The sequence below is a fragment of the Pelophylax lessonae genome (assembly GCF_965119305.1).
Source record: "Pelophylax lessonae genome assembly, chromosome: 13".
NCBI classification, from domain to species: Eukaryota; Metazoa; Chordata; class Amphibia; order Anura; family Ranidae; genus Pelophylax; species Pelophylax lessonae.
The window spans coordinates 198,679,001-198,750,882 of NC_138780.1; the positions used below are offsets into that span (position 1 = coordinate 198,679,001).

General features: G+C 48.1%; 2 protein-coding genes across 2 annotated transcripts in view; one reads left to right on the forward strand and one right to left on the reverse strand.

Moving 5' to 3' along the window:
- The first annotated feature begins 6,273 nt into the window (after positions 1–6,273).
- FBXO33 (F-box protein 33) lies at positions 6,274–41,759 on the forward strand. The gene is made up of 4 exons (XM_082275237.1): positions 6,274–6,755; positions 22,338–22,448; positions 29,119–29,804; positions 41,064–41,759. Exons 1-4 carry the CDS (start codon positions 6,331–6,333, stop codon positions 41,333–41,335), a joined length of 1,494 nt encoding a protein of 497 aa, XP_082131363.1. The 5' UTR covers positions 6,274–6,330; the 3' UTR covers positions 41,336–41,759.
- A 28,195-nt stretch (positions 41,760–69,954) lies between these two features.
- The window catches only part of MIA2 (MIA SH3 domain ER export factor 2), a 127,965-nt gene continuing 126,037 nt past the window's right edge, over positions 69,955–71,882 (reverse strand). Inside the window, 1 exon segment of the mRNA XM_082275861.1 lies at positions 69,955–70,321. Coding sequence (XP_082131987.1) covers positions 70,140–70,321 — 182 coding nt within the window. The 3' untranslated portion in view covers positions 69,955–70,139.

Consider the following 71,882-nt stretch of genomic DNA (forward strand, 5'->3'; position numbering starts at 1 on the left):
TACAACAGAGTGTAAAGATAAATTTTTTCACGCTAATTTATTTGTAAATTCGTTTTCCCTTTTCCAGGTTTGTGGGATACTCCTGATTTTTTTTTTTGGCAGAGTTTTGATAGGAAGCGGCTGCCTCAGAGTCAGAGGGACCTGACTCATTTTGGTGTGGGGTGGGTGTAGCACCCTACAAGTAGGTGCTACGTAGGTAAATGTATAGTGGGCCTTGTCTGCCTAACAGCAGGGCCAGGATTTCTTTAGGTAGGGTGTCATGGGTTCCAGATGTGTTTGCTGAAGGGGAAGTCTCCCCACTGGCTCCTTTGAGAGGCTTCTCATAGGGTAGTGGAGGAAGCCCAATCAGGGGAAACATTCAAGCTTGTAACTACCCCAGAAGGCAGATTGCGCCGCAAAGGATTCTGGGAGTGGGTATAAGTATGGGGAAAGTTCATGACATGGTGTCTTTGGCGGGAGCAGAGTCCGAGGAGGGAGAGAACGGCTGTCTCTCCTTCTGTCTGAGGAAGCGGATGTCTCGGGGTGTCGCCTGGGAATCCAGAGAGTGCTGAGTTGAGCTGAGGGGATCCGGTGTGCTGACAACCTGCGGAGAGAGAGAGGGGGTCCAGTCCCAGGAAAGCCTACACAGGTCGTGAGTACTGAGGATTGCCCCTGGGGGTCTGCCTAGAGTCAGAGGGGACCGCTCCGGAAGAGGTTCTGGGATCCAGTGTCAGCTAGCTGAGGAAAGGGGGTACCTAGGTTGAGGACCCTGAAGTTACAAAGGGGGTACATAGTCAGTGGACCCTGAAGAGTTCAAGAGGAAGGGGGCGCCTGCAGTTGGGCACTGGATTGTACAGAGTGTCAGTTGAGAGTTGAAGCCATACAGGAGTCTACGTCAAACTACCTCAAGCCAGTGGGGGGAGTAGTCAGTGACTTTGTGGTACCGTAGTGGCAGTAGTTCTATGATCCAAAGTCCTGAATCTTCTGGACTTAAAGTCGAGGATTCAGAACTTCTATCAAGTTATGGTGTGTTCTGAGAGTCAGTGAGCATTGGCTAGCGTCGGCTGGCGTCAAGGCAGCGCTAACAGACATTTTTTCCTGGATAAAGTCCCAAGTATATTTAGTTGAGCCTAAAGGAGTATCCCACTCATTCCCTTCTCCCATCCCCTTTATCTACAATAAAACCACAAAAGAAAGATGCTGGAGTTGTCAATGTCTCACTCTTCACACCCAGGGCTGCAGCTCACATAAGCTGGAGAGGTAACCGGTAACAATGGCAGACCCACATCAGGCCCCAGGCCTGGAAATACTGCTACAATAATTTTTTTTTTTTTAAATAAAAAAACGAAATAAAGCCAAAAAAAAAAAATAAAACCACTGCTGATGCAGAAGGAATAGCACCTACGACGCAAAAGGGGGGACAGCAGTTATGCCCTAAATAAAATTAGTGCTGCTGCGCCATAAACAAAAAGCCCTGCCAAAGCAGAAGGAATAGCACCTGCGATGCAGAAGGGGTGACAGCAATTATGCCCTAAATAAAATATGTGCTGCTGAGCCATAAACAAAAAGCCCTGCCAAAGCAGAAGGAATAGCACCTGCGATGCAGAAGGGGTGAAAGCAATTATGCCCTAAATAAAATTAGTGCTGCAGCGCCATAAACAAAAAGCCCTGCCAAAGCAGAAGGAATAGCACCTGCGATGCAGAAGGGGTGACAGCAATTATGCCCTAAATAAAATTAGTGCTGCTGAGCCATAAACAAAAAGCCCTGCCAAAGCAGAAGGAATAGCACCTGCGACGCAGAAGGGGTGACAGCAATTATGCCCTAAATATTATATATAATAATATAATCTTGTATTTCTATTTTTGAAATATAAAGAAAAAACTAATGGAAAATAAAATAATAATAAAAATAAATAAATACATAAAATTAAATAACAAAATAAAAGAAAAGCATAAATAACAAAATAAATATTAAATAAAAAAATACAAGAAAAAAAAAAAGAATGATTATTTATTATTTCATTATTGTTATACAGGATTTATATAGTGCCAACAGCTTGCGCAGTGCTTTACAAAATAAAGAATAGGTTAAAAAAAAATGCATAAAATAAATTAAAAAAAAAAAAAAGGAAATATTACATATGCAAAAAAAAAAAAAAAAAATACATGCATTAAAAAAAAATATATATATTTTGGCAACTAGACAAGGCAATAGGAAAAGTTTTGACCTACAGTGGAAACCATGGACTGATAGATTTCTGGCAAGCTGGCAAGTTGAAAATGTAAATGTACTTATCTGATTACCTTAAAATAAGCTAAATAGGTTCCTTCCCCGTACGGGCCACAAAAAAAAAAAAAAAAAAAGAAATTAGCTAAATAGATATATTTACTGCATCCAAAGTTGGACCTAACCATTTATGTAACTTTTAGTACTTGTTTGTACAGTTTTCCTTCTCTTTTTTTTTTTCTTTCTTCCTTTCACAAGATGTATTCTATGTGTAATACTTATAATCTAATATAATAAATATATATATATATATATATATATATATATATATATATATATATATAATCTATAATATAATGATAATATAATCTTGTATTTCATATATAATAATCTATAAAATAATAATAATATAATCTTGTATTTCATATATAATATATATATATATATATATATATATATATATATATATATATATATATATATATATAAATATAATCTAGAATATAATGTTGTATTTCTATTTTTGAAAAATAAAGGAAAAACGAATAGAAAAAATAATAATAATAATACAAATGAATACATAAAATTAAATAACAAAATAAATGAAAAGCATAAATATCAAAAGAAATATTAAATAAAAAAAAATACAAAAAAAAAAGAATGATTATTTATTATTTCATTATTATTATACAGGATTTATATAGTGCCAACAGCTTGCGCAGTGCTTTACAAAATAAAGAATATGTGAAAAAAAATTAAATGCATAAAATAAATAAAAAAAAAAAAAAAAGGAAATGTTACATATGCAAAAAAAAAAAAAAAAAAAATACATGCATTAAAAAAAAAACTATTTTGGCAACTAGACAAGGCAATAGGAAAAGTTTTGACCTACAGTGGAAACCATGAACTGATAGATTTCTGGCAAGTTGAAAATTTAAATGTACTTATCTGATTACCTTAAAATTAGCTAAATAGGTTCCTTCCCCGTACGGGCCACCAAAAAAAAAAAAAAAAAAAGGAACTTAGTTAAATAGATATATTTACTGCATCCAAAGTTGGACCTAACCATTTATGTAACTTTTAGTACTTGTTTGTACAGTTTTCCTTCTCTTTTTTGTTTTTTTCTTCCTTTCACAAGATGTATTCTATGTGTAATACTTATAATCTAATATAATAAATATATATATATATATATATATATATATATATATATATATAATCTATAATATAATGATAATATAATCTTGTATTTCATATATAATAATCTATAAAATAATAATAATATAATCTTGTATTTCATATATAATATATATATATATATATATATATATATATATATATATATATATATATATATATAAATATAATCTAGAATATAATGTTGTATTTCTATTTTTGAAAAATAAAGGAAAAACGAATAGAAAAAATAATAATAATAATACAAATGAATACATAAAATTAAATAACGAAATAAATGAAAAGCATAAATATCAAAAGAAATATTAAATAAAAAAAAATACAAAAAAAAAAAGAATGATTATTTATTATTTCATTATTATTATACAGGATTTATATAGTGCCAACAGCTTGCGCAGTGCTTTACAAAATAAAGAATATGTGAAAAAAAATTAAATGCATAAAATAAATAAAAAAAAAAAAAGGAAATGTTACATATGCAAAAAAAAAAAAAAAAAAAATACATGCATTAAAAAAAAAACTATTTTGGCAACTAGACAAGGCAATAGGAAAAGTTTTGACCTACAGTGGAAACCATGAACTGATAGATTTCTGGCAAGTTGAAAATTTAAATGTACTTATCTGATTACCTTAAAATTAGCTAAATAGGTTCCTTCCCCGTACGGGCCACCAAAAAAAAAAAAAAAAAAAAAGGAACTTAGTTAAATAGATATATTTACTGCATCCAAAGTTGGACCTAACCATTTATGTAACTTTTAGTACTTGTTTGTACAGTTTTCCTTCTCTTTTTTGTTTTTTTCTTCCTTTCACAAGATGTATTCTATGTGTAATACTTATAATCTAATATAATATATCTATTATATATATATATATATATATATATATATATATATATATATATAATATAATATTGTATTTCTATTTTTGAAAAATAAAGAAAAAGCTAATGGAAAAAAAATAATAATAAAAATAAATAAATACATAAAATTAAATAATGAAATAAATGAAAAGCATAAATATCAAAAGAAATAATAAATAAAAAAAATACAAGAAAAAAAAAGAATGATTATTTATTATTTTATTATTATTATACAGGATTTATATAGTGCCAACAGCTTGCACAGTGCTTTACAAAATAAAGAATAGGTTAAAAAAAATGAAATGCATAAAATAAATAAAAAAGGAAATATTACATATGCAAAAAAAAAAAAATACATGCATTAAAAGAAAAAACTAAAATGGTAGAATATATAATATAATCTTGTATTTCTATTTTTGAAAAATAAAGAAAAAGCTAATGGAAAAAAAATAATAATAAAAATAAATAAATACATAAAATTAAATAACAAAATAAATGAAAAGCATAAATATCAAAAGAAATATTAAATAAATAAAAAAATACAAGAAAAAAAAAGAATGATTATTTATTATTTCAATATTATTATACAGGATTTATATAGTGCCAACAGCTTGCACAGTGCTTTACAAAATAAAGAATATGTTAAAAAAAATGAAATGCATAAAATAAACAACAAAAAAAAAGGAAATATTACATATGCAAAAAAAAAATAAAAAATACATGCATTAAAAAAAAAAAAAAATGGTAGAATATATATATATATATATATATATATATATATATATATAATCTATAATATAATCTTGTATTTCTATTTTTGAAAAATAAAGAAAAAGCTAATGGAAAAAAATAATAATAAAAATAAATAAATACATAAAATTAAATAACGAAATAAATGAAAAGCATAAATATCAAAAGAAATATTAAATAAAAAAATACAAGAAAAAAATGATTATTTATTATTTCATTATTATTACAGGGTTGCGCCGTGCTTTACAAAATAGGAATAGGTTAAAAAATAAATAAATAAATAAAAAAAGGAAAGATTACATATGCAAAACAAAAAAAAAAAAAAATACATGCATTAAAAAAAAAAAAAAAAACTAAAATGGTAGAGTTGCCCCTTAACCACCCCATCAGCTGCAGCACTATCCCGTGTCGGACCGCACCACCCACACATGGGGGAGTCCCTCTGTCACGCCCCCCTCTGTTTTCACCAACTCCAAGCCTCTACTGCAGGAAAGCTTCTTGACGCCTCTGTAAACACTGTGTGAACGCCCCCATGCGGACGGGAAATGCTATGACCGAACAACGCAGTTTTAGAGCAGCCATTGCCTTCTCGGACTATACCATATTTGAAAAAGGGGGAGCAACTATTTTCATTTCGGTGTAAAACGACTGTTTAGGGGTGGAAAATGTGCGGTTATGATGCCGTTAGAACGCCGGTGTTCTATCAGAAATCTATAAAACGCCGGTAAACTGAGCCGTTTCGACAAAACGAACCTGTCATAGCAAAAACATCGCATTGTAACACCCCTCCGCGTCACAATGGAACATTCAGACACCACAGCATGACGAGAACCGCCATGACAGGAACGTACCATGTCAATAAGGTATCTTTTAAGAACTTCTGGGGACTTCAAGACGAGGCAACCGAAATTTTTAAGTTTTATGGGCTTAAAATTATGTAATTTGTTTAGAGACAGAAAAGCTAAAACATAAAACAGCTGTCTGCCCTCTATTTTGGTAAAATGGTATCGCCCGAAAACAAAGTCAGTGATCACGGAAGATACCATGTGTACATAGAGGGGTGTCCGGTTTTATAAAGGGGTCTGGGGGCGCTGAGAAGCGAGGTCGCCGCCCGCAGGCGGTGTTAGAAGGTTTGTAATTGGTGGAATAAAGGCGGCGGGCGGGTTGTGTCGGGACAGGAAGGCGGTGAATGTATTGAAGCTCTCCCCCCCAGTTGCAGTGGACGGTCCCTGTGAAGCCCCGCCTCCTGTGTGGGCGGAGTTGTTGTTGCTGAGCGGAGTGCTGGCCGCGGGCGGCGCTCTCCGGGTGTGTGTATGTGATGGCTCTGTGCGGGGGTGTGGGAGCCTCGTCCCTCCCCAGCGAGCTGGTGGTTCATATCTTCTCCTTCCTGCCGGCCTCGGACCGGCTCCGGGCCTCCCTGGCCTGTTCTCACTGGCGGGAGTGTCTCTTCTACCCGGCGCTATGGCCGGAGCTCCGGCTCAGCCTGCGCCTCTCCCTGGCCGAGCGGCCGCGCCTCGATTTCCTCCTGCGGAGGTGCGGCGGCTTCGTGCGGGAGCTGCGGGTGGAGTTCGCCGCCGACAATTACCTGGCCGTGGGCGCCGAGAGCAGCGGAGGAGCCGGGGGAGCTTCACCGACCACCACCGACCAGCAGGGGGAGCCGCACCTGTCCGAGCGCTGGGCTGACGTCATCAGGACCTACCTGGAGCTGGTCCTGTGTGTGCTGAGCAGTATCCGGGGCAACAGGTGAGGACACGCCCCCTTACCCGGGTCTGACCCCGCCTCCCCCATAGAGATTGATAGGGGAATAGATGAGGACACACCCTCTGACCCCGCCTCCCCATAGAGATCAATAGGGGAACAGATGAGGACACGCCCCCCTATCCTGTTCTGACCCCGCCTCCCCCATAGAGATCGATAGGGGAACAGATGAGGACACGCCCCTTACCCAGTCTTTCCCGCCTCCCCCATAGAGATCGATAGGGGAATAGATGAGGACACACCCCCTTACTCAGTCCTGACCCCGCCTCCCCCATAGGGGAACAAATGAGGACACACCCCCTTACCCGGGTCTGACCCCACCTCCCCCATAGAGATCGATAGGGGAATAGATGAGGACACACCTCCTTACTCAGTCCTGACCCCGCCTCCCCCATAGGGGAACAAATGAGGACACACCCCCTTACCCGGGTCTGACCCCACCTCCCCCATAGAGATTGATAGGGGAATAGATGAGGACACACCCCCTTACCCGGGTCTGACCCCGCCTCCCCCATAGAGATTGATAGGGGAATAGATGAGGACACACCCCCTTACCCAATCCTGACCCCGCCTCCCCCATAGAGATCAATAGGGGAACAGATGAGGACACACCCCCTTACCCAGTCCTGACCCTGCCTCCCACATAGAGATCAATAGGGGAACAGGAGGACACGCCCCCTTACCCAGTCCTGACCCTGCCTCCCACATAGAGATCAATAGGGGAACAGATGAGGACACACCCCCTTACCTGGTCCTGACCCCGCCTCCCTCATAGGTCTGACCCCGCCTCCCCATAGAAATCGATAGGGGAACAGATAAGGACACACCCCCTTACCCAGTCCTGACCCCGCCTCCCCCATAGAGATCGATAGGGGAATAGATGAGGACACACCCCCTTACCTGGTCCTGACCCCGCCTCCCCATAGAGGTCAATAGGGGAACTGGTGAGGACACACCCCTTACCCAGTCCTGACCCCGCCTCCCCCATAGAGATCAATAGGGGAACAGATGGACACGCCTCCTTACCCGGGTCTGACCCTGCCTCCCCCATAGAGATCAATAGGGGAACAGATGTGGACACACCCCCTTACCCAGTCCTGACCCCGCCTTCCCCATAGAGATCAATAGGGGAACAGGTGAGAACACACCCCCTTACCTTGTCCTGACCCCGTCTCCCCCATAGAGATCAATAGGGGAACAGATGAGGACACGCCCCCTTACCTGGGTCTGACCTTGCCTCCCCCATAGAGATTGATAGAACAGGTGAGGACATGCCCCCTTACCCGGGTCTGACCCCGCCTCCCCCATAGAGATTGATAGAACAGATGAGGACACACCCCCTTACCCGGGTCTGACCCTGCCTCCCCCATAGAGATCAATAGGGGAACAGATGAGGACACACCCCTTACCCAGTCCTGACCCCGCCTTCCCCATAGAGATCAATAGGGGAACAGGTGAGGACACGCCCCCTTACCTTGTCCTGACCCCCACCTCCCCAATAGGGGAACTGGTGAAGACACACCCCTTGGTCTTTACTCTGCCTCCCCCATAGGGACCAATTAGGGAACAGGTAAGGACACGCCCCCCCCCTTACCTGGTCCTCACCCCGTTGCCTCATAGGGATCAATGGGGGAACTGGTGAAGACACACCCCTTACCCAGCCCTGACCCCGCCTCATAATGTATGGGGAAGCAGGTGAGGACACACCCCCTTATCTGGTCCTGATCTCATCTACCCTATAGAGATGTATTCTGAAACAGGTGAGGGCACACCCCCTTATCAAGTCCTGACCCCACCTCCCCCATAGGGATGTATTGGGGCAGCAGATGACACACCCCCTTATCAAGTCCTGACCCCACCTCCCCCATAGGGATGTATTGGGGAAGCAGATGACACACCCCCTTATCAAGTCCTGACCCCACCTCCCCCATAGGGATGTATTGGGGCAGCAGATGACACACCCCCTTATCAAGTCCTGACCCCACCTCCCCCATAGGGATGTATTGGGGCAGCAGATGACACACCCCCTTATCAAGTCCTGACCCCACCTCCCCCATAGGGATGTATTGGGGCAGCAGATGACACACCCCCTTATCAAGTCCTGACCCCACCTCCCCCATAGGGATGTATTGGGGCAGCAGATGACACACCCCCCTTATCCAGTCCTGACCCCACCTCCCCCATAGGGATGTATTGGGGCAGCAGATGACACACCCCCTTATCAAGTCCTGACCCCACCTCCCCCATAGGGATGTATTGGGGAAGCAGATGACACACCCCCTTATCAAGTCCTGACCCCACCTCCCCCATAGGGATGTATTGGGGCAGCAGATGACACACCCCCTTATCAAGTCCTGACCCCACCTCCCCCATAGGGATGTATTGGGGCAGCAGATGACACACCCCCTTATCAAGTCCTGACCCCACCTCCCCCATAGGGATGTATTGGGGCAGCAGATGACACACCCCCTTATCAAGTCCTGACCCCACCTCCCCCATAGGGATGTATTGGGGCAGCAGATGACACACCCCCTTATCAAGTCCTGACCCCACCTCCCCCATAGGGATGTATTGGGGCAGCAGATGACACACCCCCTTATCAAGTCCTGACCCCACCTCCCCCATAGGGATGTATTGGGGCAGCAGATGACACACCCCCTTATCAAGTCCTGACCCCACCTCCCCCATAGGGATGTATTGGGGCAGCAGATGACACACCCCCCTTATCCAGTCCTGACCCCACCTCCCCCATAGGGATGTATTGGGGCAGCAGATGACACACCCCCTTATCAAGTCCTGACCCCACCTCCCCCATAGGGATGTATTGGGGAAGCAGATGACACACCCCCTTATCAAGTCCTGACCCCACCTCCCCCATAGGGATGTATTGGGGCAGCAGATGACACACCCCCTTATCAAGTCCTGACCCCACCTCCCCCATAGGGATGTATTGGGGCAGCAGATGACACACCCCCTTATCAAGTCCTGACCCCACCTCCCCCATAGGGATGTATTGGGGCAGCAGATGACACACCCCCTTATCAAGTCCTGACCCCACCTCCCCCATAGGGATGTATTGGGGCAGCAGATGACACACCCCCCTTATCCAGTCCTGACCCCACCTCCCCCATAGGGATGTATTGGGACAACAGGTGAGGAGACTCGCCCTCAATCATGACCCCGGCCTCCCCCATAGGGATGTATCAGGGCAACAGATTAGGACCCACCCCCTTATCCAGTCCTAACCCCCGCTTCCTCCATAGTGATGTATTGGGGACAGCAGATGACACACCCCCTTATCCAGTCCTGACCCCACCTCCCACATAGGTATGTATTAGGGAAACAGATGAAGACACACCCCCTTATCCAGTCCTGACCCCTGCCTCCCACATAGGCATGTATTAGGGAAACATGAGGACACTTGCCCTGTCCTGACTCCTCCTCCCTATAGTGATATATCGGGCGGCAGCAGGTGAGGAGACAACCATACCCTGCCTCCCAATTTCCAAATTAGGCCCAAAGTCTCAAAATTTTGTGTGGCCACCATTATTTTCCAGCACTGCCTTAACCCTCTTGGGCATGGAGTTCACCAGAGCTTCACAGGTTGCCACTGGAGTCCTCTTCCTCTCCTCCATGATGACATCACAGAGCTGGGGGATGTTAGAGACATAGAGGGGGAGGCCAGTGGCGGGATGGGCAGAAGACACTGAATGGTTGGTAAGCAGCATGGTTGGAGTCTGGCAGCAGCATTCATGATAGGCTGGAAGGGGGATATCCTGCGTAGAGGTCGACCTATGAGATGGGAGTTGTGTAGTGGAGGTGACATAACCCGGGAGTAGATTGGTATCTTGGTGGAGTTGTTGGTTAGGAAGAGTTGTATTTTTAGAAATGTCATTGTGGTGAGGGCAGCAAAATTTGGGCAATAATTGGATGTGGGGCTGAAAGGAGAGGTCGGAGTCCAGGATTACACCGAGCACCCAGGTATGAAGAGAAGGAAGAATAGTTGATATTTACCTGAAATGAAAAGTTGAGGGGGGGGGGGAGAATAGGAGGTTGGTTTTGGAAAGACGGAGTTTTAGGAAGTGGTGGAAAAACCATAGTGATACAGGAGGAGACTGAGCTGGGTGAGCAGAGAAGAGAGAGTTGGGTTTCATCAGAATAGAGGTAATCAATTGAAAGAAGAGTTGATGGAACATAGAAGGGGTCCAAGGACACTGCCTTGGGGGACCCCCATGGAAAGGGGGAGATGGAGTTGAAGGTGACGCTGAAGGTCTGTTGGGATAGGAGAACCAAGAGCCGAGTCTTGGAGGCCAAGGAAGTGGAGTGGTCAGCTGTGTCCAAGGCAGAAGAGAGCTCAAATAGTACGAGTATGGGGTGGTGGCCGTTGGTTTTACCGGTTGAGTTTTTTTTTTTCTTCTTTTTTTAGAAGGGCCCATTCCACGCAGATGAAAGTTGGACTGTAATGCCTTAGGAAGGTTATCTGTGAGGTGGTAGTACAGGCTATGGTAGGCTCAACTTCCCAGGATGGAAGAGAGGTCTGAAAAGGTGAACTGACTCCAATTATCCTGGCCACACCTCCAGACACCGCTACACATAATGGCCATAGTGCCCCATGCCGCTGGTGTAGCGAATCGGACAGAGAAAAAATATCCTTCATAAACCAATGAGAAGCTCTCCTTTCTTCTGGGACATCTTACTGGACGATTCCTCGGATGTATAGAACACAGGAAAAACGCTCCCATAAGAGCTTTTAGGTGCCAATAACTGAAAATTGGATAGTTTAAAGATCTAACAGGTTTTATTCAATTCATTAAAATCTTTGAAACAAATCTGATCTAGACATTGATATTAAGAATCACTTATTATATCATTCTGGAGAAAAGTCAGTATAGTCGAGGGTTGGTGAAACTTCTAGGGTGACAATTCGACTTCCTCAGGGGATGTTTGCTATCACACCTATATCAATAGATAAATTGAATCATGATAAATAATTAGGATCAGTTCAATCAGTCTTAAGTAAAAAATAGAACTTCTACTTTGAAGCATGTGGATATACCAAAATCAAAAGTTAAACATAATATACATACATACATACATACATACAAATACATTTGTACTAGGGAACGACCGATTATCAGCAACACCGATATGAGATATGCACTTTCCCTGATTTATAGGAATCGGCATCTGAGGTCACCGATATTGCGGAAATTTCGGGAAGTGTTTGTATCGGAGTGATGCCTGCAGACAGAAGCATCATCCCAGTACCGGTGTCCATAGCCAACGGTTAACTGACTTGTAATGACAACTGATGCGGCTGAGAAGTCGCTCGGCTGTCATTTCCAAGGAGCGGGAGGGGACGCCCCCTCCCGCCGCCTTCCACAGCTCGCCCAGGTCTCCCATCCCACTGGGAGACCCGGGCATCCTACCTCCACGGCCAAAAAAAGAGAAGACCCGATCAAAGCCACGTTCGGCTCTGATCAGGTCTCCATGTAAAAAACCCAGAAGTGATGTCGTGACCTCACTTCCGGGTACTCGGCGCCAAATTAAAAAAACTGACTTTTCAGTGCAGAGGAGGGTTTCGGAGTCTTTCAGACCCCCAGATCCCTCCACAAGGAGTACTTTTTGATAAAATAAAAATTTTTTTTTTACATGTCCAAAAATATGGGGCGATATCCGATGACCAAAATATCGGTATCGGCATTAAAAAAAACGCTATCGGTCGATCACTCATTTGTACATTACAGCAGACTAAATTCAAGATTGATAGGGGGCTTCTCTTACCACTGTGTGTTAAGATGCAGACTAATCATCCAGATTTCCACTTGTTTGAGAAGTGAGATCGGCTAAACACCAGGCAGACTAGTTCAGACGAGGATCCACCAGTTGGTTATAGGACAAAGGCATTCATATGCTGGCCGCAGGAGGGAGAAGTCAGGTCCTATCTTATTATAAACAGTAAATTCAGTAGATATTCACAGTTTTATTTTTGCTTAACCTCTCCTTAACCACTTTACCACCGGAGGATTTTGCTGTCTTACGTCCAGGCCACTTTTTGCGATTTAACACTGTGCGACTTTAACTGACAATTGTGCGGTCGTGCAATGCCGTACCCAAACAAAATTTACGTCCTTTTTTCCCCGCAAATAGAGCTTTCTTTTGGTGGTATTTGATCCCCTGTGCGATTTTTACTTTTTGCGCTATAAACAAAAAAAAAAGCGAAAATTTTGAAAAAATCAACAATATTTTTCACATTTTTTTTATATGAAATTCCCCCCAAAAAAATGTAAAAATCAAACATTTTTTTATCATTTTAGGCCAATTTGTTTTCTGCTACATATTCTTGGTAAAAAAAAAATCGCAATACGCATATTTTGATTGGTTTGCGCAAAAGTTATTGCGTTTACTATCTAAGGGAAAGATTTCTGTCATTTTTGGTGCTTTAAACGAGTAATGGCGGCGATCTGTGATTTTTTGCGGGACTGCAACATTGCGGCGGACAGATCGGACCATTGACTGACATTTTTGACACTTTTGGGGGTACCAGTGACATTACTGCAGTAATCAGTGCTAAAAATATGTACTGTTACTGTAAAAATGACACTGGCAGGGAAGGGGTTAATTTTATTGGAGAGGGAGGGGTTAATGTATGCCTTGGTGACGTGTGGGGGGAGGGGACTGAGTGACACAGGGACAGATCGCATGTTCAGCTATGCTGAACCCTGCAATCTGTCACTGTCTGTCACTTAGGAGATCCGCCCGCTCTGTTCTCCTCCCCTGGCCCGACTTCCCGCTGTGACTGAATACAGCGGGAGCGAGCCTCCGGCGGCATGGGAGCGCCGCCCACAAGGGGAGGAGTCCAGCGACATAGGTCTACGTCGCTGGACAATAACGAGCCACTTTACCGCAGTAGCAGCAATGTGAGCAGATGGAAAGTGGTTAAAGCAGTTGTATCCACAAAAACAAACCCTGCAGGACAAAGGCATAATGAGCTAGTATGCATCACCTACTAGCTTATTATGAAATACTTACTTTAGAACAAAGCCCCCACACGGTCGCCTGGACACCGCTGAGGCAGCTGACCTCTTCCCTCGACGTCTCTTCTGGGCTTGGTGGCTTCGGCGCTGTGAGTGGCCGAAGCCCCCGAGGACGTCGGCTGCATGCAGGGCGAATATCTCCTAAAGCGTATCGGTATAGGAGATATTAATTTTACCTACAGGTAAGCCTTATTATAGGCCTTATAGGCTTACCTGTAGGCAACAGTTAAAAAGCGGAGTATACTACCACTTTTAGACCTCTAAGTCAGTGGTCCTCAACTCCGGTCCTCAGGGCCCACTAACAGGCCAGAATTTAAGTATTACCTTGGGGAGATGCAGACTAGAGTACTGCAATCACTGAGCAGCAAATGATATCACCTGGGATGTATTTCAGTTATCTTGCAAACCTGGCCTGTTAGTGGGCCCTGTAGGCCAGGGTTGTGGACCACTGCTCTAAGTGGCTCAAGTGTTGGTCAAGATGTACAAAAAGGTGATTTTTATAAGGAATGTAGGAGTGCTAGGTTTAATACCGGTGAGAAAAACATAGGAGTGAATTGTGACTTGATAAAAAGTAACAAAATCAGACGAAAGTAGGAATACCAATGAGTTACTTTCATCAGAGAGCCACTCGATCCCAGATTATGCACTTCTCTACTGGGATTTTCGCTCCCTGGATCTACTCAGAAAACGCTGATGAAAGGAAGGGGAAAGGGATAAATCCTCACTGGAGTCTAGCAAAGAAAGGATATACCACATGTCCAATATGTAGCAAATGGGAGGGTAACACAATCCAGCAACAATCACCCCCCCATGCATTCTCACTTGGTGTGTGTCTCAGCTTCCCAGCTGATCAAATGAGCCGACGGGGGGCCTCCTAAAGTACCCCTCCCGCCCCGCCCAGCGTGGTGATGCTGTAGCATGATGTGAACGCAAAGGAGTGCATAACCCTCCCATGGGTGGCAGTCACATAGATTTGAATCTGTGGGTATAGAAGCACCACCTACTTCTTAAAGTGCCCCGCCCAGCGTGATGACGCTGTAGCATGACGCAAAGGAGTGCCTAACCCCTCCCATGGGCGGCAGTCGCACAGATTTCAATCTGTGGGAATAGAAGCTCCACCTACTGAACTCACTAACTGGCATGTGCGAGTGCATTGGGAGCTCAAACAGACACCATTGATTGCTATGGGATGGTGGGAGGACCCCAGAAATTGGAGGAAGGGCCTATACCGTATGCCTGCCTTGAGTATCAGGGAAGATGACCAAACTCCCCAGATCCACTCACAAAATGCAAGGAAAAAGGGATAAATCCCCACTGGAGTCTAGCAAAGAAAGGGTATACCACATGTCCAATATGTAGCAAATGGGGGGGGGTAACACAATCCAGCAACAATCGCCACCCCCCGTGCATTCTCACCTATGATGCTGATTCAGCGTGACTGGTGTGCTCTCGGCTTCCCAGCCAATCAAATGAGCCAGCGGGGCGGCTTCCTAAAGTACCGCCACACCCAGCGCAAATGAGTTCCTAACCCCTCCCATGGGCAGCAATCACATAGATTTCAATCTGTGGGAATAGAAGCTCCACCTACTGAACTCACTAACTGGCACGCGCGAACGCATTGGGAGCTCAAACGGACACCATCGATCGCTATGGGATGGTGGGAGGACCCGAGAAATTGAAGGAAGCACCTATCGTATGCCCGCCCTGAGTATCAGGGAAGACAACCAGACTCCCCGGATCCACTCACAAAATGCAAATAAAAGGATAAATTCCCCACTGGAGTCTAGCAAAGAAAGGGCATACCACCACATGTCCAATATGTAGCAAATGGGAGGGTAACACAATCCAGCAACAATCGCCCCCTGTGCATTCTCACCTGGTGTGTCTCAGCTTCCCAGCTGATCAAATGAGCCGACGGGGGGGGGCCTCCTAAAGTACCCCTCCCGCCCTGCCCAGTGTGGTGACGCTGTAGCATGACGCGGGCACAAAGGAGTGCTTAACCCCTCCCATGGGCGGCAGTCACACAGATTCGAATCTGTGGGTATAGAAGCACCACCTACTGAACTCATTAACTGGCATGCGCAAGCGCATTGGGAGCTCAAACAGACACCATCGATCGCTATGGGATGGTGGGAGGACCCCAGAAATTGGAGGAAGGGCCTATACCGTATGCCCACCTTGAGTATCAGGGAAGACGACCAAACTCCCCGGATCCACTCACAAAATGCAAATAAAAGGATAAATTCCCCACTGGAGTCTAGCAAAGAAAGGATATACCACCACATGTCCAATATGTAGCAAATGGGAGGGTAACACAATCCAGCAACAATCGCCCCCCGTGCATTCTCACCTATGATGCTGATTCAGCGTGACTGGTGTGCGTCTCAGCTTCCCAGCCGACCAAATGAGCCGGCAGGGCAGCTTCCTAAAGTACCCCTCCCACCCCGCCCAGTGTGGTGACGCTGTAGCATGACGCGGGCACAAAGGAGTGCTTAACCCCTCCCATGGGCGGCAATCACACAGATTTGAATCTGTGGGTATAGAAGCACCACCTACTGAACTCACTAACTGGCATGCGCGAGCGCATTGGGAGCTCAAGTGGACACCATCAATCGCTGTGGGATGGTGGATTGAACGCTGTGGGATGGTGGGAGGACCCGAGAAATTGGACAAAGGGCCTATACCGTATGCCCACCTTGAGTATCAGGGAAGACAACCAAACTCCCCGGATCCACTCACAAAACGCAAATAAAAAGGGATAAATTCCCCACTGGAGTCTAGCAAAGAGAGGGTATACCACCACATGTCCAATATGTAGCAAATGGGAGGGTAACACAATCCAGCAACAATCGCGCCCCCCCCCCCCCCCCGTGCATTCTCACCTATGATGCGGATTCAGCATGACTGGTGTGCGTCTCAGCTTCCCAGCCGATCAAATGAGCTGGCCGGGCAACTTCCTGAAATATCCCGAAGTTGGGTAAACTTTGCCGTGGTTCGAGATAGGATTAGACTGATACCCGAGTACTTGGGCTAATGTTCCGATACCTTTGCCATGCGATTTCTGCCCCGAATCGGATTTGATTGCCAGCACCGCTCCTGTGTGGACCCAGGCTGAACTCCCAATGACAAACCTGTGTTCACACGGGAACAGGCTTGTCATAGTGACCAAAACCATTTATTTTGTATGGGCTCAAATCGCACTGCAAAGGTATCGGTACTCGGTATCAGCGAGTACTTGATTGAGAATTTTGGTATACGTACTCCCCAGTAACAAAAACAGTATCAGTGCAACCCCAGTGCAAAGTATTGCTGCCTACGGCATAAGGGCGGGTGACAAACTATACAGCACATTTGGACGCTGACCACCATTCCCCCCCCCCACAACCGCACAACTAAATGACGCCTAAAAGAGTTGCTGTGACATTTCTCTGTGGGGACAGCGTGTATTGTTCCCATAGCAACAAGCAGCGGCTAATGACGCATAGTGAGGTTTCCCATGTGATGCAATGCAGTGGTTGGTGCCGTATAAAGCAGCTCATGTATCAACCGATCGTAGGGTGCTGGGGGAGCTCCGTCCGACACAAAGAGCGCATGATTGCATCTCCTCCCTCCTATATTTCCTTGCAGTATGGTTCACAGACTGATCAGAACAATCCAGGACAAATTCAATGTAGCCCGTTAATACGTCGCTAATGTGTATTTTTTTTTTTTCCCTCTTTCGTTCATTGAGGGCACAGCTCCTGATCATCTTCACCATTGGGTTATACTGCTCCCTACAGGAGTAGGACACTAGGCAGAAAAAAGTCTGGCTACGCCTATGGGCAGTCCCAGGCGGTATACTCCCTCTCCCAGCTATAGGTACTCAGTTTTTTTTTTTTTTATTCTGCCTAGTCAGGAGTAAGGACCTAGTTCCTTGCTGGGATCTCTCTGGTCCTGGCAACTTTTTTCTTTTTAGATATGTTTTTCCTGTGAGATCTACGATCAACTACCGGACTGGGCGACGGGCTGTATAATCTAGATGCAGTGGTCACCCCAGTCTTGCCAGCGAGCACACGCAGACATCAGTCCTGTGCTAGGTCGGCCGCCACATAGCTCCACCAGACAGGGGCTGGCCTGCGAGTGAAGCACCATGTGGGGGTGGGCCCCTCCATGGAATGGTTGAACCCCCGGGTTCCCCTCCTTCCCGTTAGGCACCCCCCTCATGCATCCCCCTCATCGTTCTGGCGGTCCCTGTAGACCATATGACCCCCCCCATCTCCCCCCCTCTTCCCCCCCCCCCTCTCTCCTTTACGGAGACTGGGGCTGTGGGGTCGCCTGGTACACTGCCTGGGGTGGGGGCAGGGTGCTGTGTTGGCGATGGGGGCGGGGAGTTGCGCCACTGGCAACCAGGCGATCGGCTGTGGGGGGAGGGCTGTACCTGGTCGGGGCTACTGCCAGGGTCCCCCTTTCCTGCCTGTCCATTTTCTGAGGCCTAAGGATGCCTCCTGGGTGCCTCGGGCGGCCGCCATTTTGCTGTAGCCTGTGTGCTCAATGCACAGTGGCTATGTTTGTGTAGTCCTGCGGTGGTTTGCTATTAAAAATAGCGGCGGCCATGACAATGGAGCCCTGTGGGCGGTGATTTTTGGTGGTGGGAGCCCCTCCTCATCCCCCTGGTGCTGACTCTTTGATCTTTTCACTTCCTGAACGCCGCACGTGGGGTGCAGATTATCCTGGTGGCTGCAGGTGCCTGTTTTTGCTGGGTGGGGAGTCTGGTGAGGTCCTCTCCCTCTCCGCTGAGGAGCGATTAGGTGCTCTGTTACTGGCGACCGAGTGGTGATGCTGGATCGGTGGGGGTGTCCCTTAGCAGTGTTTTTATACCTTTTTCTTGTGCGGTCCCCCTATTAACTTATTGAGTCTTTGGAGCACATTTCCCCACCTGATCCCCTCTGAGAGGCTGCGGGGCCCTCCGGATCCCAACCATCCATCGATGCACTGATGGCGGTCCTGGAGTCGTTTTGTTTCCAGAGTAGGGGCGACGACGTGCCCTGAGTTCTCAGATAGTGAGGATGACTCCTCCACTACTGCAACCGCGTACGAAAGAGCGCTGGTGGACGCACAGATTGTAGCTGTGCATTAGACCTTAGCTACTTCTGTGAGCGGCGTCTCCTACTGCTATTTGGAAAACCTGGAAATCACTATACAAACTCTGAGGGAGTTCAACTGGATTCTGAATTTTCAGAAGTCTGCTCTGGTTCTGTTCACAAAGCTGGACTATCTGGGTCTGACTCTGAACTGCGCCTTAGCCAGAGTGCTCCTTCCTCTGGAAAACTGCAGGCTGCCCCTCTTCTCATGCTGTCCAGCAGATGGTCCTCCCTCAGGACTTGCATGCGGGTGCTGGGCCTAATGGTGTCTACCTTCAAGGTGGTTCCATTTTCACGGTTACATACGAGGTCTCTGCAAAGGGAGATTCTAGCCAAATGGGACAAGACTCTGTAGTCTCTGGATAATCAAATCCGGCTGAGCCGGGGAATGAGTCCCTGATATGGTGGCTTTGTTCTCCGGCACTTCGGCTGGGCAAATCCTTCCTCCCCTTGTATTGGACAGTGGTCACTACGGATGCCAGCCTGTCCTCGGCAAAAATTCTGCTCAGGGGATCTGGACACTGGAAGAGTCCAGACTACTTATCAATGTCTTGGAACTCTGAGCAATCGGACTGTGCCTGGAACATTGGACAGATCGTTTTTATGGATGTCCATTGCGCATTCAATCGGACAATGCCACGGCCGTGGCTTATGTCAATCAACGGGAGCACAAGAAGTGTCTTGGCGACTCTGGAGGTAACCGGCAATAAAAGGTGGGCAGAACGGTTCGTTCCAGCCCTATCCGCCGTACACCTTCCCGGGGTGGAAAACTGGCAGGCGGATTACCTCAGTCGGCAGGCGTTGGCCCAAGGGGAGTGGTCCCTTCATCCAGAGGTGTTTCATCAGTTGTGTCTCCGGTGGGGCATTCCGAAGGTGGATCTGTTGGCATCCCGGCTCAACAGAGGTGCTGAGGTTTGTGGCTCGGTCACGGGATCCTCTGTCAAATGCCAGAGATGCGCTGGTGACCCCGTGGAGTCAGTATCGTCTGATTTACACCTTTCCTCCTCTCAAGCTTCTGCCAAGACTTCTACACAGGATCGAGGCAGAAGGGATTCAGGTCATCTTAGTAGCCCCCGGCCTAGTCTCGCTGGGCTTGGTACGCCGATCTGGTGCGGCTAGTCGCCGATGTTCTCAGGGAGAATCTGCTGTCCCAAGGACCAATCTTCCATCCTGCTTTACAGTCGCTGGCTTTGACGGCTTGGCTGTTGAAGGCCAGGTGCTCATGGATAGAGGTTTGTCTGAGTCAGTGATTCCAATGCTGTGGAAATCTACTTCTAGGAAGATCTACCATCGTACGTAGAAGACGTACATTGCGTGGTGTAAGTCTCTTGGGGTTCATCCTTGTTCTTTTTCGATGGCTTTGATCTTGACCTCCCTTCCTTCAACTGGGGTTGAGCAGAAACTGGACTTGAGTATTATCAAGGGCCAGATGTCCGGTGACACACTCCCTGGTGTGTATTTTTCTTCAGGGGGTTCGGCACTCCTCTAGTGCGGTCTCCTCTCAATTTGGTGCTCTGTGCTCCAGAAGCCTCCCTTTGAGAATCTTCAGGAGATTCCCCTGCTTACGCTGTCCCAGAAGGTAGCCTTTTTGGTGGCTATCACCTCTATATACAGGGTGTTGGAATTGGCAGCGTTATCCTGTCTCACCTTACTTGGTGGTTCTTCGCCCCTTTCCGTGATTCCTTCCAAAGGTTGTCTCTGACTTTCATTTGAATGAAGACATTGTGTTGCCTTCCCTGTGTCCAAGGTCAAAACATCCAAAGGAAATTGCTTTGCATGCCTTGGATGTGGTCCAGGCGATTAGGGTGTACCTGGCAGCTACGGAATCTTTTAGGAAATCGGACTCGCTATTTGTGCTCACGGATAGGCCTCAGAAAAGGGTTGTCCCCTTCCTCTGCGACCATTTCCAGATGGATCAGACAGACAGCTTAACGCCTATTCTATCAAGGGTCAGGTTCCTTCCTTCCCTATCAAGGCGCATTCTACTCGGGCGCTTAGTGCCTCATGGGCCTTCCCTCATCAAGTGTCAGTGATACAGGTCTGCAAGGCGGCCACCGTTGGTGCACACTTTCACAAAGTTCTATAAAGCGGATGTGTTGGCATCTGTGGATGCTTCCTTTGGCTGCAAGGTTTTTGCAGGCTGCTGTTTAGAGGACCTTGTCCCCTTTGAGGGTGTATTGTTTTTTTTTTTTTTTTTTCAGGTGAGCTCCAGTTGTTTTGGTTGAGCTCCTGTTTACCTGGTTGGCTATAGTTGGCCTTGGGTTTTTTTTTCCGCTGTTCCCACCCCTCATGTTTAACACTGCTTTGGGACATCCCAACGATTAAGAAGATCAGGAGCGGTGTCCGTCAATGAACAAAAAAGAAAATGGGATTTTTGACTAGCCGTAAAATCCATTCCTGACACTGCTTGTAACTAAACTGAGTACCTATAGCAGAGAGAGGGAGTATACCCCCTGGGACTACCTATAGGCATAGCCAGACTTTTTTTCTGCCTTTTTTTCTGCCTAGTGTCCTACTCCTGTAGGGGGCAGTATAACCCAATGGTTAAGAAGATCAGGAGCTGTGTACATCAATGAACATCGAAGAAATGGAAAATCCATTTTTTTTTTCTTTTTTGGAATGGGAGTAACTGGATTTGACTTTTCGTGCAATCAACTGTACAGCAGAACTCAGAAAGGGGGAGGTAAAAGCAGCACAATTTGGTGTGTAGTGGAAGGAGCATAATAGTGGACAGCCTATTGCATTAGGGTATGCACCCCAAAGCTCAAACACTCCTTTCTCTGCAGCCTCAGCTTGAATGAGTTGTAAGTGCTCTGTGCTGACCGGCTTCCTGTTTCTTCATAAACGAAAGCATAGGAAACCGTTTACTATGCTTTCATTATGAATGGGCACAGTGAGTGAGTGTGTTCATTTAGAAAAGGAAGGGGAGGCATGGACAGTAGGGGGAACTGGCACCACACATAGTGGTTAGGGTGCTCCCAGGCACACCCCTTGCGCATGCCTATGGGCATGCCCATGGGAAGGAGCATGCTTATAGAAAGGGGGAAAGCAGAGTGTTTATATGCTGCTTCTCTTTACACTGTTCAGTCACATGGTGGGACTGCGGAGGAGACCTGTAAGTGAAACCGCAGCAGAATATCAGGTCCCATCCCTTTCCAAACAGCAAATGCAGCCCGTCTAGAGCTGCCACTCCTACAGACTGATGCCCGCTCATCAAGGTATTTTGATATTGTCCTAATTCCTCCCAAAAGCCCACTTACTGCTCACATCAGTGCTCTCCAATCTGACCCTGCCCCGCTCCTTTAATTTTCGATCGTATGTGTGGGTGCTTGTGCAGCCTGGTATAGGACAGGGTGGGTGTTTCAGCATTGGCATTCTTTATTGGGGTAACCTGTTCTTCTTCTCTACAGGAACCTTCAGAAGCTGAGCCTTGTTGGAGACATCAGTATTTTGCAGCAGAATGGCGCCGTCACCAGCCCGTATTTAAATAAAGTGGATCCCGGGGGCAAGAAGGTCCGACAGTAAGTACTGGGGGTATGGCAGCCTGGTCTACCATCTCTATCACAGGAGGTGCTCACTATGGTTTTTATATGCTGTATACTATGACAGTGGTGACATCATTGCCAATCCTTCCTTGTGTGCCCCAAAATTAAACTATAACTAAAGGCAAAATCTTTTTTGTGGGTTTTAGATAGTGAAGAGGGATTAGAACCCCTGGCAGTTTTTATTGCGGTCTGTGCCCCCATTAGGGAGATTCACCCTCCCTCAACTTGTGGGTGTTTGCTGATCTCTCCAACCTAGTAAGAACCCGGAAACGACATGTATTGCATCACTTCCGGGTTCAGCTGTCACTTTCCTCAGCTGCTGTGGCTGGAGAAGATGCTGGGTTCAGCGGTCACTTTCCTCAGCCCCTGGGGCCGGGGAAGTAGCTGGGTTCAGCTGTCACTTTCCTCAGCCGCTGTGGCTGGGGAAGAAGCTGGGTTCAGCTGTCACTTTCCTCAACCGCTGGGGCCGGGGAAGTAGCTGGGTTCAGCTGTCACTTTCCTCAGCCGCTGTGGCCGGGGAAGAAGCTGGGTTCAGCTGTCACTTTCCTCAGCCGCTGGGGCCGGGGAAGAAGCCGGGCTCAGCTGTCACTTTCCTCAGCCGCTGTGGCCAGGGAAGAAGCTGGGTTCAGCTGTCACTTTCCTCAGCCGCTGTGGCCAGGGAAGAAGCTGGGTTCAGCTGTCGCTTTCCTCAGCCGCTGTGGCTGGGGAAGAAGCTGGGTTTAGCTGTCACTTTCCCCAGGCGCTGTGGCTGGGGAAGACGCTAAAGGAGTGCAATCTGTACTTCATTACCTTCAATGGAGATCAGGGGTCTAAAAGACTCCATAAAGAGAACCCGTCTAAACAATGCGAGACAAAAGTAAATTATTTTATTTATTTGTTTTAACTAAAAAGTATAAATAAGTTTGTTACAACCAAACCCTTAAAGTATAACTAAATTTGTGGCCATGTCTGTGGAGCCTTCTGGGCAGCGTTTTCGGCAGTGGGAACCCCTCCTCATCCCTTGGTGCTGACTCCTGGATCCTTTCATTTCCTGATCGCTGCTCCTGCAGTGCAGATTCTCCTAGTGGCTGCGGCGCCTGATTTATGTGGGGTGGTGAGTCTGGTGGGGTCCTCTCTCTACTGAGGATCGATTGGTGCTCTGTGACTAGCAAACAAGTAGTGCTGCCTGAGCGGTGGGGGGAGTCTTTGGAGCACATCTCCCCACCTGATTCCCCTCTCTGGGGTTGCGGGCCTCTCAGGGTCCCATCCATCAATCAATGCACTGACGGTGATCCGGGAGTCCTTGTGACCCGGGTGGAGGTGGCTTTTTGGGCGACAGGCTGGCATAAAATGTCCGCCCCCCCCCCCCATTCTCTTGCCTCATCTGTCTCATCAGATCCTGAATCTGATTCGGCTCCCGCTAACGTGGGTCAACCTGCTGGGTCTGCGACCACACGCTCTGAATCCTCAGATAGTGAGGAGGATTCCTCCACTTCTGCAACTGCGCATGATAAAGGGGTGGTGGGTGCACTGATTGTATCTGTGCTTGAGAGTCAAAGTTGGCGGACACAGCTGGGACGGAGGCGCAGGATCCCTTTGGCACTCACTAAAGAGTGGGGATGACCAAGCGTCCCCTTGGGGTCCCTAAGTTGCTAGGCGATACCCCTATGAGGAGTTCCTTCTTAAGAAGTGGGTTGTTCCACCGGTGGTGGACCCTCCATGTTTCCAGATTGAACAAAACAACTGAATTTGGTTGAAGAGTCCCTGGCCTTTAAGGACCTGGCTGACAGGAAGGCAGAGGCTGTGGCCTGCAATATGTACACCCTGTCTGGATATTTACCATTGCCCTGGTGTCGCAGACTCTGACCGAATGGGCTAAGTTTTGCACCATGACCTGCAGGGGGAGTAGCTCCCCCAGCCTTTGCTAAGCTGGCGGCCCAGCTGGTCCAGGGGCTGATGTTTATCTGTGATGCCTCTTTGGATGCGGCTCTCCTAGTGGCTCGGCTCACTATTTCGGCAGTGGTCCTTCGGTGTGTCTTTTGGCTCAAATGCTGGTCTGCGGACCAGACTTCTAAAAAGGCCTAACTGATCTTCCCTTTCAAGGAGATTGCCTATTCGGTGCTACCCTGAATGACATCATTAAAGGTCTCACGGGGGAAGAGTACCTTTTCTTCCGCAGGCTACTAAGGGCAAGGACCCTCATCGTAGACGTGGGCCCCCTCCTCGGCTCATAAGATTTTTCATCCCTCAGGGTCGACTGACAAGGGATCAAAGTCCTTCAGGGGCCTCCTTTGGAGGATCCAATTGAACTTGGTCTGGTAGGTCAAGAGCAGGCTTCTCCAGACTCACGGACAAGGCCCCTTTAGCAGGAAGGTGAGGTGCGCCCTCACCCGATTAAGGGGTGGGGGGACATCTTTGCTGGTTCTCGACCCATGGACTTCCCTGGTACAAGACAAGGGTGTCCACAAGGTCATATGGTCCAGGTACAAGATCAAGTTTTGCTCTTGCCCTCCAGCGACTGTCCCTGGTCCGCTTACAGGCTGTTTTTTGGGTGCAAGACCTTTTACTTCAAAGGGTAATTGTCCCGGTTCTGACTTCAGAACATTTTCAGGGGGTTTTACTTAAACCGGTTTACAGTCCCCAGGAAGGAAGGCAAGGTGCATCCAATTCTCATGGCGCTGAACTGCTTTGTGTGGGTACAGAAGTTCAGAATGGAGTCCATTTGCACAGTGATGGCTTCCCTGCATCAGGGGGATTTTCTTGCCTCCATTGACATCAAGGACGCTTACCTTCACTTTCCAATATGTGTCTTGTCACCAGCGCTTCCTCCATTTTACTGTGGGAGAGGAGCATTATCAGTTTGTGGCCTTACCCTTTTGGTCTCGCTTCTGCTCCTAGGGTCTTTATGAAAGTATTGGTCCTGGTGCTAGCATTTACGCCAATAGGGGAATGCTGTACTTGTCTACTTGGACGACCTCCTTCTGTGAGTGGAGTCTCCTACTGCTCTGGTGGAAAACCTGGATATCTGCTCTGGTTCCGTCCACAAAGCTGGATTATCTGGGTCTAACTCTGGACAAGCTCCAGAAACCACGGGCTACAGTTCGTCTCCTGCTGTCCAGCAGATAGTCATCCCTCCGGACTTGCATGCGTGTGCTGTGCCTGATGGTTTCTACTTTCGAGGCGGTTTCGTTTGCACATTTCCATATGAGGTCCCTCCAAGGGAGATTCTTGCCAAATGGGACAAGAATCTGCAGTCTCTGGACAATCAGATCCCCTATTAACTTATTGAGTCTTTGGAGCACATTTCCCCACCTGATCCCCTCTGAGAGGCTGCGGGGCCCTCCGGATCCCAACCATCCATCGATGCACTGATGGCGGTCCTGGAGTCGTTTTGTTTCCAGATTAGGGGCGACGACGTGCCCTGAGTTCTCAGATAGTGAGGATGACTCCTCCACTACTGCAACCGCGTACGAAAGAGCGCTGGTGGACGCACAGATTGTAGCTGTGCATTAGACCTTAGCTACTTCTGTGAGCGGAGTCTCCTACTGCTATTTGGAAAACCTGGAAATCACTATACAAACTCTGAGGGAGTTCAACTGGATTCTGAATTTTCAGAAGTCTGCTCTGGTTCTGTTCACAAAGCTGGACTATCTGGGTCTGACTCTGAACTGCGCCTTAGCCAGAGTGCTCCTTCCTCTGGAAAACTGCAGGCTGCCCCTCTTCTCATGCTGTCCAGCAGATGGTCCTCCCTCAGGACTTGCATGCGGGTGCTGGGCCTAATGGTGTCTACCTTCAAGGTGGTTCCATTTTCACGGTTACATACGAGGTCTCTGCAAAGGGAGATTCTAGCCAAATGGGACAAGACTCTGTAGTCTCTGGACAATCAAATCCGGCTGAGCCGGGGAATGAGTCCCTGATATGGTGGCTTCATTCTCCGGCGCTTTGGCTGGGCAAATCCTTCCTCCCCTTGTATTGAACAGTGGTCACCAAGGATGCCAGCCTATCCGGCTGGGGAGACGTCCTCGGCAAAAATTCTGCTCAGGGGATCTGGACACTGGAAGAGTCCAGTCTACTGATCAATGTCTTGGAACCCAAGCGATTGGACGGATTGCCTTCAGAGTTGTCCAGTGCGCATTCAATCGGACAATGCCATGGCTTATGTCAATCACCAGGGGGGCACAAGAACCATCAAGATGAACGACATTCCTATTCCATCAAGGGTCAGGTTCCTCCTTTCCCTGTCAAGGCGCATTCTACTGGGGCGCTCAGTGCCTCCTGGGCCTTCCGTCGTCAGGCATCAGTGACGCAGGTTTGCATGGCGGTCACCTTGTCGTCGGTGCACACTTTCGCAAAGTTCGATAAAGTGGATGTGTTGGCATCTGCGGATGCTTCCCTTGGGCGCAAGGTTTTTTCAGGCTGCTTTTTAGACTTGCCGTAAAATCCATTTCTTTGATGTTCATTGATGGACACAGCACCCACCCCTCAGTGGAGTTGTAATTCTTCTGACACTGCTTGTAACAAATAGTACCAATAGCAGAGAGAGGGTGTATACCCCCTGGGACTTGCCCATAGGCATAGCTAGACTTTTCTTTCTGCCTAGTGTCCTACTCCTGTAGAGGGCAGTATAACCCAATGGTTAAGAAGATCAGGAGCTGTGTTCGGCAATGAACATCAGAGAAATGGGTTTTATGGTAAGTCAAAAATCTCATTATTGTAGAATATATAGCCTCATGCTACATAACTAAAGCTTAATTTCATGCTGAATAAACTAAATGTTCCTAACTAGAAAACTATCTTTAGGCGCCAAGGTTCGCCATCACTGCCCAACAGAATAAAATTGCAACCGTTGCAATTTTTTTTTTTTTGCGCAGCGGTTTCTCAAACGCAATTCTTGGGGAAAAAAATGCACTTAAATAGAAGACAACACAATAAATATTTTACAAAAGATGTCGTGCCGAGTAAATATATAATTAAGACCCCGTTCAGACAGGGGCGACCCGACTTGCTGGGGCGACCTCGGCGCGACATGCGCGGACTTCATATAATTGAAGTCAATGCAGGTCGCCCCCAAAGTAGTACAGGACCCTTTTTCTAAGTCGGAGCGACTTCTGTCGCTCCTATTAGAACGGGTCCTGTGCTAATCAATGGCAGGCGACCCACCGCGACTTGTCAGGCGACCAAGTTGCCTGACAAGTCGCGCTAGTGTGAATGGGGTCTGACATGTCATGCTTTAAAATTTAAATGGTGGCAAACTACAGTACTTGAAATATCTCTATAGGCGACACTTTAGATTTCGAGTTACAGAGGTGGTCTAGCGCTATTATTGCTCTCGCTCTGATGCTCGAGGCAACGTATCACGTGCGGTTTGAACACTGTGGGCATGACCTACGTATGCATTCACCACTGCGTGGGGGGGGCGGGGGTGCTACATTTTTTAAATTTATTATTACTTTTTTTATTTTCACTTTTTTATTTTTTTTTTCACCCTTTTTTTTAAAAAAAAAGAAAAAGAAAAATGTGATCACTTTTATTCCTATGTAAACATCCCTTGTGCTAGAAATAAGTAGTGACAGGTCCTCTTTATAGAGAGATCTGGGCTCAATTAAAACCCCACATCTCTTCTCTACAATGCAAAGCATTAAGCCCCGTACACACGCAACGATTATCGGCCGACCGATCGTCCAACTTTTGTCCAAGTTGTGTTTTGTTGGTTGGAATGTGCCTAGACTGCACACACATTTTCTCGGCCAACAAAATTCTACTTCAGAAGTGATGTCATGTGTTGGTTTTTTTTCTTTGTGTTTTTTCTTCACTGAGCATGCCCAGACTTGCTCATCAGATTTTTCCCTGTCGAAATCTGTACTGACTGCACGAAAATCGGCCGTTGTGTTGACGGCCAACAAAAATTTTATAGTCTGCACACCAGATTTTTTTCGGCCGAAAGGTCGGAGTTGGTTGTCGGAAGCATCATATTAACAAGCCGAAAATCGTCAGATCGGACGTTGGCCGAAAAATTCCCTGCCAATTTTTGACGCATGTGTACGGGGCTTTAGATTTAAAAAAATAAAATGGCCTTGTTTTACATTGGGCCAGAACAGGAAGTGACGTCATGTCGCTCCGGTCCTCCTAGAACATAGAGATGAGCGGTGGCCATCTTTCCAACACTTACCTTGTGCCCAGCTGCCACAACTGCCAGATCGGTTCCTGGAGCTGCCCAAGTAAGTCTGGGAACCACCAGGAAGCGAAGTTTGACCCCTCCCACGACTTATAAAAGTGATCCAGCGGCGAATGTGCTGCTAGTATCACTTTTATTAGAGAATTTTGGCTGAAAAAAAAAGCGGGGTTATGGCATATTGCTGCCACCAATAACCCCGGTATTCCACTAAGGATGTCTTTTTAACTATGGTCCGGTTGGCAAGTGGTTCATTGAACAAGCTGAAGTTATTAGCTGATTGGCTATTATGCAGAGCTGCACCAGATTTTGCACTCTCCAGCTTTAGTAAATCAACTCTCAACATGTATAAAACCCCCCTGTTGCTGTTTACGTATCACATACGTCGGTGGCAGTGACTGACGTATGTCATACGTCAGCAGCAGTGGGGGCGTTCAGGGATGGTCCTCTTTCCTCCTGAAGGTCATTTAATTGTTTTTTTTTTTGTCATTGCAGGATCCAGCAGGTCTTCGAGGAGATTTTGGCGAACAGCCGGCAGCTGAAGTGGCTGTCCTGCGGGTTCATGCTGGAGATAGTCACCCCCACCTCCTTGGCATCGCTGTCCAATCCAGTCGCCAGCACCTTAGAACATCTCAGTTTATTGGATAACCACTCTCCCGCCAGCACCACCTTGATCACCGCCGTGGAGTTGGAGCGCTTCGTCAACCTGCGCTCAATGGCCCTGGACTTCTGTGACTTCACGGCGGAAATGGCCAGGGTGTTGGCCAACAACAACCACGTGCCTTTGCATCGACTGTCCCTCCTGGTCCACAGCAATTCCCTGAAGAGCAAAACCCTGGACAAGATGCCAGATGACGAGGACTGGAAGGCCCTGACCCAGAACAGCACCAACCTCCGGGTCTACATGATGGCTTTCGACGTCAAAAGTGACGACATGCTCCGGATCTTGAAGCCCAGCATACCGCTGGAGCGGATTCACTTCGACAGCTACATCACCTGCGTGTCTGGGGCTGTGGTTGACCTCATATCCCGGCAGTACGACTCATTCCTGACCCACTTCATCCTGATGAATGACGTCAACGACATGTCTGGCTTTCCAGATCTCAGCGACAATAGGAATGAAGATCCCTTGGTTCTGTTGGCTTGGAGGTGCATGCGGCTGTCCATGCTGGCTATCCACGGTGAGGAAATATGGCTTATATTTATAAGTATATGTGTGTATGTATAAAATATAATCACTGTATGTGCACAGTAGGTTTGTGTGTGTATGCGTGTGTGTGTGTATATATATATATATATGTGTGTGTGTGTGTGTGTGTGTGTGTGTATATATATATATATATATATATATATATATATAATATTTTATATAGTGTGTGTGTGGTATTACTGGCAATGAGTGCCTGAAGTCTGGAACCCATGGACATTACCAAAGACTGGCTTTCCACCTTTCTGGTGCTTTGCCAGTCTCTAACTGCAGCTGTCTTCAGTTGTTCTTTGTTTGTGGGTCTTTCTGCCTTTATTTTTTTTTTTAATTTTGCCTTCAGCAAGTGAAATGCTCAATTGGGTTGAGATCAAATAATTGGCTTGGCCATTGCAGAATATTTCACTTCTATTCCTTCAAAAGCTCCTGGGTTGCTTTTGCAGTGTGTTTTTGGATCATTGTCCATCTGTACTGTGAAGCGCCCTCCAATCAGCTTAGCTGCATTTGGCTGAATCTGGGCTGACAGTATATCTCTAAACACTGCAGAATTCATCCAGGTGCTTCTGTCTTCTGTCACATCATCAAAAACCACCAATGACGCAGTGCCACTGGAAGCCATGCATGCTCATGCCATCACACAGCCTCCGCCATGTTTTACAGATGACGTTGTGTGCTTTTGGATCATGAGTGGTTTCAAGCGTTCGCCACACTTTTCTCTTCCCGTCATTCTGGTACAGATTAATCTTAGTTTCATCTGCCCAAAGAATGCTTTTCCAGTACTGGTCTGGCCTTTTTAGATGTTTTTTGGCAAAGTCTAATCTGGCTTTTCTTTTCTTCATGCTTATGAATGGTTTGCACCTTGTGGGGAACCCTCTGTATTTGCTCTCATGAAGTCTTCTCTTGACTGTAGACTTTGACAATGATACGCCCACCTCCTGGAGAGTGTCCTTCACTAGTCTCTGGATGTTGTGAATGGGGTTTTTCTTTACCATAGAGAGGATCCTGCGATCATCCACCACTGTTGTCTTCCGTGGATGTCCAGGCCTTTTTTATGTTGCGGAGCTCACCAGTGCGTTCTTCTTTCCTCAGAATGTAACAAACTGTTGATTTGGCCACTCCTAATGTTGCTGCTATTTAGTTTTTGAAGCCTTACAATGGCCTGTTTAAAGCGGAGTTCCGGGCACAAAATCGGCTTTTCTCTTACGTCCTCCGACAGTCGCCGCCTCTTCATATTCGTCACTAATGGGGTTATTGACCTTTGCACCGTAGGAGTAGCTAGGCAACAGAATATATTAATATCAAAGCTTTTAGCATATCCCACCCCCAGGGGGTGGTCCCCTCAGTCAATACCTCCCTGCTTCCTGCATTTCCAACTCAGTTTCTAATGCCTAGCTCAGGAGTAGGCTGGCTGTTCCTGTGCTGGGGCTCTTAGTCTCAGCTTCTTTTCTCTTTTTGATTTTATTTGGAGTTTTTTTTCTCTTTCTTTTACTTAGCTGTTTATTTCAGCGTTAGTTAGCTTCTTCTGATGAAGATGATCGTGCGGAGCTGGGTCTCAGTCTGGCCACCCTGGTTCCCAGGGCCAGGGGCTTCCCAGCCTGCCATCGAGCGTTCAGCTTAGGTTTTGCCCTGGCACATTGAACGACCCATCCCTGTTCGCTGCAGGGATGTTATCGGTGAGGTGGCTACCTCACTGGACGCCATTGCGGTTTCGCACCGCAGTTCCGCTGCATCATGCTTGCGACACTCCCTGTCCTCAGTGCAGCGGTTTGGTCGCTGGAGCAGGCTCCCCACGCCATCCGGACTGGTAAGTGTAACTATGTGGGGACCTGTCTATTTGGGTGTCAGTCTGGGACTGTGTGACCCTGCATGTCTGTGTGGCTGCTGTGCTCCCTGTCGGTTCCTGTGTGGACCTGCTGCCTGTGTGTGGGCTGTGAAGGGGGGGGGGGGGGCTCTCCCGCTCTGCTGGGTGTCAGCAGGAGGCAGTCAGATTTTGGGCATGTTGTGCGGCGACCCGCCTTTTTTTTTTTTTTTGCGGCAAATTCATGGTGGCCGGGCCTGTGTGGTAATGCGCGGCGTTTCGCCAGATGCCGCCATTTTGGCGGCGATCGGTCAGGCCACATGTCGGCGCCATTTTCTATTTGCCCATAGAATCCTCAGCCGAGCGGCCATGTTTGTGTAGCCTTGCATGGGCTTCATAGGGGCGGTCAGTCTTGCATCACTTCCTTTTGCTCTGGGACAGCGATCGGTGGCAGCAGCCTGTGTGATCTCTCCAGGTTTTTATCTTCCCTTTTTTCCTGTATTCCTTGCCCAGTTTCTTATCCCTGTGGGGGTCAGTGTATTCAGTGGGTGCGGTGGGCTACGCTCGCCGCGATCTTAAAGGGGCAGTACTCCTTTTTTCCTAATATTGCTGGGGCATGGATTCTCAGGAATGCAAGTTTCCTCCCACCTTGGTGGGGGGCCAAGGGGCTGCTGCTTCCCCCGAGGGGGCTGATCTGGCCACTATTGTGGCAAACTTAGCTGCTCAAGTGCAGATTCTGGTGGCTGATCGATCCACAAAACGGCCCAGAGTGTCTATTTCCTCTGATTCAGAGGGTGATGGGGCTGCTATGGCTGGAGTGCCCTTCTCAGGGTCTCACTCATCTCTAGACCTTGTGGGGTCTGAAGGGGAGGCTGAGGTGGAAGGGGTTGATAATTCTCCCCCTGGCTCGTCTGAAGAGCTTGCACTCATGGATGAGTTGGTTGCTTCTATCAAGCAAACGCTGCATTTACAGGATGAACCATGTCCTCCAGTTTTGATGTCCTCTTATAAGACGCAAAGAGAGCGCAAAACATTGCAGGTTTTTCCTTGCTCTACGGAATTTCAGCGCGCTGTTGATGAGCAATTGCGCAATTTAAAGAAGCCTTTCGCTGTGCCGAGTAGGTTCTAGCTGCGTTATCCATTCACTCCCTCCACTGATGAGCGTTGGTGTGTGCCGCCTCAAGTAGATCACGCGGTGGCGATTTTGAATAAAGCTTATACGGTTGCTGGTTCTATGCTGAAGCCTATTTTTGCTTCCATTATGGCAGCCCAAGCCATTGCGGATTGGACGCAGGTGCTCAGGCGCACCCTGGTGGCTGACTCTGCCCCGCCGACAACTTTGGCTATGGTGGATCAAATTCATCAGGGTGTCATGTATTTGTGTGATGCGGACTTAGATATGGTCCCTTTTGGCTGCGCGTCTTTCTAGTGTGGCGGTCTTGAACCGTCGCCTGATATGGCTGAAATGTTGGTCTGTTGACCAATCTTCCCGCAAGACTTTAGCTAATTTGCCCTACACGGGATCTCGCCTTTTTGGCGAATCTTTGGATACTCTGATAAAGGGTGTTTCTGGGGGTAAGAGCACTCTCTTGCCCCAAACTCACAAGAATAAGTTTGTTCGTGGTAAGAAGAATACCTCGTTTAGGCCCTCTCAGGGGTCCTTTCGTGCCTTTCGGTCGCACTATAAGGGCAAGCCCTTCAAGGGCCAAGGCTCCCAGAAGAAGCCGTGGACAGGTAAGCAGAAGTCCGGCCAGTCCGGGTCCGCTGCCCATAACAATGCGGCCTGAAGGGACGCCCTCACCCGGTTCTGGGGTGGGGGGACGTTTGCTCGGTTTTCTTCAACCCTGGCTGGACCGCATTCGGGACAGATGGGTTCAGGAAATCGTTCGATCTGGATACAAGATCGAGTTTCTCTCTCGGCCGGCGGGCAGATTTTTCCCCTCAAACCTTCAGCTGACTCCGGAGCGCTTGCAGGATCTGCACCTGGCGGTGCGGGACCTGCGGGCCCAGGGAGTGGTGGTTCCGGTGCCTCATCGGGACAGATTTCGGGGGTTCTATTCCAATCTGTTCACTGTGCCCAGAAAGGAGGGCAATGTACGTCCGATTCTGGACTTAAAAGCTCTGAACCGCTTTGTGCGGGTTCGCAAGTTCCGCATGGAATCACTGCGCTCAGTGGTGGCTGCCCTGGTTCCGGGGGAATTCATGGCCTCCATCGACTTAAAGGATGCATACCTTCACATCCCCATTTTCGAGGGTCACCAGAGGTACCTTCGATTTGCCATTGCGGAGGATCATTATCAATTCGTGGCGTTGCCCTTTGGTCTCGCTTCGGCTCCGCGGGTTTTCACCAAGGTGCTTGCGCCGGTTCTGGCCTTATTGAGGGCCCAGGGCATTTCTGTCCTGGGGTATCTGGACGATATCCTGATTCGGTCCGCGACCAGTCAGGGCCTGGTGAACGACCTGTCCATCACGATGCAGACTCTGCAGGAATTCGGTTGGACAATAAATTTTCCAAAGTCAACGTTGTGTCCGTCGGTTCGTCTTCCCTACCTGGGGATGATTCTGGACTCTGTTCAAGCGAAGGTCTTCCTGCCGAAAGACAAGCTTCGGACACTTCTGTGCGAAGTCAGGTCCCTCAGGGACAATCAGTGCTCGTCCCTCCGGACGTGTATGAGGTGTCTGGGATTGATGGTTTCGGCCTTCGAGGCGATTCTCTTCACCCAGTTTCACATACGGGAGCTTCAGGCGGAGGTCCTGGCCAAGTGGGACAGGCGTCCGCAATCTCTGGATCTGCGGCTGTCGTTGAGCCGTCTCACCCGCAGGGGTCTTTTGTGGTGGCTCCAGTCCCCGGCGGTGTCGGGGGGCAAGTCCTTTCGTCCTTTGTCGTGGACGGTGATCACCACGGATGCCAGCCTGTCGGGCTGGGGTGGTGTTCTGGGCGTTCTGTCCGCTCAGGGTACTTGGTCGAAGGAGGAATCCTCCCTTCCGATCAACATTCTGGAATTGCGAGTGATAAATCTGTCTACTGCGTTGGACGGACAGGCTTCAGGGCCGTCCAGTTCGGGTACAGACGGACAATGCCACAGCGGTGGCCTACATCAACCACCAAGGGGGCACCAGGAGTGCCCGAGCGGCTCGGGAAGTAGCTGACATTCTGTCTTGGGCCGAGACGCACGTCCCGGCGATATCTGCAGTTCACATTCCGGGGGTGGAGAACTGGCAGGCGGATTATCTGAGCCGCCAGACCCGGGACCAGGGAGAATGGTCCCTTCACCCGGTTGTCTTCCAGATATTGTGCGCAAAGTGGGGGTCCCCAGATGTGGACCTGTTCGCGTCTCGTCTGAACAACAAGGTGGAAAGGTTCGTGGCAAGGACGCGCGATCCTCGGGCAGACGCCTCAGACGCGCCCTGGCATCAGTATCGCCTGATGTATGCCTTTCCACCGATTCAGCTACTGTCCAGGCTCCTTCACAGGTTGGCCTCGGAACCGCACATGGTGATTCTGGTGGCACCAGACTGGCCTCGCTGGTCTTGGTACGCAGACCTCGTGAATCTGGCGGTCGACGCTCCGTGGCGTTTGCCACTTCGAGAAGATCTCCTGTCTCAAGGACCGATATTCCATCCTGCTTTACAGTCGCTGGCTTTAACGGCCTGGCTGTTGAAAGCCAGGTCCTGAAGGATAGGGGTCTTTCCCCTGAGGTCATTCCCACTTTGATCAAGGCTAGGAAGGCCTCTTCGGGGAAGATTTACTACCGTACTTGGAAGGCTTACTTTGCCTGGTGTGAGTCCAGGGGGTATTCCCCTCGCTCGTACTCGGTGTCGAGAGTGTTGGCTTTCCTTCAAACGGGCGTGGACCAGAGTTTGGCTGATGTGGGTACTTTCTCTGATGTGGGTACTGCGTTGCTTTAGGCGCGGCTGCTTTTTTCCAACCCCTCATGTCTACACTGCTTTGGGACGTCCCCATTAGTAACGAATATGAAGAGGCGGCGACTGTCAGAGGACGTAAGAGAAAACTGAATTTTTGTAAAATCTTACCTGTAAAATTCCTTTCTCTGAGTCCTCCAACAGTCGCCGCCCCCGCCCCTCTTTTGGGGTTTGTTTATGTACTCTACTGCTATGCTACTGAAACTGAGTTGGAAATGCAGGGAGGTATTGACTGAGGGGACCACCCCCTGGGGGTGGGATATGCTAAAAGCTTTGATATTAATATATTCTGTTGCCTAGCTACTCCTACGGAGCAAAGGTCAATAACCCCATTAGTGACGAATATGAAGAGGCGGCGACTGTCGGAGGACTCAGAGAAAGGAATTTTACAGGTAAGATTTTACAAAATTCCGTTTTTTTTGTACCCATCCGCTTGCTCTCCTTCACCTGAAAAGGAATTGGATAGTTAGGTTTTTTTTTGGGGTTTTTTTTTTTTTACTTACCTTGTAATTGTAGAAAGATACTCGCCTTTCGTCACTTCCTCCCTCTGCGGCCTTGGCCCGCGCCGTCTCTTCCGGCTTGCAATGATTCCTGGGAGCTGAACGTCATCGCTCCCAGGAATTAATGCGACGGCACCGGCCCCGCTCGTCACTTCCGGTGCGTCGCCTCATTCCCTGCTAAACAGCTTTTGGGCATGCCCAGAAGCTGTGGAGGAATGCGGCGCCGCACCGGAAGTGACGAGAGGAGCCGGTGAAGGCGCATTCTGGGAGAAGAAGACGCGGGAGGGGACGCAGAAGAGGATCGCGCCGGCTTCAGCTGCCCACAACAGATGGCAACGCTGGAGAAGAAATTTTAAAAGTGAGTATTTCTTCTTGCAGGTAAGTGCGAACCGGGACAGATCAGAGGCTAGCCATTGTGGAATGTACTAGCCCTGACTTTCCCGGGGGTATCTTTATTGAAATTTTGTTTTTGTGCCCGGAATTCCGCTTTAACTTGCATGGACAGCTCCTTCGAAGGCATGATGTAGGTTCACAGCAATAGATTCCAAATGCACATACCACACTTGGAATCAACTCCAGACCCTTTACCTGCTTAATTGATGAAGAAATAAAGGAGTAGTAGCCCACACCTAGCCATGAAACAGCTTTTGATTCAATTGTCCAGTTACTTTTGGTCCCTTGAAAAAGGGGGGAGTGGCTATTAAGAGTTGTAATTCCTAAAACCTTCCTCCAATTAGGATGTACATCCCTAAAATTTAATTTCAAGCCCACATCCATTATATAACTATATAGCTTGAATATGTTTCGGTAAATACCTGGTGGCTTTCCTCTGTTGGTGGCTATCACCTCGGTGTCGGAATTGGCGGCGTTATCCTGTCAATCTTACTTGGTGGTTCTTCGTCCCTGTCCATCGTTCCTTCCAAAGGTTGTCTCTGATTTTCATTTGAATGAAGACATTGAGTTGCCTCCCCTGTGTCCCAGGCCTAAACATCCGAAGGAAATTGCTTTGCATGCCTTGGATGTGGTCCGGGCAATTCGGTTGTACCTGGAAGCTACGGAGTCTTTTAGGAAGTCTGAATCACTATTTGTGCTCACGGATGGGCCTCAGAAAGGGTTGTCTGTTTCCTCTGCGACCATTTCTAGATGGATTAGACTGACGGTGGTTCAGGCCTATTCCATCAGGGGTCAGGATCCTCCTTCCCCTGTCAAGGCGCAGTCTACTCGGGCGCTCAGTGGCTCCTGGTCCTTCCGTCATCATGCGTCAGTGACGCAGGTTTGCAAGGTGGCCATCTGATTGTCGGTGCACACTTTCACAAAGTTCTATAAAGTGGATGTGATGGCATCTGTGGATGCTTCCTTTGGCCGCAAGGTTTTTGCAGGCTACTGTTTAGAGGACCTGGTCCTCTTTGATGGTGTATTTTTTTTTTTTTTTTTTTTCAGGTTGGCTCCAGTTATTTTGGTTGAGCTCCTGTTTACCTGGTTGGCTATATTTAGCCTTGGGAGTTCCTTTTCACTGTTCCCACCCATGATGTTTAACACTGATTTGGAACGTCCCAATGGTTAAGAATATCAGGCGCTGTGTCCGTCAATGAACGAAAGAGAAAATGAGTGCAAAAAATAATCGCACAGGTGATCAAATACCACCAAAAGAAGGCTCTGTTTGTGGGGAAAAAAAAGACATCAATTTTTATTTAGGTACAGTTTTTCGTTAAAGTGACGAATCGTAAAAAATGACCTGGTCATTAAGGGGGCAAATCCTTCCAGTTCCAGAACTGGTTGGATAAAAAAAAATCTTATTTGAATAAGATCAATTTTATTTAGTTTACAATAATTTCCAGCAAAAAAAGATTTTTACATGTGCATAAGACGAAAAAAAAAACTGCCCTGTGATGAATGGATTAGTAGAGTGGGGGGGGGGGGGGGGTGAAGGTTGTGTGTGTCTCCACCTCTCCCCCCACCCCCCCCCCCTCTGCGGAGAGTTGCTGGGTGTAGAGTTGCATCATTAAGCCTCATGGATACAGCTGCTTGGCTCAGGGTTCTCATTGTCTCCTCTAGCAGCTGACAGCACATTCTGCATAGTGGAGTTCACTGAGAAAATGCTGTCTGTGTGCGATATTCTGCAGCACATACAAAAGGCTTTGTGGCCCGAGACTGTTGGGGAAGGGGGGGAAAAAAAAAAAAACATGATGAAGGGTTAAAGTGGGAGTAAACTCTCATGTATGATTTGTACCTAAAGCTAAGCCTATAATTAGACTTACCTGTAGGTACTGCAAATCTCTCCTAAATGTGCACCGCTGATATTTACTTTAAATGCTGGTCTGCGGACCAGAAGGCCTTGACTGATCTTCCTTTGCAAGAAGATAGCCTGTTTGGAGCTACCCTGACATCATTAAGGGTCATACGGGGGGGGGGGGAGTACCTTTCTTCCGCAGGCTACTAAGGGCAAGGACCCTCGTCCCAGATGTGAGCCATCCTTCTCGGCTCATAAGAAATGTTTTCGTCCCTCAGGGGCGACTAACAAGGGATCAAAGCCATTCAGGTCCTCCTCTGGTGGATCCAAGCGAACTTGGTCTGGCAAGTCGGGGGGGGGGGGGGGCGTCTTCGCTGGTTCCCTGACCCGTGGACTTCCCTGGTACAAGACAATTGGGTCCACAAAGTCATATGGTCCGGCTACAAGATTGAGTTTCGCTCTTACCCCCCTGGAAAGGTTCTTTCCTTCCAATTTGCGCCCGTCTCCGGACCGCTTACAGGGTCTGTTTTGAGACGTTGCAAGACCTGTTACTTCAAGGGGTGATTGTCCCGGTTCGGACATCGGAACGTTTTCTGGGTTTTTACGCACACCTGTTTACAATTCCTAGGAAGGAGAATTACCAGTTTGTGGCGTTACCCTTTGGTCTCGCTTCTTTACAAAAATGTTAACCTCAGTGCTAGCATTGTTACGCCAATGGGGGATCGCGGTACTAGGCTACTTGGACAATCTTTCTGCAAGCTGAATCTCCCTCTGCTCTGGTGGAGAACACAATATTAACTCTGCGGGAGTTTGGCTGGATTCTGAATTTTCAAAAGTCTGCTCTGGTTCCGTTCACAAAGCCGGACTATCTCAACCTTAGCCAAAGTGCTCCTTTCTCTGGACAAACTGCAGGCTGCAATTCCCCTCCTACTGTCGAACAAATGGTCATCCCTCCGGACTTGCATGTGGTTGCTGGGCCTGAAGGGGTCTACCTTCAAGGCGTTTCCGTTTGCACAGTTCCATACCAGGTCCCTGCAAAGTGAAATCCTGACAAAATAGGACAAGACTCCACAGTCTCTGGACAATCCGATCCGGCTGAGTCGGGGCACGAAGAAGTCCCAGATGTGGTGGCTTCGTTCTCCGGCGCTTCGGCTGGGAAGATCCTTCCTCTTCTTGTATTGGACAGTGGTCACCACGGATGCCAGCCTCTACGGCTGGGGAGACGTCCTCTGCAAGCATTCTGCTCAGGAGATCTGGACGCTGAAAGAGTCTAGACTCCCGAAAGATGTCTTGGAACTTCGAGCGATCAGACTGTGTCTGGATCATTGAAAGGATTGTCTTCAGGGTTGTCTTGTGCGCATTGTCGAACAATGCCACGGCCATGGCTTATGTCAATCACCAAGGGAGGCGCCAGAAGTGTCCTGCCGGCTCTGGAGGTAGCTGTCATTTTGAGGTGGGCAGAACGGTTCGTTCCAGCCCTCTACTCTGTACACATTCCCAGGGTGGTATTGGCAGGCGGATTACCTCAGTCGGCAGTCGGTGATTCCTATACTGTTTAAAAGTTAGGAAATCTACCTCTAGGAAGATCTGCCATTGTACGTGAAAGATGTACATTGTGTGGTGTGAGTCTCTTGGGGTTCATCCCCGCGCCTTCTCTGTGGCTTGGCTCTTGATCCTCCTTCAATGGGAGGTTGAACAGAAATTGGCCTGGAGTACCATTAAGGGCCAGGTGTTTGGAGGTCTCCTTCCAATGACCTTTTGGCCACACACTCTCTCGGGTGTGTACCTTTTCTTCAGGGTGTCCGACATCTTGGTTCCTCCAGTGCGGGCTCCGTTGCCGCTTATAGAGAAAATGACTGACTAGAGAAAATGTTGCATTTTATTTGGAAATCCAGCTCCTAGAGTCTGGAGGAGTGGTGGAGAGGCACAGAATTCAAGTTGCATGAGGTCCAGTGTGAAGTTTCCACAGTCAGTAATGAAAATGAGTGTATTTGTGTGTATGTATGTGTATAGGTGTGTGTACACTGCTCAGAAAAATGAACCCTTTGAAATCACATCGGATCTCAATGGGGAAAAATATCATGCTGGACATCTATACTGGTATGGACTGGGTAATGTGTTAGGATCTATACTGGGATGGACTGGGTAATGTGTTAGGATCTATACTGGAATGGACTGGGTAATGTGTTAGGATCTATACTGGGATGGACTGGGTAATGTGTTAGGATCTACACTGGGATGGACTGGGTAATGTTAGGATCGAAAATGAAAATGATTACCCTACAGAGGGCTGGATTCAAAGACCCCCTAAAAATCAGTGATAAAATGAGGCAGCAGGCTCGTCCATTTTGCTGAAATCTCATTGCTGCAACTCAGAATGGTCCTCAGTAGTTTGTATGGCCCCCACATGCTTGTATGCATGCCTGACAATGATGCTGTTCTGGGGTATTTCCTCCCATTCGGATGGACTGAATGTCCCAGAGGTGTTCTATTGGATGGGGGTGCATTTAATGGTTTTAATTCCCTCATCTTCTAGGAACTGGCTGCATATTCTCGCCAAATGAGGCCAGGCATAGTCCTGTACCAGGAGGAACCCACTGCACCAGCGTGGGGTTTGACAATGGGTCCAAGGATTTCATCCCAACGCCTGATAGTCAGGGTTCCATTGTCTAGCCTGTAGTTCTGAGTAATTTTCTAGCAAATTTTTAGCAAATTTTTTTTGCTACTTCCGAGGACTGAACTATGATATTGGCGAATAACCATGTTGTCTCCTCATTTCCGCAGGCTACACCGTATGGGCACACAACCTCATAGCAATCGCTCGTCTTCGGGGGCCAGACCTAAAAGTACTGGAAGTCACAGAGGAGAGCATAGACTTTGACCAAAGCGAGCTGGCCGACCAAGATGTGGATCCAGTGCACAACCTGATAGAACAGGTATCGATCGGATTAGCACGACCTTGGCAGGCGGTCATGGACATTGAACTGCTCAGCGTCTTCACCGAACCGGCTCGGCACTTTTACAGAGAGATGCAAAACTTTAGCGAAGGCATTTAGCATTTTTATTCTCCTAGAAGTTTCCTGTGGTTACAATATGCAAATAGGGTCTTCTAATGTTTCCTCAGTAGAGTGAGTTAACCCTTTTTGTGCTGTGTTTAATCAGTATTAGCTATATAAAAATTGTATGTGTGTATCTACTTCTTGATGAAAAGAAGACAAAAAAAAAAAAAAGGAAAGTCTGATATTGGTAATGAAGTCGAACGTGACAGTGTTCAGGGCTTTCACGGTTAAAAGTGCTTCTATGGGGGGGGAGGAGGGGGGGACATTCTTGGTCATAAGTTTAGAGAGCGACCTTCTCTAGTCTACAGGATCTTCAGAACCAGAAACTGGTGCAGTGACAAACAAAGAGCACTTAACGGGCTTTAGGGACTTCCTTGCGTGTCTTGTGTACGACTGCTTTGTTAGACCAACGTTTGGGAGTGGGAAGGAGGGGGGGAGGGGGGGGCTCGTTTCAATAGATGAAGTTTGCCTCGCTTTGTGTATATGAACTGCATTGCTAGCAAGGCCTAGTGACTTAAAAAAGACTCTTTAAGAAAAACCTACAAAGGGTTTCTTCCTCAGGTTGCTAACTTTTTGGTATTTGTGCTTTTTTTGTTTACCAAGTAATTTTGCATTGTGGGCTTTTTTCTTCCTTTTTTTTTTTTTTTTTTTTTGGCTTTCCCTTGAGTGCTGTGCATGGACGCCAAAGTAGATTTATTTTTTATTTTTATTTTTTAAATACTGGTGTACCAGTGAGTGTTAAATGCGTCTCGTGCTCCAGATTTGTGCTGTTTACTTGGTAAAGAAAATGTTAAGCCACTTTTTCTTTTCTTTAAATGAAGTTCTAAAAGGTCAAATGGCGTACTGTGTTTAGCCTTCGTTCACACTGGCTTCAGCTTGTCGAAGGTCAATGTAACCTTGAGCGTTTGCAGAGCTTTTAGCCAGCTTTGAGCAGCTTTGTTGACTTTAGAGTAGTTATTAAACCCTCAGCCATTAGTTTCCCTCAAGATCGATAAACTGCATTTTCAAGGGTTTTTTTTCCCCCTAATTTTGCACACGTCTCTGCATCGCTTCCCAGAACTTCGGTCAAGGATTGCACAATGCTTACGTCATGCATGCAAGAGCCGATTGCCTACCAGCTTCTCGATGAACAGCTGGATTTGCTGCAGAGCAGCACTGCAGTTGACAGTTGGGGTTATCTGTGTCGGCTCTTGGCATGCATGTAGGGAGACCCTGCAAGGCAATCTTGTAGCTACCCTATAGATGTAACTTTTCTTCTGGGCATTGAGGATAAAATAAAACTACAATTGAGCAAGTCGAGTGATGCTTCTACATTTTAGTTTTGGGTTTAATGCAAACTTCAGCTCCAGGTTGGAGATGTTAAACGCAGGCTTCGGTAGGCTACAGCACTAATTGAAATTTAGCCTACTATGCAAAATGTGACTGAGATGCCGCACTCCTAAACAGCCTATGTACTAGATCAGTAGCCTGGTCTAGCCCGTCAGCCGCCTCCGCGTCCTGGTCTAGCCCTTCGGCCGCCTCCGTGTCCTGGTCTAGCCCGTCGGCCGCCTCCGCAGCCTGGTCTAGCCCGTCGGCCGCCTCCGCAGCCTGGTCTAGCCCTTCGGCCGCCTCCGTGTCCTGGTCTAGCCCTTCGGCCGCCTCCGTGTCCTGGTCTAGCCCTTCGGCCGCCTCCGTAGACTGGTCTAGCCCTTCGGCCGCCTCCGTAGACTGGTCTAGCCCTTCGGCCGGTGTGTGGCATCTCTGGAGTCACACTTTGCACTGTAGGCTAGGATGGGCACTTCAGACGCCCGAGAGTAGTGGGTCACCGGAGCAGGTTGGATGGGCGCTTGGAGCGGCGCACTTATAAACTTCTAAGTAATAAACTAAATAGGTCACTTGAACCTTGATTAAAGTAGAAATCCAGCCTTAACCTAACTAGTATGTAAAAATGTCCCCCTCGAACACCTATGCTTACTAACCTGTGTAAAAAAAAAAAAAAAGTATGTACTTGCTCTGGTCCAGTTGCGTGATCCCCTATGTCAGCCAGCACTGGCTGCAAGGGAGAGGAGAGAGCTTGACAAAATCCAGGACCAATGAAGTCACCTGTAGGCTCCTTTTTCCCAATGGTTGTTGGCGCTCCCTCCACTCCCCTGCAGCAGCTGCTTCTGGCTGGCACAAGGAAGCTTGACCATATGACCTTGTCCAAATAGTTGCTGGTGCTCTCTCCCCTGGAGCTGCTGCTGGCTGACACAAGGGAGCCAAATCCCATGACCGTGTCCAAGTAGCAGGCTGGGCTCTCTCCTTTTCCCTGTAGCTGCTGCTGGCTGGCACAAGGGAGCTGGATCACATGACCTTGTCCAAATGGTTTTCCAGCTCTCCCTCCTCTCCCCTGTAGCTGCTGCTGACACACAGGGCAGCTGGATCACATGACCTTGTCCAAATAGTCACCAGTGCTTCCTCTCCCCTGCAGCTGGCTGGCACAAGGGAGCCGGATCACATGACCTTGTCCAAATAGTTGCCGGTTCTCCCTCCTTTTCATTGCAGCTGCTGCTGACAAACAGGAGCTAGATCACATGACCTTGTCCCAACAGTTGTCGGTGCTCCTTCTCCCCTGCAGCTGCTGGCTGAGACACAAGGGAGCTCGATCACATGACCCAACTGAAAAGGGCTGAAAAAAGGTAAGTATATACATCTTTTTTGCACAGGTTAGTTTGCATAGATGTTAGGCGGGGAGGTGGAATTTTAAAACTAGTTAAGCTTTTTTTAGGTGGAATTCTACATTAAAACCTGCGAGCAGATTGTTTTAACTCAACAGTCAGCCCTCAAAATGCTCGAAGTAGGGGCCCTTAGAATGTAGGTCGGTTTTACAAGATTGAGAAGAGCTGCCACAAGCTTGCTGAAAGTTTTGCAAGGCTCATTGTATGGGCATGGGTGTTCAACCTGTGGCCCTCCAACTACAAGTCCCACGAGGCATTGCAAGCCGCTGACTAGTCATGCTTGTAACGGTCACCGGCTTGCAATGCCTTATGGGACTTGTAGTTCCGCAACAGCTAGAGGGCCACAGGTTGAGCACCCATGTTCTACGCAAAGCTCTGTCAGTGAACAAGACCTTTAGATTTTTTTTTTTTTCTGAAACTGTCACTTTTTTTTGGCCTGGGCTAATGTTATCAACTTTTCTTTCCTTTTTTTCTTTTTTTTTAAATGAGTTTCTAGCGCATGAAGCTTTTTTTGTTTGTTTTAGTTTACCGAATGCGTCTTTAGAGAGCACCAGCGTGCTTTTAGTCGTGAGATCCCTGACAACCAAGTCACCGGATTTTTCTCTGTCAGCGCCTGTTTTCAGCTGCCAAAGAATAGAGTTAAAAAAAACTTTTAAGAAGTGCCCACATACTGGCAGGGGGAGGTCGGCCGCCGTCCGGGCCGACCGCGATACTGCTGGATTGTAATATATATATAAAAAAAAGGTCGGTTTTCGACCGGTGGTTCACAGCTGTGCTGTGGTTTCAGTGACGGAATACAGACACCTCAAAACTCTTTAATAAAAAAAACACACACCTGTTTCACTGTGACTAGCGAATGTAAAGAGATAACAAATCGTGATATCGCTGGTGTAAGCTGCTATAGTGCATAAAAAGCGAGTAAAGAAAACAAAAAAAAAAGAAGAAACATTCCACAAAGTTTGTTTTAATATCTTGTTCTAACTAGGCGGCTTCAAAAGCCAGCTAGTTTCAGGGCAACCGAGGTAGGGAAGTGGTCTCTGTGAGACTTCCATCTGAACCCCAGTTTTAAGTGGTACGAATGTTGTGCATTTATCGATTTAGAAAAATCAAAACATGGACAGTCTGCAATAATATATCACAAAAAAAAGCTAACAGCGGCTGACGTGGGTACCCAGCAGTGCTGAGGACTAGCCGCTAACTCTGTGAGCTTTCGGGGAATCCATTTATGCAACAGATGTCCTGATAAGATTCTATTTATGGGTTAAAGTTTATGTGTTTTACAAAATGGTTTTACCATCTTATATTAAATAAAATGAAAAAAAAATAACGCTCTTTGACAGGTGTGCACTGTTTTGTCTCCAGTGAACACATACCATGCTGATAAATTTTATACGTACATCGGTATAGAACCAGGGAATTGACGGCTACCTGTGCGCTAGCTGCGGAGGGACTACAATCTCAGCAAGAGCCTGCTGAGAAGAGTTCTTCGGCCGCTAGGGCAGAGTAAGCTTTGCCCTGTTCCTGGAATTAGAGGATCCACTGGCACAGTGTGGAAGGGGGTGACATGCCAGATGTGGTGATATTTTATCTTTATAAATGCAATCAAAATAGGAAAAAAAAAACAGGGGAAAATTTTTGGGAACTCCTGACAGAATACAAGAAAGCCAGCTGAATGTTAGCAATGACTGATGTTTGGTTTATGTTAAATGTATATTCTTTTAATCAATGAATAAAGCATTGAAATACCAAGCAGAAAGTACTTTCTTCTTTTGTGAATTGGGGGGGGGGGGATAAAAAGGTTAGGGCATCTCGCTCCAAATCATTGAGTTCTGAAGTTGCTAAGCCGGGAAACAAGGTCTGTTGAAGATAAAGGGGCGCCCCCACTTGTTTGGGTGGGGGGATGTTTGCATGCCTTTGCAGTGATTTAGCATGGCAAATGTTGTGGAAATGCATGGGGTTTGGAACAGAGAAATGCTCTTAGGTGCGCTGAAAAGCACACTTGTGGATATTAATACGCGCCAATCGCCATTAATCCCTTGTACAGAAAAGTACAATGTACAGCTCTATTGTATAAGGTTATCCCAGCGCGCTAGGCGACAAAGAAAGAAACAGACGCTTGCTGTAGTTAATTATATGCCAACAGAAGTATCTCTGCTTTACAGAGCAGAGCCCAGGTTTATTTATAGCCAGAGAACAAAAGGGGGTTACAGGGGAGCGGCTTCAAGACCACCAATCAGACATGTATACATTCAAAAATACAATAGGAGGGGGAGTGCATGCTCATGAACGAGCGGAGTTTCCCGCTGTTGGTGCACGGTCACTCGTGCACCCATTACTACAATGAGACCCACGTGTAGAACAAAATGCCTGCCAAACACTATGCAATGGAAACTAGCGTGTATCTCATGAACATTGCCCCGCTAATACGTGTGCATGCACTTCCATCATTACCTGTTAAGAGTGGATCCTATATAATATAGTTCATAAAGAACCATATTTGATAGTGAACATGCTATTGTTTCAGTGAATGAGACTTCACTTATATCTGCAAAAGACAACAGCAGCAGTATTTCAATCATATCCTCTTGCCGACCGCCGCAAGTAGATTTACTGCGGCGGTCAGCCCCTGCCAGGCAGAGTAACGTTAATTAACGTCACTAGCTTGGGAGGGTCTGGGGAGCGAGCGCACGCCCGCGGAGGCGCGCTCCCGCGTGGTCACGGACCCCCCCACGCGTGTGACCAGCGGACCCGATGTCCGCCGGTCACTCGGCGATCGTCGGGGGAGAGGGAGAATGTCAGGCAGCTTGTGTAAACAAGCCACCTGTCATTCTCCTCGGTGTAAAGGCACTGATCACACGGATCTACTATGTAGATCCGTTGATCAGTGTCCTTACAGCTCAAGCCACAGCCAATCACAGTAGAAAGCACGCCCCTAGGGACACACACAGCCCCTCCCTCCCAAATAAAGTTAACCCCTTCACTACCAGTGTATTTTTACAGTAACAGTGCATATGTATAGCACTGATTACTGTAGAAATGTCACTGGTAACCCCAAAAGTGTCAAAAATGTCAGTCAAGGGTCCGATCTGTCCGCCGCAATGTCGCAGTACCGCAAAAAAATCGCAGATCGCCGACATTACGCGTTAAAAAAAAAAACAACAAAAATCTTTCCCTTTTGTTAGTAAACGCGATAACTTTTGCGCAAACCAATAAAAATACGCTTTTTGTGATTTTTTTTTTTTTTTTTTTTTACCAAACATAGGTAGGATAAAACAAATTGGCCGAAAATGTTAAAAAATTTTGATTTTTACATTTTTTTTTGGGGAATTTCATATAAAAAAAATGTGAAAAATATTGCTATTTTTGCAAAATTGTCGCTCTTTTTTTGTTTATAGCGCGTGATCAAAAAATCGCACAGGTGATCAAATACCACCAAAAGAAAGCTCTGTTTGTGGGAAAAAAAGGACGTCAAATTCGTTTAGGTACAGCGTCGCACGACCGCGCAATTGTCCATTAAAGTCACGCAGTGCCGAATCGCAAAATACCCCCTGGTCTTATAGCAGGAAAATCCTCCGGGGCTTAAGTGGATATGGATCAAATATGACAGGTGCCAGCCATTAATCCTGGTAAAGGGCAGATATTATCAATACAATAAGAGTTCCATATCACAAACATATCTCCGTCACTGTATTCCGGGGCCCCGGTTGACTGATATACATTTGTGCGGTGGAGCTCTCCTTGCACTGCCATAGATCCGGTCCGGCACCACCGATAGGGATGATCAGGCTACAAGTAGCGTGCAGTCTCCATTTGATGGAAGGTTTCCACAAATACAGGTCTTTCCTCAGTGCCAGTTAAAGCCGTATTCGCTGTGCATAGCTATTACCAGTAAACTGACACTGGGAGACATAATGGCAATTTAGCTAAAAATACATCCTAAAGAAATGTACACCTAAAATATTAATAAAATTTCCACCACACGGGTTTAGCTGAAATTTAAAAGCATTACTAAGCACTGGGGCAAATACATTTGAAAAAGCAGCTGTAAAAATGTGCTTTTAGTAGCTTTTTGCATTGGCGTTAATGCACGTTTAGTTGTTGGCTTTTAGCAGCATTTCTCTGCCTCTATTCAAAACCAGTGGTTCCTTATGAGAGCGCTCTTAACTGATCCGACTTTCAGCCCATTGATTTGAATATGTCACATCATAATGATCCGACTTGTGCTCTGAGGATCTTGAAGGGGAACACCACGCCAAAATGAAAAAAAAAAAAACACAGCATGCCCCCCCAAGATTAATTCCAGGCTCTTTGAGTCTGGTATGGGTCTTAAAATGAAGAAAAAAAAAAACTGTGGGGTCCCCCCCCAACACCAGACCTGTCTTGTATGGATTTTGAGGGGAACCCCCATGCCAAAAAAGCATGCCCCCCCCCCCAAAATCCATACCAGACCCTTATCCAGGCATGCAGCCGTCAGGTCAGGAAAGCCGGGGGGGGGGGGGGGGGGCAAGTAAGCCATTCCCCCCCCCCCCCCCCCCCAAAAGAAGTCAGTGTAAAGAAAACCAGACGATTTTTGAGTCCTTTGTTAAAAATCTTCCGGTGTTCTCCGCCACTTCTGTCTTCTCTGCCGCTGCAGTCTTCTCTGCCGCAGACCAGGTCCTCCTCCGATGCTGTCTCCGGTTGTTGTGCCAGCTCTGCTCTCTGCTGGTTCTTGTATAGCTATGGGGTGTGGCCATCTGGTGACGTCACCATGAGACCATGCCCCTTGTGACGTTACAATGGATGGGGCCTCATGGTGACTTCACCGGATGGCCAAGCCCCATATCTATATAAGAACCAGCAGAGAGCAGAGCTGGCACAACGAGAGACTGCGTCCAGGAGGACCGGGTTAGCGGTAGAGCAGACTAGAAGAAGATTTTTTTTAAAGAAGGACTTGTCAAAACCGTCTCTTGTTTTTGTTTACACTACCTTTTTTGGGGGTGAATGGGTAGGGGTACAATGTACCCCGTACTCATTTGCATGGGAGGGGGTGGAATCTGGCGGCCCCATTGTTAAAGGGGGGCTTCCAGATTCCGATAAGCCCTCTGCCCGCAGACCCTCACAACCACCTCCCAGGGTTGTCAAGAAGAGGCCCTTGTCCCCATCAACATGGGGACAAGGTGCTTTGGGGTCCGGGGCACATAACCCCTATACTGAGGGCATGTGGGCTGGTATGGTCCAGGAAGGAAGGGGGCCCACGCTCGCTTGTCCCCCACCCACTTACCTGACCTGGGTGCATGCTCAGATAAGGGTCTGGTATGGAGTTTTGGGGGTGACCTCCCCCCTCAGTTTATTAAGGGGGGGGTTTGGTGTGGGGTTCCCCTTAAAGATCCTCAGAGCACAAGTCGGATCATCATGGTCTGATTTGGATGCTGTTAGAGATTTTAGTCTAATATATTAAATAAGTCTCTGAAATACATATGAATATTTATAATGTAATATGTTAGTTTTGAAGTTACTTCAATATGTCTCTGTGAAGGCCAAAGAAGCCATTTTGCTAAGTATCTATTTCTATTCTGAGTTTCTATGTCAGTATGTTGGGTGGAGTTGTGTGTCTTACTATAGACTCAAACCATATATGCAAGAGTGGGTGTTCCTTTTATATTTAGAATTACTACCTTCTTGGGACGCGCGCTGACATCGTCTTTACATATAGTATAAAAGACAACTATGTCTACAGATCAAGCAGAGATGAGAAAAGAACATCCTACACACTGAAGACACGTAACATCTCTCTCTCCTTTTGACATGTGAATCCTTTCTGTTTTGTATGTTTTTGCTTTACTTTAAGAAAATAAACCACTTTCCTGAAGGATCGTGTCAGCTGAGAAGTCCATTTGGAAAATTTTGGTGAAGAATGCAGACCTGGATGAAGTACATTACTCTTTGACTCCGGTGAATGATCTAGCTACCAGGGGTGAGTTTTTGTCTTTCTCATCTCTTCACAGCTTGTAGTTTAGCAAGAAGAAATAAAACAAAAGACCCAGCTTGTATGAGGTTGTTTGACATTACCATCTGAACAGTGTTTTTCAAGTATATTTAGATCCAGGAGGACTCCCGGTTAGAAAAGCGTGACATTGCGTACGTGAAAATTTCTGCCAAGGTTATAGTCCCTGCCAGAGGAAGCTGGTAGCCAGGACACGGGAGACGTTCTCACAAGATATCTGATTGGAGGCCCGAGGATAGTGCTGTAAAAGGAACGAAGACTTAGCGTTGTATTTTAAAGTCCACCATTGTAGATAACTTGGCAGATGTTCCCTTTTGGAAGAGGCAAGTTTGGAAGTCGGATTCAGAATATTGAAGATGGAAGTCCAAGGATAAAAAGAACAAAAGGCAACCGAAAAAAAAAAAAAAACACTACTCCTCTCTTGTTTTTCTTTGTGTGCACAGGACTGTTTTTCTTTGTGTGCACAGGACTGTCCTTAACAGGGGTGAGTGTGTTTGTTCCTACAAGCAGATAAAATGGAATGGTTAACATCTCAAGCTCCATGTCCCTGTACTATCGGCAATTGATACATTCCATATATGGAATACAGACATGCAGTGGTTTGTGGAACAATGTCAGAGTGTAAATTAGTTCTTTAATGGACAAACAACAAAGTTTAATGCTGCACGTAAATTATCTTTTTATGAATATTTAGGCCCTGAAAGTGAAAAGAAAATGTGTGTTATTACATGTGGTCATTCCAAACACGTACAAGGGGGAAGTACAAAGATTACAGATGAATCCATTAATTGAGATTATGGAAAGAACTGTATGCAAATTAGATAAATGTAAAAGAACTTGGTGTTTAGTGTTTAACAACAATCCTACAGATGAGATTGCAGGAAACAAGTTAATGATTAAGCAATTTTTACAAAAGATTCCAAAATTGGATTTGGTTACTAAATTAAAGGTAGCAGATTGTCCTAATTTACTTGGTTAACCAGGAAGTGTTGAAACGTAAATGTTTAGCCCAACCTGAAGTTTTTAAAAATCACCTGGTAAAGTCTTTGCAATAAGCATTTCTGGTAAGAGTAAAGTCCCGTACACACGTACCGATTGTCGGCCGTAAATATTCGGCCGACGACCGTTCGGCCGATTGTAGGCTTGTTAGTATGATGCTTCAGACAGCGCATTTTCGGCCGAACAGAATCTGTCGTGCAGACTTTAAAATTTTTGTTGTCCATCACCAGAACGGCCGATTGTTCGCCAGTCAGTACAGATTTCGGCCGACAGACAGCAGATTAGCAAGACTGGGCATGCTCAGAAAAGAAAAAAGACAAGGAAAGTTAACCATCACATGACATCACTTCTGCAGTCGGCTGTTGTTGGCTGACAAAATTCCGTGTGCAGTCTTTTGTAGTTTTCAACAGACACGACAGCCCTGGACAAAAGACGGCCGATCGGTCAGCCGACGATCAGTACGTGTGCTTTAGAACTCTGGTTGTGGGAGGAGTCTCTCGGAATTGGCTAATTGCAGTTCATGGGCGGGCCCCAGTTTGTGAGTTACATAATAAAATCAGTCTCAAAACCATTTCTTTGTTTTTGCAATAATCAGAGAAGTCCTATTAAAAGCAGTGTACGTGTTTTTTTTTGCAGATGTACAATCAAAATCTGTCAAAAACAATAAACGAGAAAGTTACCAACAGTATAATGGGATACAAAGTGTGACAGCCATGACTGACAGTAATAGATCATCTTCTGCGCTCTCTGAAAAGAATGTGACATTTAAGGCATGCGCTATCAGTCTTTACAGAGCAGCAAAGATCCAGTTACACAAACTAGCTAGCTATCCCATGACCGTTTTCATTTCTTCTGTGGCTCAGAGAATAACAGATTTTTGTGTCAACCATGGAAGAGAGTCCATTGACTAAAATAAAAAATATTAAAAAGGTACCATTACCCTACTAATGTAATTGTTTTAAGATTTTTAGGCCTTGTCAACTTTTTTTGAGAACTCATTAAGATTTTTGCAGACAAAGCATCTGTCTGAGTAAATCCGAATTAATTATGGAGGCTTACTGAGGATATAGGGCAAATATTTTTAATAACGGAAGAGGCCTTGTATACAATCATTTGAGGATCTAAAGCCCTTTATAAATTCAGTATTTCTGATTAATGTAGATCTCATATTATAATGTAATATGTTAGTTTTGAAGGGTACTTCAGTATGTCTTTGAAGGACAGAGAAGCCATTTTGCAATGTATGTATTTATATTCTGAGTTTCTATGTCAGTATGTTAGGTGGAGTTATGTGTCTTACTATAGACTCAAACCATATATGCAAGAGTGGGTGTTACTTTTATATTTAGAATTACTACCTTCTTGGGATACACTTTTTGCTGACATCGTCTTTACATATAGTATAAAAGACAACTATATGTACAGATCAAGCAGAGATGAGAAAAGAACATCCTACACTCTGAAGACATGTAACATCTCTCTCTCCTTTTGACGTGTGAAATCTTTGTTTTGGTCTGTTTCGTATGTTTTGCTTTACTTCAGGAAAATAAACCACTTTCCTGAAGTATCATGACAGCTGAGAAGTCTATTTCGAACAGATGCGATTTCCATTCAAATCAATGGGCTTTTCTAGGGAACCATTGATTTTGACGTAAAAAAATAAAAATAAAGACGCGGCTTAACGCTGTATCCAGTGTTAAGCTGTGTGTAGCAGCGTCAGACATTTTCATAGCTGTAACGCCCATCCTCCGAGCACACTGGCATTTTGTTTTCTCTTACGTCCTCCGACAGTCGCCGCCCTCTTCATATTCGTCACAATGGGGGTATTAGACTTTGCTCCGAAGGAGTAGCTAGGCAACAGAATATGTTAATATAAAGGTTTTAACACATCCCACCCCCAGGGGGTGGTCCCCTCAGTCAATACCCTCCTACTTCCTGTATCCATACTCCAGTTTCAATGTCTAGCTTGTCAGGAGTAGCTGGATGTCTCTATGCTGGGGCATTTGTCTCAGCCTTTTCTCTATTCTTTTTTGATTTTGTTTGAGTTTTCTCTCTGTTTGCTTAGCTGTTCATTTTGTCAGCGTTAGTTATTCTGATGAAGAGGATTCGTGCGGGCTGGGACTCGGGCTGATCCCCCTGATCACAGGTTGTGGGTCAGTGGTTTTCCCGGCCTGCCATCGAGCGTTCAGCCAGGTATCGCTCCTGGCACAGTGAACAACCCATCCCTGTTCGGTGCAGGGATGCTTGGTGAGGTGGCTACCTCACTGGACGCTGTGTGGTTTCTTAACCCCGGTTTCGTGCGTCCTGGTTGCGACTCTCCCTGCCTCATGTGCTGCGGTTTGTTCGCCAGTGCGGGTTCCCCACGCCATTAGCAGGTAAGTGCACTTATGTGGGGACCTGTCTGTCGGGGGGGGTGTCAGTCTGAGACTGTGTAACCTGCCTCTATTCACACTATTGGGCTCCCTGTCATTCTGCCTGCACGCTGTGGGCTGCAGGAGGGGGGGCTGTGTGGCACTGTGTGTCTGCCTGTACTGTGTGAAGCGCTGTGTGCTGTGGGGCATGCCTGTGGTCATGTTGGGGGCACTGTACAGCGGTCGCTGCGGCGACCTACCATGTTGATTTTTACATGGGCGATGTGTTACATCGCAGAGCGGGGGAGCGGCGTTTTCGGGCGCCAAGCGCCGCCATTTTGCCTGCATCGCCCCGGCCGCATGTTTTCAATGCGGGCGGCCATTTTCTTGTAGCCTCTCATAGGCTTTACAAGAGCGCCCTGATTGCATCACTTCCTCTTTCCTGATGTGCACCGATCGCAGCAGCAGCTACTACAGGGGTCCCCTCAGGTTTTTTAACTTTCCTATCTGCCTGTGTCCATTGCCTGTTTTCTGTGCTCTCCCTGTGGGGGTCTCATTAGGCTTGTGTGTGTGGCGGTGGGCTGCGTTTGCCGCGCTTGTTAAGGGGGCAGTGACCCTTTCTTGTCAGCATAAGTTTTGTGGGGCAATGGATTCTCAGGAGGTCAAATTTCCTGCCACATTGGTGGGTAGCCAGGGGACTGCTGTTTCTCCCCCAGGGGGGGATTTGGCTGTGATTGTGGCTAATCTTGCTGCCCAGGTGCAAATGTTGGTGGCTGCTCAATCCACAAAAAGGTCCAGAGTTTCAATTTCCTCTGGTTCAGAGGGTGATGGTGCGGGGGCTGATATGGCCGGGGTCTCCTTGTCGGGGTCCCGTTCCTCCCTGGATCTTGTGGGGTCCGAGGTGGAGGCTGAGGTTGAAGGGGTGGATAATTCTCCCCCTGGCTCGTCTGAAGAGCTTGCGCTCATGGATGACTTGGTTGCTTCCATCAAACAAACGCTGCGCTTGCAAGATGAACCGTGTCCGCCGGCTGCTTTGGCAGCTTATGGGACAAAGAGAAGGAGCAAAACATTGCAGGTTTTTCCCTGCACTGATGATTTTCAGAGCGCCGTTAAGGAACAATGGCGTAATATTCGCAAACCTTTTGCGGTACCCAGTAGGTTTAAACTGCGTTATCCTTTCACGCCCGCTACTGACGAGCGTTGGTGTGTACCACCTCCTGTGGATCACGCGATCGCGGTTCTGAATAAGTCCACTGCAAATCCTGCTGAGGATACCCCGGTATTCCGGGATGCCACGGACAAGAGGCTGGAGTCTCTTGCCCGTCATACCTATTCTATTATGGGTTCTATGCTAAAAGCTCTGTTTGCTTCCCTTATGGCGGCCCAGGCGGTCGCGAGTTGGACGCAGGTGCTTAGACGCGTTTTGGTGGCTGACTCAGCCCCGCAGGCGACATTGGACATGGTGGATCAAATTCATCAGGGTGTCATGTATTTGTGCGATGCGGACTTGGATATGGTCCCGTTGGCCGCACGTGTACACGGTGTGGCGGTGTTGTCTCGCCGTTTGGTTTGGTTGAAGTGTTGGTCGGTGGACCAATCTTCTCGCAAGACTTTAGCCAATCTTCCCTATGACGGTTCTCGCCTTTTTGGCGAATCCTTGGATACACTGATAAAGGGGATCACGGGTGGTAAGAGCACGCTCTTGCCCCAATCCCAGAAGGCCAAGTCGGCTCCTGGTAAGAAGCATGCTTCCTTTCGGCCCTCTCAGGGGTCTTTACGTGCCTTTCGGCCCTCTCAGGGGTCTTTACGTGCCTTTCGGCCGCACTTTAAGGGCAAACCGTTCAAAGGTCAGGGCTCTCAAAAGAAGCCGTGGACAGGTAAGCAGAAGTCCGGCCAATCCGGATCCGCTGCCCACAACAGTGCGGCCTCACCTGGTTCTGGGGTGGGGGGACGCTTGCTCGGTTTTCTACAACCTTGGCTAGCCCGTGTTCGGGACAGGTGGGTTCAGGAAATCGTTCGATCTGGTTACAAGATCGAGTTTCTCTCTCGGCCGGAGAGCAGATTTTTTCCCTCAAATCTTCAACTGTCTCCGGAGCGTTTGCGGGATCTGCACCTGGCGGTGCGGGACCTGAGAGCTCAGGGAGTGGTGGTCCCGGTGCCTCATCGGGACAGATTTCGGGGGTTCTATTCCAATCTGTTCACTGTACCCAGGAAGGAGGGCAAGGTTCGTCCAATTTTGGACCTGAAGGCTCTAAACCGCTTTGTGCGGGTTCGCAAGTTCCGCATGGAATCTCTGCGGTCGGTGGTGGCTGCCCTGGTTCCGGGGGAATTCATGGCCTCCATCGATCTGAAGGATGCGTACCTACACATTCCCATTTTCGAGGGTCACCAGAGGTACCTTCGATTCGCCATTGCGGAGGATCACTACCAATTTGTGGCGTTGCCTTTTGGCCTCGCTTCGGCTCCGCGGGTTTTCACCAAGGTGCTTGCGCCACTGCTGGCCTTGTTAAGGGCCCAGGGCATCTCTGTCCTGGGGTATCTGGACGACATTCTGGTTCGGTCTGCGACCAGCCAGGGTCTGGAGAAGGATCTGTCCGTCACGGTGCAGACTCTGCAGGAGTTTGGTTGGACGATAAATTATCCAAAATCGACACTGTGCCCGGCGGTTCGTCTTCCCTATTTGGGAATGATCCTGGACTCGGTCCAAGCAAAGGTCTTCCTACCGGACGACAAACTCACAGTTCTTCAGGGAGAAGTCCAGTCCCTCAGGGACGTTCCGTGCTCATCCCTGCGGAAGTGCATGCGGTGTCTGGGTCTGATGGTCTCGGCTTTCGAGGCAATTCCCTTTGCCCAGTTTCACACGAGGGGTCTCCAAGCGGAGATTCTGTCCAAGTGGGACGGGCGTCCGCAGTCTCTGGATGTCGAGGTTTCGTTGAGCCGTCGCACCAGAAGGGATCTTCTGTGGTGGCTCAGTCCCCGGCGGTGTCGGGGGGGGGGGGGGGAGTCTTTTCGTCCTCTTTCATGGACGGTGATCACCACGGACGCCAGCCTGTCGGGCTGGGGTGGTGTTCTGGGCGTTCTGTCCGCCCAGGGGACTTGGTCGGAGGAGAAATCCTCCCTTCCGATCAACATTCTGGAGTTGCGTGCGATAAATCTCTGCCTTCACCGTTGGACGGACAGGCTGCGCGGCTGTCCGGTTCGGGTGCAGACGGACAATGCCACGGCGGTGGCTTACGTCAATCACCAAGGGGGCACCAGGAGTGCCCGAGCGGCTCGGGAAGTGGCCGGCTTTCTTTCTTGGGCCGAGACTCATGTCCCGGCGATATTGGCGGTACACATTCCGGGGGTGGAGGACTGGCAGGCGGATTATCTGAGCCGCCAGACCCTGGATCAGGGGGAATGGTCTCTCCACCCGGCTGTCTTCCAGATGTTGTGCGCGAAGTGGGGTCTTCCGGAGGTGGACCTGTTCGCGTCTCGTCTGAACACCAAGGTAAAAAGGTTAGTGGCAAGGACGCGCGTTCCTGGGGCCACCAACGCGTCCGACGCGTTGGTGGCCCCGTGGCACCAGTATCGGCTGCTGTATGCGTTCCCGCCGATCCAATTGTTGCCCAGGTTCCTTCGCAGGTTGAACTCGGAACCACACACGGTGATTCTTGTGGCACCGGACTGGCCTCGCCGGTCCTGGTACGCGGATCTCGTGAACCTGGCGGTCGACGCTCCTTGGCGTCTGTCTCTTCGAGAAGATCTCTTGTCTCAAGGGCCGATATTCCATCCTGCTTTACAGTCGCTGGCTTTGACGGCCTGGCTGTTGAAACCGAGGTCCTGAAGGATAGGGGTCTCTCTCCGGAGGTCATTCACACTTTGATTAACGCGAGGAAGTCTTCCTCGGAGAAGGTCTATCACCGTACTTGGAAGGCCTATTTTGCCTGGTGTGAGTTCAGGGGGTTTTCACCTCGCACTTACTCTGTGTCTAGGGTGTTGTCCTTCCTTCAGATGGGTGTCGACCAGCGTTTGGCGCTGGCTACGGTCAAGGGTCAGGTGTCTGCGATGGCCGTGCTTTTTCAACGTCCTGTGGCGTCTAACTCTTTGGTTAGTACCTTTGTTCAAGGGGTGTGACATCTGGTCCCTCCTAGGAGGGAACCTTTGCCTCCTTGGGACTTGAATCTTGTTCTGTCCGTGCTACAACATGCTCCCTTTGAACAGATCAGGAAGATCTCGTTGTCCATGTTGTCCCAAAAAGTCGCTTTTTTGGTGGCGATCACTTCGGCTCGCAGGGTTTCGGAGCTGGCAGCTTTGTCATTCAAGTCTCTGTATCTGGTCCTTCATCTAGATAAGGTGGTCTTACGACCTAACCCTTCTTTTCTTCCGAAGAGGGTTTCGGATTTTCACATCAATGAGGATATTGTCCTGCCTTCGCGAAGCCCAAGCATCCGAAGGAGGTGGAGCTGCATTCCTTGGATGTTGTTCGGGCGATTAGGGTTTACCTGAAATCGACTGAATCTTTCCGCAAGTCGGATTCCTTGTTTGTCCTTCCTGAGGGACCTCGGAAGGGCTTGGCTGCATCGGCCTCTACCATTGCCAAATGGATCAGACAGACTGTGGAACAGGCCTATGCTTTGAAGGGGAAAGTTCCCCCTGTGCCTGTGAAGGCGCACTCTACAAGATCTCTGAGTACGTCTTGGGCCTGTCGTCATGGGGCTTCTGTGGCCCAGGTGTGTAAGGCGGCGACTTGGTCGTCCGTTCACACCTTCACGAAATTCTACAGAGTGGATGTTCAGGCATCGGCAGATGCTTCCTTTGGCTGCAAGGTTCTTAGTGCGGCAGTTCCTTAGAGCCTCTTGTATGGGCTCCTTGGCTGTTTGGGATACATGTTGTTATCCCTGGGTTATTTGTTTTCCTGGGATTTTTGCTTCTGTTGAGCAAGTTTTTTCTTCTGTTGCCCAGATGGTTTCCTTCCTTTTTGGTAAGGTTCCTTTCTCTGCTGTGGAGACGGCGTTGCCTTGGGCGCGGCTGCGTTTCCCACCCCTCATGTTTGCACTGCTTTGGGACGTCCCCATTGTGACGAATATGAAGAGGGCGGCAACTGTCGGAGGACGTAAGAGAAAACGGAATTTTTGTAAAATCTTACCTGTAAAATTCCTTTCTCGGAGTCCTCCGACAGTCGCCGCCCCCGCCCCTCTTTTGGGGTTGAATGTACTCTCTACTGCTATTCCACTGAAACTGGAGTATGGATACAGGAAGTAGGAGGGTATTGACTGAGGGGACCACCCCCTGGGGGTGGGATGTGTTAAAACCTTTATATTAACATATTCTGTTGCCTAGCTACTCCTTCGGAGCAAAGTCTAATACCCCCATTGTGACGAATATGAAGAGGGCGGCGACTGTCGGAGGACTCAGAGAAAGGAATTTTACAGGTAAGATTTTACAAAAATTCTGTTTTTTTTCAGCTTGAAAATGCCTATGCCACTTATAGCTGCTAAAAGCCTGTGCGTGCATGAGGCCATAGAATAAGATGCATTTTTAAGCTGCAAAAAAAGTGATGCTATTAGGCCTCATGCACACTGGAGGTAATCAAAGCATCAGTAGAAAGCTGTAGCTGTAAAAAGAGGGTTTTTTTTAAGCTTTTTTTGCAGTAGCGTTTTTCAGCTGTAGAGTTTTTTAGCAAAACTATACTCCCAGGAAAGCTTATGGCTCAAAAAGGTTGATAAACGCAGAGTAGCCATGTTTTTCAGCGTTTTTAAGCTTTTATCAGTTAGAGCCTTTTTACAGCTGAAAAACGCCTCTTAACCACTTTAAGACCGGAAGGATTTGCCCCCTTAATGACCAGGCCCTATTTTGCGATTCAGCACTGTTACTTTAACTGCAGCGCTGTACCTAAATAAATTGATGTCTTTTTTTTTTTTTTTATTTCCACAAATCAAGCTTTCTGTTGGTGGTATTTGATCACCTGTGTTTTTTTTTTTTTTGCACTATAAACAAAAAAAGTGAAAATTTTGAAAAAAGAAACAATATTTTTCACATTCTGCTATACAACATTCCCAAAAAAAGAATCAAAATGTTTTTACATTTTAGGCCAATTTGTTTTCTGCTACATATTTTTGGTAATAAAAATCGCAATAAGCGTGTTTTGGTTTGCGCAAAAGTTACCGTGTCTACTGGAAAGATTTCTTTTTTTTTTTTTACTAGTAACGGTTGGCGATCTGCAATTTTTTTGTGGGACTGCGACATTGCGGCGGACAGATCGGACCCCTAACTGACATTTGACACTTTTGGGGGTACCGGTGACATTACTACAGTAATCAGTGATAAAAAAAAATATGCACTGTTACTGTAATAATGACACTGGCAGGGAAGGGGTTAACCCTATGGGTGATCAATGGGTTAAATGTGAGCCTAGGGGAGTGATTTTAACTGTGGGGGGTGGCGTGGCTTGTGAAATGACCATCGAGGTGATCCTATATAGAAGGATCACATGATCTCTATGATCATCCCAGGGAGGACGGGCGGCTGTGTTTACAACAGCTGACCGTCCTCACTCAGCAGGGAATGATTACGGGTGTCAGGCAGCAATCAGAGCCGCCTGACCCGTGCCTCGGCTTCCCCATCCAAGGTGTTTCCTTTCCCTGCCTATTTTGACAGAATTGTCGCTAAAGAGTGGGGACAACTAAAGTGTCTCCGTGGGGGTCCCTAAGTGCGTTACTAGGCGTTACCCCTATAAGGAGTCCCTTCTTAAGAAGTGGACTGTGCCACCGGTGGTGGACTCTCCGGTTTCCAGATTAAACAAGGCAACCATGATTCCGTTTGAAGAGTACCTGGCCTTTAAGGATACAGCTTACTGGAAGGCGGAGGCTGTGGCTGGTTTGGTACTGAGGCCGGTATTTACCATTGCCTTAGTGTCGCAAACTCTGAGTGGGCTTAGCTCGTACAGCTTCCCCCCCCCCCCCTGCCTTTGCTGAGCTGGCGGACCAGCTGGTCTAGGGACTGAAGTTTATCTGTGATGCCTCTTTGGATGTGGCTCCCCTCTCTGTTTTGGCAGTGGTCCTTTGGCGTGTTTTTTGGCTCAAGTGCTGGTCTGCGGATCAGACATCAAAAAGGCCTTGACTGATCGTCTTTTTCAAGATCACCTGTTTGGAGCTACCCTGGATGACATCGTTAAAGATCTCATAGGGGGGAGAGTACTTTTCTTGCGCAGGCTACTAAGGGCAAGGAACCTCATCGTCGATGTGGCCTTCCTTCTCAGTTCATAAGAAGTTTTTTCGTCCCTCAGGGTTGACTGAAAAGGGCTCCAAGCCTTTCAGGACCTCTTCTGGAGGATCCAAACGAACTTGGTATGGCAAGCCAAGATTGGGCTTCTCCAGACCCCGGGGACAAGGCTCCTTCTGCATTAAGGTGTGTCCCCATCTGTATCGGGGGGGGGGAGTTTTCGCTGGTTTCCGGACCACTGGACTTCCCGGGTGCAAGACAAGTGGGTCCACGAAGTTTGGTCCGGCTACAAGATCGAGTTTTGCTTTTGTCCCCGGGCAAGGTTTTTTTCCTTCCAACTTGCACCTGTTCGAGACCGCTTGCAGGGCCTGTTTGGGGGTGGTACAAGACCTGTTCCTTCAAGGGGTGATTGTCCCGGTTCTGACCTCGGAATGTTTTCAGGATTTTTACTCAAACCTGTTCACAGTTCCCAGGAAGGAAGGCAAAGTGCATCCAATCCTGGACCTCAAGGTGCTAAACTGCTTTGTGCGGGTAGAGAAGTTCAGAATGGAGTCCATTCGAATGGTGGTGGCATCCCTGCGTTGGGGAGATTTCCTCACCTCTATCAATATCAAGGAAACCTACCTTCACATTCCAATATGTGCCAGTCACCAGCGTTTTCTCTGCTTTGCTGTGGGAGAGGAGCATTATCAGTTTGCGGTGTTACCCTTTGGTCTTGCATCTGCTCCTCGGGTCTTCACAAAAGTGTTAGCCTTGGTGCTAGCTTTGCTACGCCAATGGGGGATCATGGTACTGGACTACTTGGATGAACTTCTTCTGTGAGGACAGCACAGGAGCTGTATCCAAAGCTGCATCACAACTGCAGCTCATGGACCAACTGGTCTGCTAAATCAACATAAGCAGTGGGGACCTGGTCACTTCCCAGACCCTGGCACAAAAGCTTGGCCCATTCAGTTAGGGTCTGAGACACCAGTACCGAGGCAAAGACTGACCACAATGCCGAACCAGCCATAATAAACATGCTGCGTGCCACAGCCGCCGCTTTCCTGTCAGCCGGGTCCTTAAAAGGACGGGGATTCCTCTACTGGGATCATGGTTGCTTTATTCAACCTGAAAACAGCAGGGTCCACCATTGGTGAACTAGTCCACTTTTTTCAAAGTGACTTCTCAAAAGGGTAACAACAAAACTTTTGGGGACCACAAAGGGTACTTTTGGTTGTTCCCATTCCTCACAGGAACACCTGTCAAAATAAGGCACATAAGGAAACACCTTTGGAGTAAGAGGCAACTTATGCGTACCAAACGACACAGCCACGTCTGTGGCTGCATCAGCGCATCCTCCATTTAAAGTCTCATGCACTGCAGGAATAAATGCGTCTACCAGAGATTTTTCATTCGCTTCTGTGACCATGGAGGAATCATCCTCACTATCTGATGGATCTGGGGGTGTGATATTAAGACCCCCTGGACGGGCTGCATCCACGGCAGCATCAGGCTCATAATCAGATGAGACAGACTAAGCAGGGGAAGGCGCTTCCTCCTAGGCCTTTGCCCACATGCCACTTCTACCCAGGACACTAAGGACTGCCGTCAGTGCAACCATGGGAAGCTGGGGTTCAGAGGGACCTGCCACCTCCCATGAGGGAGTTAGTGGGAGAGATGTGTCCCTGAGGCTCCAAAAGAAAGACCTTGCAGTACAAAAACTATCTTTTGGCACCACTAAATGATCCACTCAAGGCTCAGGATAACTATCAGCAGAGAAAGATAACAGGGACCCCCAAGGACTCACCCTACCGACCAGAGGAGCGCCAAGAATTCTAACCCAGCATCATCATGGACGCCATCCCTATTCATATCCCAGGCACAAGAAGAGGAAACTGAGAAGGAGCTGCGGCATCCCCACGAGGCTTCAGTCTTCTCCAGCGTCTCCCGGACTAAAGGAAAATGGCCCCCGTGACATCGGGCTACACAAAAATGGCTGCCAATCGGAGACCAGCCAGACTAAGAGAAAATGGCCACCATCAGCTACAAATACTGAAGCATGCTGCCAGGATCTTCCCTGCGCCTGCTGTACCCTCTGGAAAGGGACCCCCCAAAGGAAAGGCACACAGCAGGGGAGACTCCGCTGCACACTCTGCACTGGGACCCCCCTGCACTATACCCACACTGCAAACAGTAGGGCAAGCACCTAGGGATCCCCCTACACTGGGACCCCCTCCATGCTACTAGGGCAGGACACACTATCCCAGGACCCTTACAGAGGGGGGATACCCTGGGGGTCTCTGCTGCTTTCTCTGTCCTGAAACCCCCACCAGACAGGGAGAAAGCCCAGCTCACTGAGGGATTTAAGGATGGGAGGAGGGAACCTTGCAGGCAGGTCCGACTGTCCCTGGAGGTTACTCGCCTCCACCAAAAAAAAAAACGTCAAAAGGGGAGAGGGGAAGCCTGTACTTACCCTTCCATTGTGCGGGTACCGCTCCAGACAGAATCCTCGCCACCGAAGTAAGGGAGCTGCCGGCCAAGGGACCGCTATGACTCAGACCCAAGGCCAGACATATGCGACCCTGCGAGACGTTTAACTCGTGGGCCAGCCTCTGTCCGTGAGGCTACTTTGTGGCCGACCTAGCGTGTAACTGCGGTCTGCACACACTTGCTGGCTGGGATGGGGGGGACTACTGGATCTAGATTATTCAGCCCGTCGCCTAGCCCGGCATTTGATTGCAGATCTCCCAAGAGAAAAACAAAAAAGATGTAAGGAAGGAGAAAAAATTGTTAGGACCAGAGATCTTAGCTGGGAGCCTAGGTCCTTGCTCCTGACTAGGCAGATAAAAACCGATTAACCTAAAGCAGAGAGGGGGGTTATATACCAAACTGAGGATGGCCCATGTGTTTTTTGTTCTGCCTAGTCCTACCCCTGGAAGAGGCAATATAACCCAGTAATTATGATTTATGGAGAGCTGTGTCCATCGATGAACGAAAGAGAGAAAACGGAATTTTTGTAAAATCTTACCTGTAAAATTTCTTTCTCTGAGTCCTCCGACAGTCGCCGCCTCTTCATATTCGTCACATATGGGGTATTAGACTTTGCTCCGAAGGAGTAGCTAGGCAACAGAATATGTTAACAATAAAGCTTTAACATATCCCACCCTCAAGGGGTGGTCCCCTCAGTCAATACCCTCCTACTTCCTGCAACCATATCTCAGTTTTAGTGGAATAGCAGTAGAGTATACATTCAAACCCCAAAAGAGGGGCGGGGGCGGCGACTGTCGGAGGACTCAGAGAAAGGAATTTTACAGGTAAGATTTTACAAAAATTCCGTTTTCTCTTACGTCCTCCGACAGTCGCCGCCTCTTCATATTCGTCACATATGGGGACGTCCCAAAGCAGTGCAAACATGAGGGGTGGGAAACGCATCCGCGCCGAAAGGCAACGCAGTCTCCACATCAAAGAAAGGAACCTTACCAAAGGAAGGAAACCAGCTGGGCAACAGCAAAAATAAGTGCTCAACAGGAGCAACAACCCAGGAAAAGACAAAAAACCAGGGGATACAAAACTTATCCCAACAGCCAGGAGTCCCCAACAAGGGACCCTAGGGAACAGCCGCACTAAGAACCTTGCGGCCAAAGGAAGCATCCGCCGATGCCTGAACATCTACTTTGTAGAATTTCGTGAAAGTGTGTACGGTCGACCAAGTCGCCGCCTTACACACCTGGGCTACAGAAGCCCCATGACGACAGGCCCAAGACGTACTCAGAGATCTAGTAGAGTGCGCCTTCACAGGCACAGGGGGAACCTTCCCCTGCAAGGCATAGGCCTGTTCAATGGTCTGCCTGATCCATTTGGCAATGGTAGAGGCGGAAGCCGCCATGCCCTTCCGAGGACCCTCTGGAAGAACAAACAAGGAGTCCGTCTTTCGAAAAGACTCAGTCGATTTAAGGTAAACCCTAATCGCCCGAACAACATCCAGAGAATGCAATCTCACCTCCTTTGGATGTGTAGGCTTCGTGCACAACGAAGGCAAAACAATATCCTCGTTAAGATGGAATTCCGAAACTCGTTTCGGCAGAAAAGAAGGATTAGGTCGCAAGACCACCTTATCCAAATGAACAACCAGGTACGGAGACTTGCAGGACAAAGCCGCCAGTTCCGACACTCTGCGAGCCGAAGTGATCGCCACCAAAAAGGCGACCTTTTTGGACAACATAGACAACGAGATCTCCCTGATCTGTTCAAAAGGAGCACGTTGTAACACAGACAGGACTAGATTCAAGTCCCAAGGGGGCAAAGGATCCCTCCTAGGAGGAACCAGATGCCGCACACCCTGAATAAAAGCGCCAACCAAGGAGTTGGAAGCCACGGGACGTTGAAACAGAACGGCCAGCGCAGACACCTGACCCTTTATCGTAGCCAGCGCCAAACGCTGATCGACACCCGTCTGAAGGAAAGACAGCACACGGGAAACCGAGTACGTGCGGGGTGAAAACCCCCTGGACTCACACCAGGCAAAATAGGCCTTCCAAGTACGGTAATAAACCTTTCCCGAGGAAGACTTCCTCGCGTTGATCAAGGTATGAACAACCTCTGGAGAGAGACCCTTCTCCTTCAGGACCTCGGTCTCAACAGCCAGGCCGTCAAAGCCAGCGACTGTAAAGCAGGATGGTAAATCGGTCCTTGAGACAGTAGATCGTCCCGAAGAGGCAGACGCCAGGGGGCGTCGACCGCCAGATTCACGAGGTCTGCGTACCAGGACCGGCGAGGCCAGTCCGGTGCCACAAGAATCACCGTGCTGCGTTCCGAGTGTAACCTGCGAAGGAACCGGGACAGCAACTGAATCGGTGGAAACGCGTACATCAGCCTGTACTGATGCCACGGGGCCACTAACGCGTCCGACGCGTCTGCCCGAGGGTCGCGCGTCCTTGCCACGAACCTCTTCACCTTGTAGTTGAGGCGAGACGCGAACAGGTCCACATCTGGAAGACCCCACTTCGCGCACAACATCTGGAAGACAGCCGGGTGGAGAGACCATTCCCCCTGATCCAGGGTCTGGCGACTCAGATAGTCCGCCTGCCAGTTCTCCACTCCCGGAATGTGAACCGCCGTTATCGCCGGGACATGAGTCTCGGCCCAAGACAGAATGTCGGCCACTTCTCGAGCCGCTCGGGCACTCCTGGTGCCCCCTTGGTGGTTGATGTAGGCCACCGCCGTGGCATTGTCCGTCTGCACCCGAACCGGGCAGCCCTGCAGCCGGTCCGTCCAGCGATGAAGACAGAGCCTTATCGCACGCAATTCCAGAATGTTGATCGGGAGGAAAGACTCCCCCTCCGACCAGGTCCCCTGGGCGGACAGAACGCCCAGAACACCACCCCAGCCCGACAGGCTGGCATCCGTGGTGATTATCGTCCACGAGATCGGACGAAACGACTTGCCCCCGGACACCAACGGGGACTGGAGCCACCACAGAAGGTTTTCCCTGGTGCGATGACTCAACGAGATCTGAAGATCCAGAGATTGAGGTCGCCCGTCCCACTTGGACAAGATCTCCGCCTGGAGACCCCGCGTGTGAAACTGCGCGAAAGGAATCGCCTCGAAAGCCGAGACCATCAATCCCAGACATCTCATACACGTCCGCAGAGACGAGTTCGGAACGTCCCTGAGGGACCTGACTTCCTCCTGAAGAGTCCTGAGTTTGTCTTCCGGCAGGAAGACCTTCGCCTGCACCGAGTCCAGTATCATTCCCAGATAGGGAAGACGAACCGACGGACTCAGTGTCGACTTTGGAACATTTATCGTCCAACCGAACTCCTGCAGAGTTTGCATCGTGACAGACAGGTCCTTCTCCAGACCCTGACTGGTCGCAGACCGAATCAGAATGTCGTCCAGATACCCCAGGACAGAAATGCCCTGGGCTCTCAATAATGCCAGAACCGGTGCAAGCACCTTGGTGAAGACCCGCGGAGCCGAGGCGAGCCCAAAGGGCAACGCCACGAACTGGTAGTGATCCTCCGCAATGGCAAATCGAAGGTATCTCTGATGACCCTCGAATATGGGGATGTGAAGATACGCATCCTTCAAATCGATGGAGGCCAGGAATTCCCCCGGAACCAGGGCAGCCACCACCGAGCGCAGGGATTCCATGCGGAACTTGCGAACCCGCACAGAGCGGTTCAGAGCTTTCAAGTCCAGAATTGGACGAACCTTGCCCTCCTTTCTGGGCACGGTGAACAGATTGGAATAAAACCCCCGAAATCTGTCCCGATGAGGCACCGGAACCACCACTCCCTGAGCCCTCAGGTCCCGCACCGCCAGGTGCAGATCCCGCAGGCGCTCTGGAGACAGTTGTAGATTTGAGGGAAAAAATCTGCTCTCTGGCCGAGAGAGAAACTCGATCTTGTAACCAGATCGAACGATTTCCAGAACCCATCTGTCCCGCACACGGGCCAACCAGGGCTGAAGAAAACCGAGCAAGCGTCCCCCCACCCCAAAACTGGGTGAGGGCGCCCCTTCAGGCCGAACTGTTATGGGCCGCAGGTCCGGATTGGCCGGACTTCTGTTTCCCAGACCAGGGTTTCTTCTGAGAGCCCTGGCCCTTGAACGGTTTGCCCTTGTAGCGCGGCCGAAAGGCACGAAAGGACCCCTGAGGGGGCCGAAAATGAGCATGCTTCTTCCCAGAAGCCCCCTTAGCCTTGGGGAAATGGGGCAAGAGAGTGCTCTTACCCCCGGTAATCCCCTTAATCAACACATCCAGGGACTCCCCAAAAAGGCGAGACCCATCATAAGGCAGATTGGCTAAGGTTTTACGTGAAGATTGGTCCACCGACCAACATTTCAACCAAACCAGGCGGCGAGACAACACCGCCACGCTGTGCACACGCGCGGCCAACGGAATCAGGTCCAGGTCCGCATCACACAGATACATGACACCCTGGTGGATCTGATCCACCATATCCAGGGTCGCCGCCGAGGCCGAATCGGCCACTAGGACGCGCCTAAGCATCTGCGTCCAACTTGCGATCGCCTGGGCCGCCATGAGAGAAGCAAACAGAGCCTTAAGCATAGAACCCGTAACAGAATAAGTATGACGGGCAAGAGACTCCAGTCTCCTATCCGTGGCATCACGGAAAACAGGGGATCCCTCTGCAGGGATCGCAGTGGCTTTGTTCAAAACCGCAATAGCATGATCCACTGGCGGAGGCACACACCACCGTTCATCAGTGGCAGGCGAGAAAGGATAACGCAGCTTAAATTTACTTGGTACCGCAAAAGGCTTGCGCAAATCGCGCCATTGGTCCTTAACAGCGCGCTGAAAATCAGCATTGCAGGGAAAAACCTGCGGCGTCCTGCGTTTTCTCTGCGTCCCATAAGCCGCCAAGGCAGCTGGGGGACACACCTCGTCCTGCAAACGTAGCGTCTGCTTAATGGAAGCAATCAACTCATCCATGATTGCAAGCTCTTCAGGCGAGCCAGGGGGAGAATTATCAACCCCCTCAACTTCAGCCTCTACCTCAGACCCCACTAGATCAAGAGAGGAGCGGGACCCCGATAGGGGGGTCCCCGCCAGAACAGCCCCATCACCTTCACCCTCAGAATCAGAGGACAGAGCAACTCTGGGCCGTTTAGTAGATTGAGCAGCCACCAGCATTTGCACCTGTGCAGCAAGGCCAGCCACAATAGTGGCCAAATCCCCCCCTGGGGGGGAAACAGCGGTCCCCTGGCTTTCCACCAATACTGTGGGAAACTTGCCCTCCTGAGAATCCATTGCCCCTGTATGCCAGACAACCAAGGGTTAACTGCCCCCTTACAGCAAGCGCGGCAAGCGCAGCCCACCGCACCACACTCAGGCACAATGAGACCCCCACAGGGAATATACAGACTGAATACAGGCAATGGAACACAGGAATAGAAGGATAAAACCTGAGGAGACTCCGCTGCTGCTGCTGCCTCGATCGGTGCTTCCAGGAGAGAGGAAGTGATGCTGCCAGGGCGCTCTATGTAAGCCTATGGAGGCTACAAGAAAATGGCCGCCGTGCATGTAAACCATGCGGCCGGAGCGGGCGCCGGTAAAATGGCGCCGTTTGGCGCCGAAATCGCCGCTCCACAGTGCATAAAATCACACACAATATTATCCCATTATATGGATACATGTTAGATCGCCGCAGCGATCGCTGTATATGCCCCAACATGCCATTAAAAACATGCCCCACAGCACACAGCTCCTCACACTGCCCAGCCTGACATACTCAGTGTCATACAACTCCCCCCCCCCTTGCAGCCCACAGCATGCAGCCGAGATATAGGGAGACAAGCAGTGTGATTAAAGGCAGGTTACACAGTCCCAGACTGAGACCCCCCCCAGACAGACAGGTCCCCACATAGATACACTTACCTCACATGGCGTGGGGAACCCGCACAGGCGAACAAGCCGCTGCACATGAGGCAGGGAGAGTCGCAATTCAAGACGCACACAATGGCGGTTCAGAAACCGCACAGCGTCCGGTGAGGTAGCCACCTCACCAATCATCCCTGCCCCGAACAGGGATGGGTCGTTCACCGTGCCAGGAGCGTTACCTGGCTGAACGCTCGATGGCAGACTGGGAAGCCACTGACCCACGACCTGCGACCAGGGGGATCAGCCCGAGACCCAGTCCGCATGATCCTCTTCGTCCGAAGAACTAACTAATGCTGACAAAAATAACAGCTAAGTAAAGGTAGAGAGAAAACTCAAACAAAATATCAAAAAGAAGAAAGAGTCTGGGACAAAAAGTCCCAGCACAGAGAGAGCCAGCCACTCCTGACAAGCTAGACATTAAAACTGAGATATGGTTGCAGGAAGTAGGAGGGTATTGACTGAGGGGACCACCCCTTGAGGGTGGGATATGTTAAAGCTTTATTGTTAACATATTCTGTTGCCTAGCTTCTCCTTCGGAGCAAAGTCTAATACCCCATATGTGACGAATATGAAGAGGCGGCGACTGTCGGAGGACGTAAGAGAAAAGGGTTTTTTTTCTACAATTTTCAGTCTTTTTTCAATTGTTTGGCAAAAAATAAAACCCAGTGGTGAAAAAATACCACCAAAAGAAAGATCTGTCTCAAAAAGAGATACATTTCCTATAGGTACAGTGTGCGCATAATTGTCATTCAAAGTGCAACAGAGCTGAAAATTGGCCTGGTCAGGGAGGGGGTGAAAGTGCCCAGTAGGCATGGCTGGAGTTGCTCTTTAAAACAAATTAATTAATGCCAACAGTAAAGATCTCGCATACAAAAAGACTAGACTTTATTCATGGCATCCTTCTCCGGAATATAATCTGCTTCTTTTATGTATATTCTAAAATTCTTTCTTAAAAAGAAAAAAAAAAAGAATAATGCGCTGCTTGCTTACATTCAAATTAAAAGCAAATTAAAATTCCGCATGCTTTGGCGTTCACACTTCTTATTCACAGTTAAATTACCATTCTTTTTTTTTTTTTAACTTTTTAACAGATGCTAAAATATCTTCTGAACCAAAAACTATAAATATAATATCCTATAAATCATTTATCTCTGAAAGTCTTTTTATTTCTAGCATGGCGACATCAAGTTTGTGTTTCGGGGAGGTTGTGGGAGGTGGAGTCACTGGGCGGCGGAGGCACAGGCTGCGTCTCTGAAGGATGGTCATGTCGGGTCGGAGGCTGTATGTGCTGTGGGGGGTAGAAGGCTTCAGCGGGCATTGGATAAGAAGGGAAGCGCTGCGAAGGCGGTGGTAGAGGACCCCTCACTAGAGTAGGAGGGAAAAAAAAAAAGTTAAATTTTAAAACAACTTTTCATTTTACATTGTTTTGGCGAAAAAAAAAAAAAAAAGGAAAGGCTACATTCCTTTTAGGATTATCACATTCCTATTTGCTTACCCACTTCCAGCCCAAGCCAATTCTGGCACTCCTCTCCTACATGTAACAATCATCATCTTTTTTTTTTTGCTAGAAAATTACTCAGAACCCCCCAAACATTATATATAATTTTTTTTTTAACTGAGACCATAGGGAATAAAATGGCGGTCGTTGCAATTTTTTTATGTTACACGGTATTTGCACAGCAATTTTGCAAACGTAATTTTGTTGGAAAAATAACACTTTAATGAATTAAAAAAAAAAAAAAAAAACATTTACCCCAAATGTTTTATATAATGTGAAAGATGATATTACGCCGAGTAAATAGAAACCTAACGTGTCACGCTTTAAAATTGCGCACAGTCGTGGAAGAGCACCAAACTTTGGTACTTAAAAATTACAACCTTCTAACTGCCAACCTTCTAGTGACCAATGACATCTTCCACTACCTGCATATCATCCTTGTTTGACCCTTCTTGCCTCTCTCCATCAGCTTTGGGGTCTCATTAGCTAAGTGATGGAGAAACATTGGAATACTAGTCTGTACCAGCTTGCAAAAACTGGATTTTTGTCTTACCGTAAAAAATTCTTCTTTGATGTTCATTGACGGACACAGCTCCATATCTTCTTGACCGATGGGTTTATGCTGCTCTTCATAGGAGGACACCAGGCGGGAAAAAAATTGACCACGCCTATAGGGCAGTCCCAGGGGGGTATACTCCTACTTTCTGCTATAGGTCTTCAGTTTTAAAACTAACAGCGTCAGAAGAACCTAAAACCCAACTCAATAGAGGGGCGCGTGCTGTGTCAGTCAATGAACATCAGAGAAAAGGATTTTACGGTAAGACAAAAGTCCAGTTTTCTCTTTCGTTCATTGACGGACACAGCTCCATGTCTTCTTGACCTATGGGATGTCCCAAAGCAGTGTCAATATGAGGGGTGGAAATAACAAAGCAAGAAAAAACACACTTCCCAAAGGTAAAACATAGCCAACCAGGCAAAACAAAAGCTCAACCAGAGCTCACCTGACAAAAAAAAACAAATACACCCGGAAAGAGGACTAAACTTCTCCAACAGTGGCCTGCAAAACCTTGCGGCCAAAAGAAGCATCTGTAGATGCCATCACATCTACCTTATAAAAACTTTGTGGAAGTGTGCACCGACGACCAGGTGTAACACTGAGGCCTGATGACGGAAGGCCAAGGAGGCACCAAGCGCCCGAGTAGAATGCGCCTGAACAGGGAAAGCAGGATCCTGACCCCTAATGGAATAAGTCTGCACCACCGTCTGTCTGATCCATCTGGAAATGGTCGTAGCAGCCGTGGCCATCCCCTTACGGGGTCCATCCATAGAGACAAATAAAGAATCCGATTCCCGCAAGGTACACCCAACATAGTTACTAGTAGTTGAGGTTGAATAAAGACAATAGTCCATCCAGTTCAACCTGTGTAG

Coding starts and splice junctions, on each gene's coding strand:
- FBXO33 (XM_082275237.1), top strand. CDS start 6,331: ATGGCTCTGTGCGGGGGTGTGGGAGCCTCGTCCCTCCCCAGCGAGCTG. Junction 22,449..29,118: donor GGGGGCAAGAAGGTCCGACA/GTAAGTACTGGG, acceptor TTGTCATTGCAG/GATCCAGCAGGTCTTCGAGG. Junction 29,805..41,063: donor GTCCATGCTGGCTATCCACG/GTGAGGAAATAT, acceptor TCATTTCCGCAG/GCTACACCGTATGGGCACAC.